Consider the following 72,089-nt stretch of genomic DNA (forward strand, 5'->3'; position numbering starts at 1 on the left):
CTAGCTGTCCCCTAGAGTAGTGTTTTGACCCAACCTTCTGTGCCCACCATTCCTGGAAACTAAATCCTGGGCCAGCTTTGCTGTATGCTTTGTTGCCTATGCTGCATTTGAATGCTGAAACATCTCCTTCCCCGGTGGCTTATTTTTGCAGGAACCTGCTGTCAGAACAAAGTGAACTGTCCAGCTGTAGGCTATGTTCTCCCTGATGGACAAAGTATTGACAGCCCTGTCACATTTCTGAAACATGGCCTGGAATCTGCAATTAGCCATTCTAGAAGCAATGCTATGAAGCCAAGAGTAAATGAACCTGCTGGGTTGCATGAGCATCGCCATTAACATTTTGCTAATTGTTTTAACTGCACATTGATTAAAGAAATCCAACAGCTGGTTATGCAGATAATTTGAAAGCCCTTCCAGCAAAGCAACCCACTTTTCTTTTCCATCTTAACTTGAAGTGACTGTGCGGCAATGGAGGAGAGCAAGAAGATATAAAAAGATGCTTGGCACTGTTAGTCAAATAGTAAGTCAATAAAAGGTCTAAGAGGAAAAAAACACTTTATTGGATGCTGTATAATTTTGCATACTGTATATTTTTAAACACAACTTGGATTTGATGAGTCCAGCATTCCTGCTGACAGTCTTTCAGATAGTCTTTTTAATACTGACTCCATTTAAATCTTCCTGCAGGGTTGCTGGTGGGATCAGCCAGTCTTCACAGGTTTGTAGGCTTCATCCTGATTCACTCAGCAAGAGCTCTTGGAATAGTTGTTTTGAAGTAGCCAGTACTGCTATTGGAGGAGAGGATATTAGTGTTAACATCAGAAAGGAAAATGCGATATTTCATCCTAGAGCAGGCTCGTCAAAAAGGGATTACGTTTCCTAGATTCAACAACTGGAGTAGCAGTTTGATCTAATGTCAAACATGCAACTGATCTTTTCCAGACTGCATCAGCTTGAAATTTCAATTTCGCTTGCTTTGTTGAGGCCATAGTCAACCTAGACTTAGATGATACCATGGAACTGTTGATACCAAGCTACTAAACCCTGGATAAGAAAGGCCAGTATGGGAATTTTCCACTTGGACTCAATGGATGCTAGACTAGTAGGGGTCACTAAAGGACAATCCTCATCGATTTTCCACCGCACCCCATAGTAGTGCAAGGGCAAGTGCAGTGCTCTCTATGGACCCTCAGTCAACTCAGAACAACCAGGATTTGAACCAGTGAGCTCCTGATCATGTGACTAACAGTAACGCTTCAATAATATGTGTGTTGATTTTGCTTGGTTTCTATTTTACCACACAGGCTATGCTGACATGACAATCTGTTAAAAAAATCTATCTGCCTCTGAGGGAAAGACAGATCATCACACAAATTCAAAAGAAAAATGACTGAGGCTTCTCATCTTTACTGAATGAACTTAAGAAGAATAGATTCCTTGCAGCAATACAAAGATGACTGTAGAAGGCACAATTACTCATTTTGGTACGTCTTGTCCATTCAGTTTATTTCCGCATTAATAAATTATTTCAACATAACAGCGCACGTTCTTTTGAACAAAACCAGAACAAAAGGGCTGGATGTAGAACTATCTTCAATGCAGGTGCAAAAAAAATCGAAGGAGAGTAAGTGTTAGAGTTGCTGCAGCAATCTGAGTATGCCCATCAAATGTGTGCACAGGGAGAGCTAGACTATTTTCATACGCTGAACAATCACTCGGCGGATAATCGTTTTCCTAAATGAGCCTGCCTGTTCCTCCTGTTCACCTTGTTATTATGAGAAGGCGTCTGTGCTGTGAACAAGCCTCTCTGACAGCTATAACAGCTCTCTCCAAGGTGCTGACCTCAGTTACACATACCTCTGCATGCTTTCATTCTTCTTTCTGTCCGTCTCAGCAACCCAACTATCACAAACTGACCCAAGCCACCTGATAACCATGCCTTCCATCAGTGGGTTACAAGCACACTGTCCAGCTCAAGATTGTACAGCAGGTTGAAATTGTTGATTCTTTCACCTGTAATGTGAGCAAAATGGGCAATGCTTTTTAAACCGTTCCTGTAATTCTTAACTAAAGGCTGCAAATTCTTAAGATTGAATGAATCATATACAATAAAATGTGTAAATGTCATGGCAATACCAATTGCATTAATTAGCATATCAAAATCAATTAATGGAATACCGTAGAACTATAAGGTCATTGTATTTGAATACCCATAGATTTTATATGTATTCTATAGACATTCTAATATACTTTAAAGAGGTTGTAAGTAAATAATTCCATGAATCTTACCTGTTGTGCATTTAGGGCTTATGTGCAGTTTTGAACTAAAGTGACCACTTTCCTTATTGTCTATCTTTCTGACAATGGCTGTATTTCTTAAGTTTTCTTAAGTTTGATAAATTACATATTAGTCATGGCAAATTTCAAATAAGACTGATCTCCCGTTTATCTGCAAAGCTTCAGAATACTTCTGCATGGTGGAAAAAATACCTCAGCTGAGAATAGCAAACTGGTATTGTCAGAAAGGCACTGACAAGAGCAGTCCTCCAGAACAGGGAGTGGTAATGAGGCTAAAACAGTTCATTCTGCTTTTAATTAATGGACCTGGTTAAACTCCTGACATAACAAAATGCAAAGCATTCACATTAAAAGACAGTAAGCCACAAGCTTAATAGAGCAGATAACCTTTCTCTTCAGCGCCTACAGACCCTGCTGTAGAAGAGAAATGTGCCATGCCGCCAACACTGCTGATGAGGTGCCTTTGACATAAATTAAAGCTAAGCAATAAATTGGAATCCCAGGGCAACAGTAGGAGTGACAATGAATGAAAACTGCCTTGTACTCTGGGATTCAGTTTAACACCAAATCAAGATTACCCATAATCTCTTTTCTTAGCAGATGTCACTGTATGTATTCACTGACCTTAATTGGATAGGTTTAAATAACATTTTTTTTTTAGATTACTCTCAGGGACTCCTCTCAGTATTGGATTTTGTGTATTAAGGGAATGAAACTCTGCATTGCAATAATAAACACATTAAGTGAATAGCTTTACTTTCTGCTAGCTACATATTGTATCAGTGTTTGCTGGGATGTTTAAGAAAATACACAGATTTTATAAGCAGTTACATACATTGATAAAACTTTTAGTGCTCATTGCTTTGATTCAAAGTTTCAAACAGTGATTACCCCTATATATATATATATATATATATATATATATATATATATTCTGCAAAATCTGGAACAATTGTTCAAGCAGCCCGGCAAAATCCTCAGATTAATGCAAAATATTTGACACAAGAATTGAGTGATGGTCAAGAAAATTCACATGCAAACAATTCAACGATACCAGTGGCATTGAGGCAGTGAACTCTATTTAGAAGTTGCACTGTCCATCGAGGCTTCACTGGGCAAAAGAGGAATAGTATATAGATAATAGAAATCCAGCACAATCCCATTATTAGTTGAAATAATAGTCGTGTATCTTGAGGTGGTGTTCCTGTTATAACCCAATAGCAATATATTCAAATCAAGAAATGTCTTATAATAGGTATCCTACCTATAAAACATATGAACCTTAGAGCAATGCCAGAAGTATAAATACACTTTTATAGTTTAATCATTTTACTTTATACCTCATGATAATGTATGGATTGAAGGATATTTTAATAAGTGGATTGCATTGCAGCAAATCCATTCAGTAATCAATTTATACAATACCTGTCTGCTCACCATAGAAAGGCAATTGAAACCAATACCTGAACTCATCATGATTACAAGGACTTTGTTGCACACAATTTATTTCATGTGCACTCATATAGTAATTCAAACATGGAGTTCTGTGTTGTCTGTAATGTGAAATGTACTCTTTTTTCAAATAAATTCTCATTGCAATAAATGAAGATAATTTGCCACAGACTACAAGCAATATTTTTTTTTTGTTAAGTTGCCAGAGGTGTCTGTTTAATTTATTTTCAATGTATCCTTTCGTGCAGCTTGTGGCATTCATCAAAACCTGCATCTCAATTTGGTGACAGTTGTAGCTTGCAATAATAACAGGCAGCGTTGTTGTGTAAGTTCTATGAGTCGCATCAGTTGCTTTGATATTCTGTTTAGTGAAGACATTACATAAAACTGAGTGTGAAGCAGGCTGTCATTGTCACAAATGAGCGGTGTTCCACCACCTGTCTGCCTCTTTTAAGGACTGTTTGTAAGCATTTTCTGAGGTTTGAGAACCCCCCTGGGCCCCTCAACAACAAAAACAACGCAAAATGCATCCACAATTTCCCTCTCACTCCCTTGATGTATTTATTCTGGCTATACACATTATAACACACTGCGTAAAACTCTGCAAAGGTTATGGAAACATCTGTATCAGACTTTGAGGTTTATCAATGATGTGTCTATTCCTGAGGAAAATTCATCATTTGGAATTTATTTTCAACTCCTCCTGGTAAGCAGGCTGGAAAATGCCACATATTTTCTGTCGTGCCTGTTTCTGGAAAGAACAATTCCACTAACACCTTGTATGTTGAAAGTGACATTTTGAGTTTGGCTGGCACAGTAGTAATAATCTTGTCCTTGCATTTACCTTGTTTCTCCTATGTTATTTGGCATTCAGCTATGTCCTCTGAGCAGGAAACAACAACAGATTAACCTACACACAGAGAATAGTCAAAACTCCTTTAACAAGTACCCTTCAGGAACCGGTGAACAAGGACAATGAAATTCCCAGACACTGCAATTTCTAACATCATTGAATATTCTTATTCATTGTATACAGTTTAATGTATGCCACGTGCAATGAGTTTTGCTACAATATCTGTGAGTCCACAAACAACTCATTTCCAAGCTTACTGCACCCTCTAGTGGTAATAATACTGATCTTGCTTTAACAGTCAACCTTGAGTGTGCCTCTCTACCTTTTATAATTGGAAACGATCAAGATAGTAAGAGTATCTACATGTTTATATATTTTTTAACTGTTTATCTTACTGATGATCAATTAACCACATCATCAATTAAATACTCACTTTTTTTTTTTAATAAATTTAATCGTTGCCAATTATTTTTATTATTTTCTCCCAATTTAGAATGGTCAATTATTTTATTATGCTCAGCTCACCGCTACCACCCCTGTGCTGACTTGGGAGGGTGAAGACGAACACACACTGTCCTCCGAAGCGTGTGCCGTCAGCCGACCGTTTTTTTTCACACTGCGGACTCACCATGCAGCCACCCAAGAGCTACAGCATAGGAGGACAACGCAGCTCTCAGGCAGTTTACAGGCAAGCCCGCAGGCGCCTGGCCAGACTACAGGGGTCGCTGGTGCGCGGTGAGCCGAGGACCCGGGTGACGCTCGGCCAATTGTGCGCCGCCCCCTGGCGATGTCCAGACTATAGAGCACATCCTGCACTCCACATGGAGCGCCTTTACTGGATGCGCCACTCGGGAACCCCAACATACTCACTTTTTTGACAGTACTGCTAAACCACCACACCCCAACAACCAGATTTTACCAGAAAACTGCCTTCTTGTAATGTTAATATTTTACCCTTTAAACCACCACCTCTTATCCACCAAATTTTGTGATTAATAGGCCACATAGCTTATATTTCTATCATTCAATTTTTCCAATATTTAGATCTGGTAAAAATGACACACTTGGTTTTATCTTTGAAGCAAAATGGCAGACATGAAAGTTGTCTTCTTCTTCTTCTTCTTCTTCTTCTTCTTCTTCTCTGTAAAGTTAATGCACATTAGTCACCTTCCTTCTTATTTAAAAGAAAAAAATACTGGTGAGCCTTTAGATTACAATGTTGTTTCCCTTAATCATTGCAGTCTGGCATTCTTGGAAATCAGGGACATGCTCACACTTTACAGTAAATAGAAGTAATTAGACTTGGCCTCAGGCTGTACATTGATTAATCCAAAGGTGTCAAAAGAAGGTCTGTGGATTGCCTAAGACCCTTAAGGTGATTCATTATGACCATGTAAAAGCTCTGCAGTTCTGTAGAGCAACCTTGGAATAAAGATCTCCCAGAGATTTAAAGTCACACACAGTGGAAACTGTACACCAATTGTGAATCCTTCATTGTTATTTTAATTATGAAGCCAGTCGATACAGACCAGTGGCTACTGTGACCTGTAGTGTGGCTGCTAATTATTCTGTTTAAATACTGAGGGAGCTTAATGTTTCCTAGTTAGATCCAAACACATACACATTGCCCATCATCCACACAGGAGTACAAAACATTATCAATAAGTTATCAATATAAGTTATCTATGGCATCCTGTGTTTAGATCTTATATGTTTCTATTGATACTCTAAAGGAAGGAATCCACCATATCAGTACCTATCATTCTGCATCATGAACAGTTTTCTAATTAAAACAGAAGGGTTATATTCTAATAAATAGTCAACAGTGCATGTCCTTTCGAAGAGATTTGTATAACAGTGTTACATCTATAATCGTGCTAGATCTGTAAACTCATGGGAAAAATCTCATTTTGCATATGGAATTTCCAGCAAGCAGGAATTCATGAGGATGAGCAAAGTATGAATAGATTACACTGATTTCTGTGATATCTGTGACATTCAGGAAAATTAATGACTACATTATTGTGAGCACTCGATAACTGACATATGGAATATTCTGATGCATTTTCACATTGAGATAAAACATGTTTTTGAGACTTTCTAAAGTTAACGTATTGGACAATATAATAAAATCACAAAAGGGCATCTTTTGATGGACAGTGATGCACAGGCATCATTGTCCATCAAATTAACATTACGAAGGTCACTCTTGAAATCAGGACTTAAAGGATGTGTTGCAGTAAGAATACCTCTGTTAAGAAAGAGGAACAAGACTAAAAGGCTAAAATATGCACAAGAACACAGAAATTGGACTATGGAACAATGGTCAAAGGTGCTTTGGACTTATGATGGATGGACAACGACACCTGTGCCTTCTGCCAGTTCTATTGTCAATTCAACGCTTCTTTCTAATCCTTAAGGATATCATCTTCAAGTACTTCTCATCCTCGTTAGACAGCTTTTGGGGTCTTCCAGTCCTGGGTTTGTCAGTCAATTACAGATGGTGTTTCTCTGTACTTGTTGAATATACCACATCTTGAAACTCAAGTGATGCGAGCTATTTCACTCAATGTTTTTCCTTCTGTATGCAAGTCAAGGTTGTTATAATAGTAGAAAACACTAGTGGAGGATTTAAGTAAATTGTTGATGCTCAATGCATCAGAGTAGAAAAATGCAACATGTCTAAGACTTTTGCGCAGCAGTGTGTGTGTATATATATATATATATATATATAACACTGGCACTGTACATATTGTAAATAGCAAATTAAATGTTTAAAGTGAATGGACCTGAAGAGAAGATATATGTCATGCATGATTTCCAGTAATCACTGAAGAGAGCAAATACAATTGGATGCCACATAAGAAAGCAACTTAAAAGTATGTGGGTTATTTGTATTGGGGTGTCCCATTAAAATAAACTTTTATATTGGCACACAATATTGTGCAGGTAGCAGTTTACTCCAATTGTATCACAATGTGTTAACGCTTAAAATGAGAGGCCCTTTATCTGCAAAACTATAAAAGGTGCAATTAGTCATAGAAGGAGCTTTATCTATTAAATGAAATGAGATTATATCTTGTGCAGATTTCATCAGTTGCTTCCACATGGTTTGAAAGGAAACACAGTAAATCATCCAAGGTTAGCATAGAAATCAATTTTAAAATACAGGTAGTGAACAAAAAAATGGAAACACCTGACTAAATGAGGGACATCAAGTATATTGAAAGCAAGGGATTCCACACAGGTGTGGCTCATGTGTTAATTAAGCAAATAACATCACAGCATGCTTAGGGTCATGTATAAAAATGCTGGACAGGCCTGGTTGTCTAATTATGGCTAGCATGGCTGCAAGAGGAGACCTCAGTGACTTTGAAAGAGGGGTGATTGTTGGGGCACGTTTGGCAGGAGCTTCAATGACCAAGACAGCTCAACTTGCTGATGTTTCACAAGCAACGGTGTCTAAGGTAATGTCGGCATGGAACTCCGAGGGAAAGACATCATCAGCAAAGGGCAAGAGTGGGCGGAAGCACATACTCCAGGATTGTGATATCCGTGCATTAATTCGAAGTGCAAGGCAAAACAGGCGAGCGACTGCAGATCAATTGACTGCAAATTTCAACCTGGGGCGCGAGCAGCCAGTTTCATCAAAAACGGTCTGCCGAGAACTCCACAGAGCGGGATACCATAGTGGCCCAACGCCCTATTAAGTGACTTTACATTGGTGTTTCCATTTTTTTTTTCACTACCTGTACACTGGTGCTCTTTCTAAAATAAAATGGATGTTGACCCCTTTTTCATTTCAAGAAAAAAAGTAAAACTGAAGCTTTTACTGCCGCAGTATCAGACAGTACATTACTTTTTGAAAGAGATTCCCTACCTGCATGCTTATGTCTGGTTTAGAGGACTTGCAGGTGTTCGGAGTAAAAGCATTCTTTCTGCTAACTAAGTGAGCCTTACAGCTGCTGACATTTTAAAAACAGGCAAGCCGAACTAAAAACAGACATCAGTATTGGGGTTTCAAAATAAAGCCAGAAGACTGAGAAATGACAGACATGGTATTTCATATGAACAGGAGCAAACTTCATTTAATTTTAAAGCTTGGAACGAGACAATGCATTGTACCACTCTGTGAGTAGCTTTATTCCCTTCTAAGGGAGAGCATCTCAAGCAGAGTTCACTTTTACAAAGGTTGGTTTAATAGTTAACATGTGATGTAAACTAAACAAACCGCATACTGTTTGGTATAATTTAAATATTAAACCTTTACCTCCTGGAACGTTCTCTCTCTCCAATGCTCCCAGGGTGTCCTTCTACATCATATATTGGACAATACAGCCCTTGAAAGCTCTTTAGCTCATGTGTATTGGCAATATGCGTGAAGGATTGTTTGGTATAGACAAGGGGATTTTTCTGATGCAATTTTTTGTTGCTACTTTGCTCTGGACAAAGTATATGTAAATAATGATTGGGGTCTAAGGGACAAACAGCTATTGAACAACTCAATCACGCAGTACATTTATATCTATAATTACGACATATATGAAAATTACGACATATATAAAAACAGTAATAAATGGCACACAACAGCTTGATGCAATGTTTGGTGTACTGTAAATGGTCATTCAGGGTTTGTACAATTATCAATCAGGAGCACGACAGTACATCACGGGCACTGGGAAGCTAGCAGATACAATACATTTATAAAACTGAGATCTTACTCTTCTGTTGAGAAGGGGAAACGCAGTGGTTGACAGAAAAGATAAAGCTTAAAATAGTGCTAACCAAGATTTTCAAATCCTTTTTTTTTATTTATTTTTTTTACCTCTTATTAGAACTATCAGTATTATCACAGCCCCCCTTTTTATTCTGTTTAGGTTTTTGCTTATATTTTATATTTTACATATAAAAATGAACAAAACATATGTCTCAGTATTCCAGCCTTCACAGGTGTCACCATTTGCATCTCCTTTTGTTTGTAATTACAGATCTTTAATTTGTACTTCACAGTAAACTCAAGAGTTTTATGAACTTAAATTATTTGTTTCCCCACTTTTTATAGACCAAATTCTCAGTCAGTAGCAGCAGTATATTCAAAAGCACTCAAGGGACTAGTAAAGTGCATTCAGTGTCATATAAATCAGTCTAGAGACTGGATTCAGACAAAAGGTTAATGCCACCAATCAGGTTTACAAAGTTGGGAGGTTTTAAGAGCCACTGATTCTAGAAAATGTGCTGCACATAGAAACCCAGTTCTGTCAAACAAAATTCTATCAGACTTGTAAATCACCTTCTAATCATAACACAGAGGTGACCATGGCATGTCTTTCATATGATTATCTTAGCATATGCTTGGTGGAAACTACCAGTCGAGTACTGGGAAAAGATATCTTTGTATTGGTAAGACTGCAGGAAAAGGTACAGTGTGACTAAGTGGACAGCTATGGCCAGAAGTTTTGCAGCACCTAGAATTTTAGGATTGACACATAATTTTAACTATGTGAATATAATTTAGATATTTTATTTAACATCATTTTATCAGAGAAACTACAAAAGTATATGGTAAAAGTCTACAGGAAGCCATAATAGTAGTACAGTATTTCATGTTAAATTTCGAAATGTCACATGTGATGCAAAACTTTTGGCTGTAGCTGTACATGCTCAAATCAGCACCATGCTCATCGAGAACCTACAATTAAAAATGAAATTGTTTCCAATTACAAAGTAGTTCACATTCAAGTGTTCTCTAGTACACATTCCACATTCCTCTTTTGAGACTAGTGTGTAGTGTTTGATGCTGCTATAACCTCAGCCAACCTCAGGCACTAGTGAGCTACTGAAATGCTACATGGGTGTCAGACTGATAGCATAACTGCTTCTTATTAAAATGTTAACAGTATATGGAAAACATCTGAGTATATTTTAGGGTGGGGTCAGCTTGCTGCATCAATAACACACTGCAAAAATAAGTTTGTTAACAATCCGGAATGGAAATTAGGTTTTGTGCCTTGTTTTATACGACTTACAACATAAACTAATTATATTTCACCAATAGGAGACAGCTGTGGTAAAATAAAAGCTTACTTGCATAGGTGATATATTATACTGTATACAGCTATGGCCAAAAGTTTAGCATCATCCTGCAGAATTATGTAATTTTGCTTCATAAAGTCGAATGAGACCTGCTAAACAATATTACATTAACATATTGAATTAGATACGGCTTTGTAGTTTTCCTTATACTTAAAGAAAAACGGAAGAATCTTGTAGTTTCTTTGATTACATGATGTTAAATAAAATATCTCAATTCTGTTCATACAGTGTATATATCTATATATATATATATATATATAATGTATTTTGTCTCAATCCTAAAATTCTAGGTGATGCAAAACTTTTGGCCATAGCTGTACACTGAGGAGCTGTAAGAAGTAGCGCTCTGTATACAGCAAGCAATTATTAAATTGCTCCACATGCTCAATGCAAAACATAAATTGTGAAAAAAACCATTAAGAAGACTTGAACATGAACCCCAGAAGAAAAACGACATCACTTACCAGACATCCAAACTATACATTTTAGAAAAATTGCTTTTTAAATGAATAATTCACACTGTTAGTATTGTTTCTCAGAGGGTAATTTAAGACACTATTCAGGTTTAAAGGGTGTTTTACCTTATATATTGTACATTACTGAATCAAGCCAGATATGTATATTTCTTCTATGTCATCTATTGCATTGACATGAGTTACATTCGCTGATGTGTAAACATGTCATAACATTTTATTATAAAAGTTTTAAAAATAATTAAATACGACACATAACAGTACATGGTGTTATTTTACAGCATATTGTGAAAAGACAAAAAAATACCCATTTAATCACAATAAATCATGTTGTTATAGGTATTGCCATTTATACAGGACCTTTACTCCAAACATAAGGAGACACTAAACATATCAATAAATTACTTTTTTTTCACAACAGGAGGATGTAGACCAACATACAAAACATGATCATCTTAAATGAGAAGAGCATAAAACATAAACTGGGAGAAAAACTAATTGCCAAGATCAAACAAAACGTTGCTGTGTCTGTTTCCCTATCATCACTCAACTTTAAGTAAAGATGATCATATATTAAATTGGCTGAAGAAAGACAAACTCCTAAACTTAACTGCACGCTGTACAACATTAATGCTGAGCTGGCTAATCCTGACTTCCAAAAATATCTTTAAAAACTAGTGGAGCTCAGCCCTGTCCAGTAAAAAGCAATTGTTGAGACTCCAGAAAATACAGTTGGATGAAGCCTGGCTTGTACTGCAGTTGGTCTGGATCGCTAGTGCTGTCAGCTTTTTTCCCCATAGCAGTTCCTTCCAAACATATGTGGCTAAAAGGCGACTACTCATATTGGGTAAGCATTGGGCATTAACATCCTATTTGACACAGTCGGAGAAGGCAATATCGAAATGTACAATATTTTTTAATGAAACAACATGAACAATGAAATAAGTAATTTAGGGGATTCATTGCTTGAACAGCATCTAATGAGGCAGAGTAGAATTTGACTGCTTCGTTGCGCAGACATGTGCATCTGATAGAGCATAACAACTTTGAATCCTGTAACCATCGTATTTCATATTTAAAATAAACTTGATAAATGAAAACATATGGACAGCCAAGTTGGACTGCAAAAAAAAAGTCTTGGTGACTGCGATAGTGACTCGTGTCTTCCGTTTGCAGCTGAAATCCATTTGTGACACAAAGCCAAGTATATCCTACCGTTGAACATTTTACTTTTGGCATGCTAAACTGTTGTTACTGTATGTATGTGTTTTAATGTTGTGTTACACGGCTCTTGTACATCATTGTTTCTCAATCAGCATTTTTTTCTGTGTATATAGTTATGTTACAAAAACAAGCACAACAAAAAATAAGTTACCTAATTAAGTGCATTTACACTTAGCAGTCATATACTGTAGAAATTACAAGTATTGGGTTGCAATAATCTGAAAACTGCCATTGAACATATACCCTGGATACTGCTGGATAATCCAAGACTTAACCTGTTCAGCAGAGGCAATTCATAAATGGTGTCTAAACATAACTGATCCACAGTGTGTTGTCTAAAGGAAAAGCCATTACATAAATATGTAGTGTTTACTTGTTAAAGGGTTTCAAAATCGTTCTTCTCAAAATAAAAGATGAAATCCTACATAGTCTCATATTTCCAGTTCTCAAACGTGCAGCAGGTCAATGAGTCACTGTGACAAATGCAAGCACCAGAAGAATTGCAAAAGCTGCACTATACCGCTATCATCCATAGCATTCCGTTAGAACCTGGTTTTGCATGGAGCAGTGTTTTGATAGGTGCAGCAGTCAAGTACTCCAGGACAAAGTCTGTGCTGCAGTCTACCATGTACTGCTTCCCCAACAGGTTTCCACACACATTGAATAAACTCCATACTGAAAAAAAGAGAATGGTTGGTGTGAATGTAGAATTAAATGTGATTCGCTACCGCATCTTCCTGGTACATGATTTGCAGCACTGCTGGCCATAGAATTTGTGGTTGCAGACACCATGCTGGGGGACCAGGTGGCACCAGCTGAAGAAGTCAATGCAGGACGGATCATCTATAGGAAACAACAATTAATTAATATAATTGACTACATGTCCTTCCCTTTAAATTCTTAATTTACTAAATAGATCTAATAGAACAAAGCCAGCTATTAAGCACATTTTCTAATTGAATGCTACGTTAATATCTCAGTCAAAGACACTACTGTACGGTTTCATCATATCACTGCAAGCGAAAATCCCATTTATAACCAATGTGTAGGAGAAACAGCATCTAAAGTGAATGCATATCAACTGCAATGGCCATGTATCATGTGGTAATACCTTTCCTCTTGGGTGCTGGACAGAAGTTGGTGTTGCAGGCTCTGGAGGTGGTAGGTCTCTGGTGATGCTGACACCCACCTGATGGTCTGCCCTGCCTAAGACACTGCACACTCCGCGTCTGCACCCCTCCTCCACAGGACACTGTGCACTGCACACAGACAGTCACGTCAGACTGAGACTAAAACATGACACACTGTAGCATCTGACACTTTTAATTACTGTTATGCCCCAAGCCTATAGAACTCAATTGCCAAAGATTGATGCTGACTTTAAAAAACTCTCCCAGGGTTACTGCTGTTCTGACACCTTTTCAGATGTACAGTTTTACAGCTGTACAGCGATTATGAGATACTTGGATTGAAGATGCAGAAACCTGTGCAATTGCATAAGTATTTATCCTCTGCTGAGCTAAAAAAAATATTTACCATAGACATCCAATTGTTTTTATACCTGTTGCCATGGGGATGAATACCATCCTGACACAACCATACTGATGGTCCTTTCTGGAGGAGGTCTTGGGCCTGAGCAGGAACCCTTGTTACAGGCTTGCTCCAGTTCCACAATGGGCTTCTGTAAGTTACGACATCTTCTCTGGGGGAATTCAATGTATTTGCCGTGAGCGTCTTTCTCACTACACTTCAGTTCCCTTTTCTGAACCCCTGGACCACAGCTTGTTGAACACTGAAATTAAAATAATGGATTTTAAAAAATGATTTCCAATCAATCAATCAATCAATCAATTAATTTCAATTAACATTTCATATCCTTTTTTTTGGAATACAGGAAACTGGATTCGTTACCTATTACTTATGACACCACCCACATATGTAATATTTCTGACCCCTATGCAATGATGACCTCTTTCTTGGCTAGACTACAGTATTTTCCGACATCTACAATAGTTAAATCTTCTCTTGCTAATTTCTTATTACAAATGCAATTTGTGGGTCTCGTCATTTCTATAGCAATACCTCGCTCCATGCTGATGTCACCCACTCCAGTCTGTCATTTTTCGGGCAGCGTCTCAGCACACATGTCTCCTGGGCTTTGGGCTTCTGATCTCGGGTGCACATGCTATCCGGAAGGATGCTGGGCTTGTTTGACAGATTGGTGCTACTGCAGTAGACACTGCGTTTCTTCAGACCTCTTCCACAAGTCTTAGAACACTATAAAAGAGCATAACTGTTACACTTAACCCCCTTTAGAACTGAAAACACATATCTGTCAACATCTTCCCAGGAACGAATATGTCTTTTGCGAACACAATGAGTTATTTTGTAAAAATGTTATGGACATGTTCCTAAATTTGATCCCATTTTCAAACAGCCACCACATTTGTATTTTAATGTCTGTCCCCAGTTTAATTAGTTTACCCAGCATTTTGTTAAACCATGAAATAACAACAAAGAGCATGTTATGTATGACCACGTTACGAAACATTGTCGTAAAATGTGGTAAACAGGGTGTGGTTGTGGTACCAATATAACAAGCATTGTCTGGCTAAGGTATGGTATAGTATACCATACAGGGTAGACCATGTTAGTAGTTAATGCTTTAACCATGAAAAAAACAAACATAATGTAACATAAAAATATATATATTTTGTATGTTTCAAAGTCCTTTGTTTTCCCTTTTAAACACCATCACCCCTTTTTAACAAAGAGAACATCTCAACACATCAACTTCAACAGCATTACCACAACTGGAATTTGCAGGGCTTCAGCACCAAAGCCACTGATCAATAGCTATTTAATGTCAGGATCATGACTGCTTGTATGGGTATGGTGAGAGTGGTCATTATTTGGCCACTGGTCCAGGCTGTTAAGGGGAGAAGAAGAAGCCACCACCCTCTGAAAGAGGAACTGATCTGGCGATGCCAGCTCAGCAGGGTGGACCGTGGTGAAGCCACGTCCTCCCACCCTCATCAAGGGGACTGCCTGCATTAAGGTGGAAGTTGGGACGATTTATATTACATACGATCTGATGAGAGAGAAATTATTCAATAATCCAAATGAGAGAGCAATCATTCAATAATCCATTCCCGAATTTCAGCCTAAGCTTCTAATGTATGTGGCTGGTACACAACTGTAACCAAAATCCGTTTATGCACAAGTTTATTGCTTAGCATTATATATGGTATGTGATCTACCGTATAAAGTATCGGTAACTTTACAAAGACTAACTGGAAGCAGGTTTAACTGTGTTATTGTAATTTCATTATTTCAATTCACATTGAAAAAATTAGATACTGCACTTCCTTTGACATTTTTCTTCCTCAAAACTAACACACATGTCTGCCAGTGAAAGAAAATCCAGTCATGAAAAGCCAATGATGTCATGCTTCCTTTTATTTTTTAACATAAGTCTTTGGCTGCTGACAGATTAACCTTATAAACCATCCAAATGGAGATCTCTGTCACCAGTGACTAAGATTAATAGCTCTGTCACACTATGCAGCACCTTACAAAACTCACATTATAGAAATCATGGCATAGCCTACGAATATTAGGAACACAGAAAGCATACTATATTAATAATATGTTAGTAACACTAGCCTACTGACTGATGTTCCTTGCTCCTTGAATTTCATTAACTTCTCTATCTGAGATAGTCTGTCAATTAGACAAATGTTTCCTTCCCTCCAACTAAAAATGATACTGTTTAGTTAAGGGATTTAGAAAATATAGAAATCAGTCTTGGCATATTAAATACTGTTTCATTAACAACATTTTAAATGAATGGAACTGTCCTTTATAAAATATTTAAATTACAATTACAGTTCTCATCTGATCAAGTTCATCTTTGCAGATCCTCATATAAACAACAGATGGCAGCGCAGCAGTTCATGAACAGCTCAATATGCAAACCAAAAAATAAATAAATAAAAAGAACACAGATTCTAATGCCATTCAGGACCAAAACTGAAGTAAACTCTTGTGATCAATTCTGTCATTTTATTTAGAGTAATTATACACACACACACACACACACACACACACACACGTAAAACGACTGACTTTCACTTACAGAATCTTGACTGAAAGACTGACCAATTTCATACTTTATATTACAGGGTCTGAATATTCCTCCATATTTACCTCAGACCAGGCTCCTGCACTCCACTCAGGTAGACACGCTTTGTTGTTGCAGGGCTGTCCCTGGGCGGGCGTCATCACAGGACACAGAGAATGCGCTACCACCTCCTCTCGCTTGAAGGCCACCTTCCGGAGACACTGGATTTGACGGGACTGCTGTCCCAGTCCACAGGATTTGCTGCAAGTGCTCCATTCCCCTGCCGACCAGCTGTAAAGTCAGCACAATTCGATTTAATTCCCATCCCCCTCACCTTATTTTCCAAATTTTCAGCTTGAGAAGCGATTCAGCCCTTGGCTGCTACACTAAATAGTGCATTTTCTTTTTACAGAGATGAGCGAATGTAAAATCCACTGTTACTTTTAAAAATGCTTTACTTACGATGAAAGTGAAACATGCTTTTCAAATGAATACCTGAATCACTAATTTGAAAGTGCTTAGCTCTTAACCCACAGTGTAATCATAGCACCAGAAGCCTTTCTCAGAGTAACTGCTCAGCTCATCTAAAAGGATATTCTGATTGACAGAACTTGATGTTCCACTGAAGCAAGACAGAACAACTTTCAGCAACAATTATCAGAAGTATTCAGCACACATGTTAAAGAATGTATTTAACCATAGTTCGCTTTTACATTACTGTGAAAATAAATATATGCATGTGTATGTATGCAGGCATGCATGCATGTGTACTTATTTTAATGTCAGAATAAATCATGTGTGTGAGGCATTACACATGCCAAGTAGGCTCAGAAAACATGGGAGAAAAAAGTGAATACTTTTCAATTTTGCAGGCTGCCACTTAGCATTAAAGATAGCTCCAACATTTGGAATATGGGAGCCTTGGCCTCAGATAAAAGCTGAACCAAAATAAAGTTTGTTTGGGCAGGAAGATTACTGTAAATTAGTATTCAGACAATAGTGTGGCTATATATGCAGACATAAAAAAAACTGCTGAAGGAGGGGTCATGTGGCACTTTCCAAAAGGATCCCTACCTCTGTCCTTTTCAGGACCCGCCACATAATTGGCTATTTGGATTTCGTGTCCTTTAAATCAACTTACAAATTTGAAGGGAAACACAAAACTGCTGTTTGGGAAACTAACGTTACGTGAACTGTATTGGAAACAGCAGAATCAACTAAACCAGTAGAGTTGGTACAGGGCAGGGGACGTTTATTTTTCCTTTGTGATATAAATACATATATAAATATATAATTGGAGAAGTGGAAAACTGACTGTCAAGCTTCACTGCAACCCAATTTTGGTTATACCATAATGTGTATGTGTGTGTGTGTGTGGAGACACATCCAATTAGTGTATCCAAGGAGTATCATTTTATTTTTTTATCAGTGTGTATATTATTAAATATCGCAATAAGTTTATTGTAGGTTGATGGTGTAAATCTTCTTAATGTAATAAATAGATAAAAATGTATTTATCGCCAATTGTAACTTGTAACTGCCCCACTTTCAACGATAGTTTCAGAATAAAGGGTCTGTAATGTGTATCGATTGTTATTTCTAATGGGGGAGACCCCTTGTTGCAATAGTTTATCTGAGGGAAAACGGTAATTGACTGTACAGCTGCAATGCGATAAAATCAAATTCAAGCTCACAATTAAGAACCAGGGATACTGCAAAACCATTTAAACGTTTACAATTATCTTTTTGATGACATTTTCAGTTTCCAGATACAGTTATCCCCCTCCCTATCCCTCATTTTTTTTATCTCCTCTGGTCCACAGAATACAGAATCCTGTGGCTCTTACAAGTGAAAGATCACAGTGTCTGGGCTGAAGCAGTGCTGGGGATTCTTGGCTGGCTAGACTGATCCTGTCTCTCTGCGATTTAAATCCTTTTGCTACAATAAAACACGGATAGACCTGTCAGCACTACAGATATTTGCTGGAAAGATAAGCAAGGGGCTTTTCTTGAGTGTGTGTTTTTATATATGGGTGGACTACAGTTCAGTGTGAATTTTTATTAATACAGTGTACTGGTATAGTGGGGTATTCTTGAGAAATGCAGTACAATTTGTTTTTGGAAGTAACCCTCTTTATTTTGCACCCTAATTTACAATTTGAATTTTTTTTGCAATTTGAATTTGTTTGGACACTTTAATTTATATTCTGGAACAGGCCTGAGATTGTGTTCCACAGTTACAGTAAAATACTTTCCGGCTGGCTAACTCATAGCAAAAGTACACACACCTTCAAACTACAGTAAATGACACAAAAAGTAATTGGCCTGGACATTTTGGCTTCATTATACCCTTTCTGCAAAAAAAAGACTAAAGTCTCAGTGGGGCTATCCTGTTAAATAACATTTGAGATAACATTTAAAATCTATTGTCAGGTCTACAGAACAGCACAGCGATAAAGATAATGCACGCAGTAAGGGAAACCATTCTTAACTGCCAAAAGAAAGCTTGATGTCTTTAGTGCTAAAGTGTCAACAGCAACAACAAAAAAAGAAAAATCACATAAAAGATTTTCCATGCAGACATACCTTAGAGGGGTTGTGAAGTGTAATGCAGTAAACTCTCTGGCTTAACCCTAAAAACCTGGTTATTATACAGGACTATATGTGTCCTACAACATTTCTTATGAAGCATCACGTGTCTAGTGTTCAATATGCTCTCAATTAGAGGTGTATCCTACAGAGCCACTAACAATGCTAGCAGCATTTTAATGGTAATGACATGGTAGTTTGACATGGTATAAAGCTGTCAGTTATTTTGGGAAATACAAACCAAATCTACAACGTACGTTCTACGATATGCCACCCTTAATCCATGGGCCTTGATCTTCTGGAGATGCCTGCTGTCGTCTGCATTTTATGATGTAGCTAGCAAGAGTGAGATACCCTTAAACTATATGTATTACCTATTAAAAAATTAACGTGCTGTGACAGAGAACGAATGAATCCTCGTCAACAATCTCCCTCCCGACCTGTGAGGGCGCTGTATAACAGGAACAGAGTGCCCCAGAATGGATGGTTTGGCAGTTCATTCCAGGGTCAGTCGGAAGCCGTACATTCAGGAAGGGGGTGGGGCCACGATACCAGAAGTCAGCGCCTTAATGCAGTAGGCGATGTGTCAGTCACGGATTGGAGGTGACGTGATTGGCCACCAAAAGAGGTCGTGATGGAGAGTATTTAGGGGAAGTGGCCCCAGTGATCTGTTCCTTGGTTTATGGTTAAACTACAAGGACCAGAGAGAGAGAATTTAAAAGTACTGTGAGTGTTTTGTGTTTTGTTTGTCAGCTAATTGAAATTCTTTGTTTCTCTAGACGGTTAACACGAACCAGGAGCTGTCACTACATGCCAGCACCAAACCCCGGACTACACTGCACCGTTGCTACATCTGTGTTTATCTTTTCACCGCACACCTGCACTAGAGCACCCAATGTCAGGAGACGTGTCTGTGTTTGTGTTGCGTGTAATTTCAGGGTCTTATTTTTCAGGACTGTAACCCTCCTTGTGCACAGCGCAATACACATTATTGTGTAGAGCTTGTGCTTATTATTTAAAGTGTTGTTAACACGCAACCCAGCAGGAAATAAACAGCTGTTAATTGTGAACTGTCTTGTGTTTGTCTGTTCCGGAGTACTGCAACATCACTACCCCTGCGCACTACAAGCCAATCATTCACACGTGGGTATTCCCTGACCAGTTCCCAGTGGAATTTTTCACAAAGTGCTTAGACAGTTCGAGTGAACAGAGACATTTTATTTACACTGAATTTTCATGCTGATGCTAATTGCTTTTCTCTTTCCAGCCATGCTTGCTGTTGCAGTCAGTGATTTTTTTTTCAAACTGTAAACCCGACACTGCGTACAGGGATTAAATAGTCAAGGTACAGTACAGGGGTAATCGCTCAGTAACAAGGTGCAAACAGCTGATTGATCGATCTGTTAAGCTTTTACTACAGTAAAGTGCTGCCTTTTGCATTTAAATACATGTGAATGGCACGGTAACAAGGTGAAAACAGCTGATTGGTGGATTAGTACGAGCGATTACTACAGCTGAGTTTTCCAGAAATATACGGCATGCTTAACACAGTATAAACAATGCCTTTGTTATTGAAATCAATGGGAATGGCAAATGGCAAACGCTATTTGTCCGATATAAACAGCTGCCCTAAATAAGCCTGTACGGTGTAAGTGGTGGATACTGTACTACCAACATAGACATTGGCAAGCATTGTTTTTCAGCACCGAGTTCTGTCAGCACTGACTCATCCTATACCCACAGTCTCCTGGCTAGCTGATGTCTGGAGGATATGTAAATCCTGATGGCTGGGTGGAAAAAACATGCCGCAGGGACCAGAGTTATCCACTGAGTCTCTTTGTTTCCATTCGGAGACTTAACATAAAAACTGCTGCTGATCTACTTTGCTGCTCAGTGGTAAAGAAATTCAGCATTAGATATGAAGAACAGATACAAAGATAGATGCTAATGTTTGATGTGATGCTCAAGTCTGTCCTTCCATGTACAATAACAGTTAATGTTTCCACCGGGTGGATCATTTTGCTTTGAGTAATAAAATAAAAGTAAATAAACAGACTGCAGACTCTGCTGTACTGACCTCAGTCCTGGTCACAGAGAATGAATGCCTTGATTCATCATATCTGTCTCAATTGCTACATTACGCGATCAGAGGTTGCAAGCCTTTTGCAGCTTTTGAAAATAAAGGCTTTTGGAGCTCTTTTCCACCCTCAGTTAGATTTGCTGACTGTTCAAGACAAGTTGCACATGCCTGAGGGTATTTCGAACTTTATTTCTTAAGTTTTAATAAACTGGGCATAATATTATTTTCTTTTTTTATTATGCTTTTAGCTTTTGCTTGTTAAAGTGCTAATGAACACCATACATCTATGGCCAAAAGTTTTGAATCACCCTATAGAATAAAAAAATGTTGCTTTATAAAGTCGAATGAAACCTGCTGAATAATGTTACGTTAACATATTGAATTACATACCGCTTAGTACCATTCCATATACTTAACGAAAAACTGACAAAAATTTACGTGACATTTCGAAATCTAACATGAAATACTCTACTACTATTATGGCTTCCGGTAGACTTTTGCAATATCATTTAGTAGTTTCTTTGATTACATGATGTTAAATAAAAGATCTCAGTTATGGTCAAATAAAATTCTAGGTGATGCAAAACTTTTGGCCATAGCTATAGATAAACGTCTGCTGTAGGTCACATGTCTCATTGCAGCTAGACCAATGGAGTGAGTTTGAAATACAATCTATAAAGTGATCAGGTAGCAGTGAAGCAAAAAAACTCTTCATTATCAGTACCTTTGAAATACAGTATCTGTATATTCCATATAAAAAATACCATACGAAAAAATGTTCTACTGTGCTTTTGCCCTAGTATACTACAGTAAACTAAAACAGTGGTCTTCTTACTCCATTGAAGCAGCCTGTGTGCAAACGTAGCCCACATTCCATTGTGATCCACAGGATCATCAGCTTTTTTTGTGTAAATATGAGTACAGCTGGAAATGGCTCAAGGCCTGAAGCAGATGAATTCAATTTGTCCGGGCTTGTAATAGGTCTTAAACATATTTAATTTAAATCAGGTTAAAGGAAATCAGATCACCCTGCCTTCTGTTAATCTCTAAAGTGTATGTTTTGATGTAAGTGTATAACTGGGGTTTAAAATGTAATTTTAAAGTAATATCACAACTGGGAAGAAACACTGTCTCTGAATAATGTTTCAGAACTTTTTTTTTCTACAGCTAACATGACCATTCATTGTCTTCTGACAATCAAAATGATATATTTCTAATAAAAATAAACTGCACAAAACAGCAAACAAGGAAGATGTAAACTTACAAAGCTGGGCATGGTTGAGTGTTGCAGACATTAGTTCCAATTGTAGGTCTTGTGCGTGGATTGCAGAAGGATGAGTTAACCTGTGTGTAATGGTCTTGTAGACAAACAGCCTTTATTGACATTTGACCTAAGAGAGAAACATTGCATGTTTGGGATTGTTATAGTCTTACTGCATTTTATTATTATCATTGTTTTATATAAGCTTATAAGAAAGAAAGACCAAGAACATTTAGATTCACTCTGAAAACTTCTCATAATGGACCTTCCTACTTCAAAGAATCGGTGGAAGAAGGTACTTTTATTGATCATGTCTCCAAAAGCCTTGCTCTTTCAAATCAGACTAAGGTGCTTTGAGTAGCTTGGTGTCTCTTTTCATTCTATGTGAACAAATAGTTATTTTTGCTGGTGGGGATGTTACTCACCTCCAGCACATGAGGCTGAGCAATCTGATCTGACGGCCACCCAGGTGTAGTTGTGTTTCATAGCTGTGGTCTTGCTGTCGTTCAGGCTCTTGGGTAGGGTGTATTCCCAGGCAATGCCAGGGTTCTTGCCTTGCAGAAGTATCTGTAATGAGAAGTAAAGTAAAAAAGCTATTCCACAGGTCTCTGGATCACCAGAGAACAATATCAAACCCCAGGGTGTGACTCTGTTCCCACGTAAAAGCCTTGAGTTAAAAGGCTTTAAAATATGAAGAATGTTGGAGTAATGCATACACAGTTGAACAGTTGAAAGTGGGCTCAATAATGATTATATATTTAAGCAGAGGTTGTGTCTCATGGCCTACAAAAAAATTAATGAAATAAAAATAGAAACGTCAGGGGGGTGACAGTAATGTTTCCACATACAGTCCAATCTTATTGTATTATCCAATCAAAGGCATACAGGTATACAGTAAGCAGGCTTAAATATGTCATGCCTGACATCAATTGTAATACAACCACATATACATTATTTAAGATGAAAGGTAAATTTGCTTTAGGATTACTTTTTGTTCATTTGTACACTATATACAGTAGTTTCAAACAGTATCAGCAGCACCGTTCAAAATCAGAAAAAAATCCTGTCTGATGAAAAGCATTGTTATATTAAAATGGTCTTATACTGTAATCTGGCTCTCTACACACCAATGTTGTGATTTAACCCATCATTTTGAACTTGTGTAGCATTGCCCTTTAATCTTCCTTTGGTTTGTAATCCAATCTGGTTCTACAGCATGATTAGAAATCTGCAACTTTCTAGTGATGATGGGAACACACCAGCAACATTATCACTTGTCCCATTTTTTTCTTGTGTTGAATATCTTTTGGTTCTTTATATGCTTTTTATAATTATTTAGTTAAAGATATAATGATATCTTAAAATACAACTCTTTGGAACTTAATCACTGTGCTGTCGATATATGTACAGAAGGGTCCAGCTGCTAAGTTAATAGATAGCAGGAAGAAACAGTAGACCTGTAATGTTTTTGATCTACGGCATTGCATCAACATATGTTTTAACACAACGAAAGAGAGACTGTTGCTCACATGTATAGGATGTAAGAACATTGATTTTAAAGCCTTGTTTTTCCTTCCCTGATGCTGATGCAACATGTAGCAAAACCTGTCTATAAGCTAAAAAGTTACGAGCAGTATTAAAACAGTATCAGATTCAACAAAGTTTTTTTTTATTTTTTTTTTATAATGCATCAAGCAGTACAAACTATACTAAATTGTACTTGCAATGTAGCCATTAAAATGTAACTGGTGTTTCCAATTTCAGCCTTGGAGGAAGTCACAGAAGATTTAAGGGTGGAAAAGCAGTTAGCGAGTATCCCCATTGTAATCTCCCAAGTCATTGATATTTTGATTTAAATCATCCAGTCGCTCTAACGTTAATAGGATCCTAATCTGTTTACGAACTCAATGCAAGCAGAATCAACAAGACTGAGATCTGGAAAGAGTGTATAGCCGGAAGAGCACAGAGTGACTGAAACTAATCCAAACATCTTTTGTATTGGCATAAGTAAACTGCTTCATATTCTACACTTGTTACACATGAGGATTGCATTGTAATGTGTCAGTCAGTCTCATCTGGTGAAGAACCAGATTATATATGGCCAGATCACTAGAGAAAGTCAATGTTGAAAGTCTGGTACTCGTTTATTTTTAGATTCCTGTAAATTCATCAGCCTTTAAATAATTGTTGTACTTTAAGTAAAAAAACAACACATATAGTTTAAAATCAATGCAAAAGATATTATCAAAAAGAATAAATAAATAAAATAAAAATGAACAGGGAAAAAAAGAAAGAATGGCAAACTATCAACCTGCAAACATTTAGACAAACCCCTGGTGCTTCACAATCTACAAAACTGGAAACATTCCATTTGTTTTCAGCCAGTCAACAATTCAGTCCAAATTTACAGCTGCCCGATAGGTCCTCAAACACTTCCAGCTCCTTGAGCAGGATTGTTTAATGTCTACCTTGAACACACCAGCCACCTGACTTCAGACACAACACTCAGGAAGTCCTGACCTCAGGCCTCGAGCTATACAATTTACGGCTTCTTAAGTTGCAATAACCGCTGCAGTTGAATCCTGCCAGATATTCCCATGTTAAAGACCGCACAGCTTTCGCTCAGGGCACAAATGTTAAAACAATGGGTAAACTGAACTCTCCTGCACAAATAAGTACCCTTTTCACTCCGAATTATCCTTTCAAACAAAGATAATAAATTCACCAAACCAGCTGTATCCCTGACTTTTGGTTTCCTGGCTGTTAACCCGGGTTGCAGGTAAGATAAATGCAACAGAAAGAATTTCCATATTCTGGATCAAATTTCTGTTTGACCCAGGACTTACCAGCCACACTGTTTGAAATATTTGTGAAGGTTCTTATGAAATCCCAATATCTTATAGCACCAAACAGCTGCACAAATTAGAAAGTTAGAAAGCAGAATATTTTGTTTTATGATTAGTACTATTAGTTACTATTAAACTATATACAGCATATGTTACAGGTTAGTTGAGGAATGAATATATATATATATATATATAGAGAGAGAGAGAGAGAGAGAGAGAGATCTGAGTTTCAAAGCGCCCAGTGCAAACATAAAATAATAAATGTGAAAGGGTTTATAATTTTCAGCTGAATATGAACTACCAGTCTATTGGCAGTCTGAAGTTATCAAATGACCCCTACCATAGATAGCAACTGTACTAAGATACAGAAAACAACCTTTTAAGGGATCTGAGTGCTAAAAATGTAGTTCACCTGAAACAATAAATAAAAATAGGGGAAACAAAAGCTACTATATCTGCCTCTATACAGCTGTGTATGGATATATAACCATGGACAGAAAAGTAGACAGTGTGTTCTTACAGCTGTACCGGTAATTTTTTTTTTTTAACTAGACAACTATAGTATAAACTAAATCTCAATACTTTGCACTGTGTGATTAAGCCAATTTTATCCCAGAGTATCTTGCAGGGACCTGAAAGCAATAAAGGGCATGCCTACTAAGCTTGTCTCTTGGTCATAAAGTCTACACAAGCATTTCAATGACTGGGAGCACTCTCTTCAAATTACATGAACAAGGATGACAAAGGCATTCCAGGGATTTCGTCCTGACATTTTAACTATATTTATTGGTTTAAACCTTGTTTTCACTTTAGCAGGAGGCGAGACACAGCCACAGGGATTTTTGGCAGCACCTTTTTAAAAGATCACTTTTCTACGTGGCCATGGTGATTAACACAACATATACATCTCACCTGGTTTGCTTTCTACTCCCTAACATGACTTTATCTGGAACCATTAGAAAGAGGTAATTGGCATTGTTTACAGTGGCACTGTTAGCAATGCAGCCTCCAATAAGATTTACGTTTTGAGGATTCTCCAGCAGTAAAGTGGTTTGTTCGGATTGCTACATTTTAGGGAGTACATATTGATTATTATGTGCAAGATCACATGAATAAAGAAGGAAAATCTATCAGGAACAACATAATTTGCACATCTATACTTCGGATTAGGTCATGTTTCATTGTATAATAGAATCTTTCTTACATATTTCATTCATAAAACCTCTATCTCCTGCACACCCTTATAAAATGAAGAAATCTGCTGTTACAGAAGTGCCAAATAAAAGAGTCTTCTGTTTGAGTATGTTGCTGGTACTGTATAGTATATTCCAACCTTTACACTGCTTCTATTTACCCGACAGATTCAGCCCTGATTGAAGGCTCACCCTGCTGAAACCCCTGACTGATGAAAGGCCCTCTGATGTAGCAGAACTGCACTACAATTAATCCTGAATAGTAGCATTACTCCTTTCAATTCTTCATGGAACCTTTTAATCTGACTGAGAGCTAGAGCATTTTGCCAAATTTGTCACTGCTAATTTTGTAATGGACATCAGTGATGGAATGAACAGAGGAAATCTTACTTCAAAGACCAGCGTCTCATTAGTTGGACCTGCCGCATACAGGCTTTCTGGTCGGTTAAAGGAGCGTTGATAGTCAAACACGGTCCCAGCAAAGGGGAATTGTCCCGGCCAATCAACTGTCCAGTCTCCTGTCAGATAGTATTTCTTCTTCAAGCTACGGACCGCCAGATAACTGGTGGAGATTTCCATCTCATGCACTCGGATGCTGCGGACTCCTGCTGGAATTGTGACTACTGAATAATACTCTGGAGAAACAAAAGGGAGACAAAACTTTTTAAGTTCTTAACATCAGGCAGCGGCACTGAAGGAAGGATATCGTCCTTAAAAAAAAAAAAAAGAAAGAGTTCTAAGGATCCCAGCTTTGAGGTTAAGATGAGGGCCTAGCTGGTTTGTTCTTTGACTGATTGTCTCTGGTTCGATGCATTTTTCAACGATCATTTTAAAGGCTTTACAAACCATTTATTTCACAAAGCTATTACTTTAAAAAAGGTGAACACATAGTTTTGGGGATTTGTGAAGTGACCCCGCTTATAAGTTTACCAAGGTAAATGTAAACTGCAAATATTTGCTTTGCTTATGCAATGATTTGCCATATTTCATCTATGCTATATCCATACAATGGCAGATTCTAGGACATTAATGTCAGAATGTTCTGCGGTTATCTACCCTGGGATAGTGCCTGCCAGTGGAGCTTTCTGATTGGTGAATGAAGGTTTTCTAATACACTTCAGTATACCACAGGAAATTGTTATGCCTTGCTGTCACAAAGACGGCCGGAGTGGGTGGTGTCAGACCAGAGCCAGGAAATAAATAAACAGAGAGATGTGGTTTGGTATAAGCTGGGCGCGTGATCGCGCTCAGCATTTAATAAACAGAAAATAAAAGGTTTTAAACACAAAAACACGGGACACGGCACTACACGCCAAAATAAATAGACATACAAAACGGACTAAACACTTAACAAACGGTGCACGGAGACAAACAAACACGGTGAGTACAAACACTTATCTTTACGATTTTACTTTACTTTTACTCCTCTCTCTCTCTCTCACCCGTTCTCCTCTTCCGAACACCCAACCCCGACTGAGTGCTACGTGTCTCTATATACTATTGTGCTGGGATTCAATTACTAATTAATTATTCACTTGAATCCCAGCACGTGAATTAATTACGTGCAACCCCGTGCTCACATATTACATTTAACCAGCACGTGAAGTGATTTGTGCTCTCCTCGTGCCTAAATACAAATCTACACTTTTTAAACACACGTGAAACACAGACCCGTTTATATCCCGTGTACCAATCTATACACCAACATTTACACACGCAACAGACAACACATAACACACAAATGCACACAGGGGCGGGGCGCATTGCCACACTTGCGTAATAACCCATATGGGATATCAACCAAAGAAGAGATGTAGATATATGTCTCTAAACTATGAGGTAAAGTTTTGATATTCCAGACAAGTTTGTCTCAGCTTACAGTATAAATATAAGATGAGGACTCGCCTGTAGGCTAATAGAATCTGCAACTCAATTCATGTCATCTGATCACAATAAAAAAGCCCCATATAAAACAAACGTCAGAATGAATCTCCAGCTTCACAATTGTGAACAAGTGTTTTCTAATTACAGCATGTTTCCCCTGATATATACTTCATAGCCATATGATTATGACCACATGACTAGATCAGATCAAGTAAAGCACTGAGCTCTGGGGCATGTCCTCTTTTTGTATGGGGGATCTTGAACTCAACCCTTTGTAATACTGGAAGCCTGTGACGGGAAGACAAGATTTGCATTTATGTGTTGGTCCATCTAGGAAGATGAACTGAAGTATGAACTCAGCAGTGCTTATAGTGAGTGAGCATGATATAATTATAAACAAACTCTAAATAATAGAAATGGATTTGCACTTAACATTACAAACATTCTTTGAGCTTTCCATCCAGTCCTGTAACTCATTTCTAACTTACCATTCGCTCTGTGCTGCTGGAGGTACTGCCCTTTAAAGAATGTGCATGTCGAGTTATCCCCCTTACAAACGCCACAGGCATCTAGTGCAGCTTTTGAACCCAGAACCTGGTCACATCCTACTGGCTGAAACAGATATTTAAAACAAGTTAAGACGCGTGCACAGTGTACGGTTGTCAAAATGTAAAGGATTACTATAATAAAAATAGGATATGCACTATCAGTTTACCCATTTTCAAGCTCCATGTGTAGAAATATTTATGAAAAGCTTTATTTCTACAATATGTGAAGGACAGCCTCAATGGGGGTATTATTGCTAATATTAACTATACCTGCTCAGATCTAGACAGCACACAGCTAGGGTTAATTTACTGCCCCCCCCCCCCCCCCCCCCCCCCCCCCACCACCCATTGCTGTGATCTGGCAGTGATGTGAGACCAGCCAAAGTGTTGACATCTCCTGCTACAGTCCTATATACTGAAGTTTTAGTAAACACACCATGGAACTGGCACAGTGTTTACGTCACATAAAGTGTTTTTGCTAAGATATTTGACCCTAACGCTACAAAAAAAGCCATTCTTCTAAGCTGCTGACAATAAATTATGTTACAGAACAGAAATATTAATACATAATGTATCATTTCCATCAAAACAACTGTTCATTAATTGGATTGACAGGTATGACTACTTGTTAGAACGCTAACATGTGTCTATGTGTTTTGTGATGGAAATGACAGAATATTTTGTGATTTTTAAAAGATGAACATTTTTAGACCACATTGGCTTGGTTTACATGCACTAATAAATCGACTCTACATTCATGACTGTGTGACGTTGTCATGCAAATACATCGTGAAACAGCAAAAGAACGTCCTTTTGGCAGCGCAACTTTACTAAATCAGAACTGCATAGCAACGCATTTCCTGAGAAGTACGGCAAGTTTTCGATTCATTTTGTTTAATTATTTAAAGTAACACTATTTATATACAGAATGTTATTTGGCTCAGCAGGCATCCAGCTGTCTTTATTCCATTGGCCACTGCTTATGTAATTAAACAATATATACTTGTGCACATGCATGAAACAACAGCAATACAAGATATCTGAAGAAGCTGTGGTTTACTGTACCTCACAGATCCCATCAATGCACACATTGTGCATGTCATCAGAGCAAGAGGTCCCATCCTTAACTTTGCTCGACATTGCAAAGAAGAATTCAAAGTCTTCTGCTATGCAATACAGTTTACAAATGTCTTCCACTAAAAAGAAAAAAAAGATGATTATTATTATTTATTTATTTATTTATTTATTTATTTATTTTACATAACCAAGGATAACCTATGAAATAAGGGTGTTCTTCTAAAGCCTGGTATGATCAAAAAAGTAATGTGTGATGTCATCTGACAGGAACTAAGAGGTATAGGTTCAGATTTGCCCCAACAGCCAAACAAAATCTATATGCTATACTCCTGTGGATTGTGATTCCTACTGTATAACGTACACCTATGCACTAGAATGTCTCAATACAAAATGTTGTCTGAATTTCCACCAATAGCAATAGCACATCATTGTTTCTCCACAAATAGCTAGAAATACTTTTTAAAAATGAACTTGAGGAGAACATTGCATGTAAACTGCAATACTATGTAAACATAACACTTCAGTTACTACCTTGTACTTATGGACATATGGTGATTTGGCTAACTCATTTGGTATGTACTCAGTCATGTTGGGTGTCTCTTGATGTTTTTTTTGCGCTCGGGGCAGTATACCCCAGGTATTTTGGTTATACCAGGTGTATTTTCATTTCCATGCATCACCTCCCTGCCAAATCAAGTGCAGCTCCATTGCTTGAGCCATTCAGCTGGGGTCTGCAATGGGTGACTTGTACATTTTTGGCTGTACACAGGTTCACATTGCCATAGTTAATGAGCTGAGCATTACCATGTTCGGTTTTTGCTATTTTATCCCCTACTATGGGGAGGGTGTATTAAATTAAGGCAAAGCTAATGCTAAATGGGTAATACTGGTTCTGTTATAAAGTACTGACATTAGGAAAAGTAAAACAAACCAAAAAAAAAATCCCAATATATTTCTCCCTTCAGATTTTTAGCACCAGTTTCTACTCCTTTGGCCTAAAGCTGACAATTTTTTATTTAAATGACAGCATTTGAAACAGGAGCATATACTGTACTGATGTTAATTAATAAAAACAAAGTGACAAGTTTAGTAAAAATAAATAAATAAATAAAAAAGGACCCAGACACTATATGTATATATACTGTTGAATGGCTATTTATGCTCATACAGTACTGTATATATATATATATATATATATAAATATATAGACATCTTAAAAGGTAGTAATCATTCTGGGAATGCAAGTCCTTGTAGGTAAAACAATTCTAAATGTATTCTTTTCTTAGGCAATGACTTCCTGAGCATTTATATATATATATATATATATATATATATTTCTACATTCTAAATGTTTGCCACTTACTATTCTAAAATATATAGGAATATCTGAGACCAATGAAATGACAGCAATATATATTAGGTAAGATTTACTGGAATTATTTTGTTTACACCACATGCTTTAACTCTCTGTTACACTATTCTGGTACATTCAGCATGATCACTATGCAGTGTTTAGGTTATTGTTTGTACTGATCAAAACCCTTCAGGATTCTGTGCATTTGAGCGAGAGGCCATGGGGTCCAAGAGATAAACTGACAAATCTAAGCCAAAAAATCCAGGATTTGAATCCATGCTCAACGCTTAAGTGCTCAGTTACTGCGGGGCAAGACTCTTTATCTCTTGATGCCTCAGTCAAACCAACAGTAACTCTAAATCCCAGTGATGCTTTTGTACAAATGGTAAAAAAAAAATATTTATTGTCATTGAACGTTATGCTATTGAAAGTAACAGTAGAATCAGATAAATTGTTGATTGAGTATCTGAAACCACAAGGTGAAAGTTCTTTTGAACACCACTGTATGTTGCTGCATACGGCATCTGCTAACTCACTACATAATGTACTATTAAAAATCAATGCAACTGGTTAGGTGAACATTTTCATCGTTAAAATAAAAAAGTGTATAGTTTTGTACATCATGCTGTCTGCTCCAAATGGGATAATTATTAACCTAGAAAAATAATTCTTGGAGTTGTCCCCAAGGCTTTTTAATAGCCTATTAACTCACTCTCTGTGAAGACAGGCTACTACATGTTTCATCAGCTTACTTTTAACAAATATGCTTTTTAGAACTTAAGAACTAGGCATCTTGATAATAATAATAATAAAAAAAAAACATGTATTAAATTATTGTTGCTATGAACCAACATGTTAATGTTTAATAGAATCCATACTATATAAATATTTGTTACTGTGAAGTATGAATAATATTACAGAAAACTATGCTTTTCATACATAAGAACGACAAAAGGCTCTTTGCATCACAGATGCTTGTAACTTTTTTGTTGTTGTTCCCTAACCATAGTAAAAGCAAAACATCATAACTGTGTTTTTGTGTTTTTAAATAGTGAATAATCTCCATAACTGGCATTGTATAACGTAAAATCTACGTGATGAAAGACTTTCTGTAATTTATAAACGCATGTAAACACACACACATGCATACTGTAGAAGTAGGTATTATAAAGTGACTGTACCTTCTACTTTTGTGTAGGGTTTCCATTTGTAGTACCAGCCCCTGAAGGGCTTGCTATTGTATTCAGCACACTGCTGTGCCCGGAAGTCCACACTGTTGGGCTGGCAGGCATTGATATTACACAGCTGGTATAAGCGAGTGGAACCTTGGCAGAACTCCCCGCCATATTGTGGCCTAGGGACAAAGCAGTATAGAATTTTTTTTAAAATGTTTTAAATGTACATTATATACAGTACATGCGTGTGAATATTCCCTGGAAAAAGTTTACAAAAGTGTAATAAAGCATACAGTAAAAAATAGTAATTAATTATTAAAACCATGGCAAATGCATAGTAGGGAGACGCAATAAAAAAGAAAAAATGATAATTCTGTAAAGTATAATAGTCACAGCATGCTCTTTAATAAGGATTATGGTTTACAGCACGTGCCAGTTCCTCTCACATTTTTTTCTTCCATTTATACAAGTATCCTGGAAAAAACTCCAAGTTATACATAGCAATATCCTCCAGTCTACAGTGGTGCTTTAACTTGATTTTACAGATACTATATCAATTAAATTCCTCTGTAGAGCATGTAACCTTTGTTTCTCAAATTAAAGCATTCTAGGCATACTTCCGCTGTATAACCCCAAAGCAAAGAACTCTGGCCAGTGCTCTGCTTACAGGATCCAGACCACGCTGCACTTCAGGCAGTGGTGTCACAGCTAGTATATTATATAACTGTGTGCTTCTTTGTGCATTGAAGAATAAAGAATGGTGTTATATAAGGAGTTAATATTTTGAACTAAATCGAATTGTACAATAAGTTAGTTTGTAAATCCTCACAATAACTAAAATATATATTTTTATAGCTACCTACCAGCAGTTAGTGAGACACTTGTGCTTGCTTCTGGTCAATTATGTGATCCAGTCTTGGCGCAATTGGAGACTGACTCTTAGCGTGGCCATTAAAGTTGTATGGAGCATATTTCTAAATTTAATCTTTGTGACAGTCACAGTTGAAAACCCTGACTCACACAGGTAAGTGGTGGTGAACGGCAAAAGAAACTTGACTGCCCTCTGTGATAGTGCTGGGTATTCACTTCCCACTGAAATCCAAAAAGTAGCTAAGTCAGCTTTTGAAAACTGGAGTTTTAGGCTGCTGTCAGCTGATAGTTCCATCAGCTTGGTTTCCAAGGCTGAGAGGGCAACGTCTAACGCAACAGGATCTACTGAGAATGGGTCCAAAACCCAAATGTTGCCATTCCGGGGTCTTACAGTGGCTTACACAAACAGTAAAGTTCAAATGACAGTACAGTAAAAAAAAAAAAAAAAAAAAAATTAAAATCGTACGCTTTTTTGTTTGTATGGAATTGTTGTTTGGGTGATTTGAAACTAAATTAATGTTTTATTTATTTATTTTAAGTATAAAATGTTCCTCAAAAGTAACCATGGGAAAAGATGCTAAAATGTCACTATGCTGTTGTGTTAAGAACTAGTACTGTAGTTTTAAAAAAAAAAGATTCATGTTTTATTAAAATGGCCTGGAGATACTTTTATTCTCTGTACTTTCTTTTTTGGATCTATTTTAATTATTTTCAGCATAATTAAAAAAAAAAAAAAAAATCAGAATGTATGTGAGTGTGCTAGGACTGTCGGTTTCACTTTCCCGGTCTGCCCGCGGCCCATTACCTTGTGTGTCAAGGACCACCAGTGGGCCGCGGCCCAACGGTTGAGAAACGCTGTGCTAGAGTCATTTTGCAAGACCACCCTAGGAGTGTACTTCTCAGTTACTGTTGCCTCTCTCCTCTCACATGGTTAGGGTTCCAAAAGCATTCCATGTAGACAATGATGCCCGCCTCCTCTATGATACCAGTTACAGATCAGAACTTCTAACACCGTTCGTGACTTTCATATTTTCTAACAAAGATATTTTACCAGACAGGCAGCAAAACTTTCTGTAATGGAAGAGATGTTTGGCCAAAAGGACTTAAAACCACCTTAATTATCCACTGCTTGAAATAAAACTACAACACAGTGAAAAAGACAGGATTAAATCTATTGCTGCCCATCGCCCGACTCTTTATCAGCTTGCTTTGCATAGAAGCTACTGCTTTACGATATTATGTCATGTCTTGTTGGGTTATTCAATACTTGCCTAACTCGAGATTTTGCCCACATTGGGATTATATTGGCTATCTGACAAATGTTATGTGATGTATTCTACCACAACTGAAAACAATGTTACTGTGGTCAGAACACTACCGCTGGACAGTACAAATACAGTAAACTGGAACATGGTAATGCTTTATGTTACACAGCTGTTAAATAATAGCAATAGTTTACTGCTTTAACTGTTTAACAGCTGAGGATTCCTTTTAAATTCTTGGTTTCAATCAACTCTTGTCGAAATAATTAAAACTGCAATCTATAACATTGGTTAATACTAACTCTCTCTCTCTCTCTCTCTCTCTCTCTCTCTCTCTCTCTCTCTCTCTCTCTTCCCAATATTACTCGACTATTATTAGTATTATTATTCCTACTAATAAAAGATGATGTACAGAGCCAACTTTTTGGTATTAATGTAAATGGTTATGTTTAGCTATGAATATGAATATAAAGAACCTTTCTATATGGTGTTAACTTCTTTAGATAAATAGGCATACCCTGCCAAGTGCTTTATGTGGAATTAATTGAAATGCTTTTATTTATTTTGAAAAGAAGAGCATTGCAGGTTTCTTCCTCAACATCCTGGTCTGATCACGCCGCAAGTTTCAGCCATGTTTAATCTGTGATACACTTCCCAGCTTCCAAAAAGTGATTGACGCTTACACTGTGAAAACAAGTTAGGTTCATCAGCACCTGTTAAGGATTAAATCACATAAGGCACATTCTTTGGGATGCATGCCTGTGTCCTAAGAAACCTTGTTTACATGCTAGGGCACAGGCTGATTTGTCTTTATCCTCATTGTCTTCCAAGCTGAAAGTTTCTAACTTTTACACCCAAAAGATGGCACCTGCAGGTTCACTGTGTTATGGTGTTGGCAGATTTAAATTTGAAACTCTGAACTTGATTACTTGCTGATCTACAACAGCTTTTTGTTAGATATCTAACTTTACATACTTAACCCTGTTTTCAGTCCCTGAGTTTTATAAGAGTTTGCTGCAAAATCAATGCAGCTATGGTGTTCACCAGGTAGAGAGTGACAGACAGACACGATCGGTGCATAAGGATCCCTATTTTTTGAATGAGGACCCTAAACGTAGTACCATTGATGAATAATGAGTAAATTGATGAATAATGAGTAAAGCACTGACAATCTCAGCTAGTCTGGATTTCTAAGAAACTGGATCTGACCAGGATTCCATCAGAAGTGCAGTGAAGCAATATTATTGCTGTCATTAATCAGTAGAACAAATTGATTTGGCCTCAAGTGGAAGAGATGTAAAGGTCATTTAATACATCCTGGCAAGCTGATAATTTGTGGCAGCAAGGGAGATTCCTCAATCCTGGCACAGAAAATTATTTAAACCATTATAGCAGAAATAGCCACAGACATTTTATGGGATGAAGACAGAAAGGATAGGTATAACTGTATTCCCCTTGCCTACTGCATTTATATCCCACTTGCCCTGCTCTCAATGTAGTTTGTAGTCAAGACAGGTTAGAATGGTTGAAAAGAAAATAATTTCTCCAGGGTATGTAAAACAGATCAATTTAATTTGGATCCTGAAGACCAATATTTTCTAGAAAGCCACTTTATTGAACCTAGACCAAGAGTTTTATGCCCAGGGTTTTCCAACTATAGTTCAAACTTGATATTGAAGCTATACCACTCCACATCTGTGGTGTAATACTGCTGTTCTATAATCCTCTTTGAGCTAACACAGGTTTATAGGCCAAGCACTGTTAGCAGCACTTGTTTCCGTGGGCTCACATTGCTATGTTTTTCTGGTTCATTGTACCCAACATACTGTAGCTGGGATGAGCAACTGTAGGTGAAGGTAAGTCCTGAAAGCCTTTCACACCATAAAGGAGTGGTCCACAGGACATTACAGTACTGTTGGTAACTTGCAAGCCAGTTAAATGTTATCATCTGTCATTTCTAATTTGTTTTGGCTGACTCAGCAGAGCAGTTTCTCTGCTGCCAATGAACACCTGCATTAGTTAACTCAAACTCCAGCCTTATTCATAATGTTTTTTTTTTCTTTAATTACTTAAAGACATTTATAAAGAATAGTCTTTTACACAGTATGTGAATTTCTAGAAAGCTCCCACAAGGTGCCCTTGCTGGAATAGCAAAACCACACATCTCAAAACAGCACAGGTGGCATTTTGTTTGGATTGCCATAAAAAAAGTCATATGAGCTCATTTTTAATAACTGCAACAAAAATGTGTGTACTGTTGAATTTCTAAAGAGAGATGCATCAACTATAAAAAAAAATGTTAGGACACAGTTCCAGATATCCACTTACTTTGGACTATTGCAGTGTCTCTCACGGTATGTTACTCCCCTTCCACAGGTTCTCGAGCACTCAGACCACTCTGACCACTGGGACCACTGACCGTGGACAGCTTTGGGCCCATGATCCCCGAACTTCACGCACAGGCCTCTCCGACACCACTATCAAAACAAGAGCAGAAAGCGGGTGTCAATATCAGCTAACAGCAGCTTTCCCGTCAGAGATCATAATCTGCCTGGCTTTGGGTGCTAGCCATTAAATCTGGGTGATTAAGACTTTATTTCTGCCAAATACAAAAGCAGCATTCTTTAGAGCATTTTTTTTTTCCCTTGGATTGCTCTTGATTATTTTATATTTGTTTTTTTCCCTTTTTTATCTAATTAATTTGTGTAGTTAGTGGTCAGACTATAGATTATGCAGCTCTTTCCTAGAAGGACCTCCCACTGGGAGTTAGTTTTCCTAAATATATACTGTATGTATAACTCACCATGTTTTGTCCACAGATGGTCCCTTCTGCTGCTGGCATAAACTTAGTTTCACACCTGTTGCCTGTTCTATGGCACCAGAGTGACTTACAGATATCCTAAAAGATACAAAGAAGTGAATCATCAAATAGTTGGTCCAAGCTATGCTTTACAGTTGTCCTTAATGTCAAAACGTCTTCCAGAAGCTGCTGTTAAAATATGTATTTGAACAAAACACTAAAAACACCAGTTTATAAGTACCAATAGATAGAGATATTATACAGAGCAACAGGAAACAATGAAACACTGCAAATATACAGGTATATGATGACAACATTGGGGTTTAGTAGGAAAACAAAAGAAAATGTCCTTATATAATGGCAATTCTGAACTCCATGGTGGTTTATGTTTTGACTAGATGTGAACTGTTAATTGGGGGTCTGTAAATTATTACAGCTTAGTTGCAATCCAGATATAAATTAGAGATGAACACAACTACTTTGCTTTGGATTTCAACCAGCTTCTCAGATCATCCAATTAAACAGCCATGCTTAAATGTTCCCAGGGTATTTTAATACAATATAACAAAAACAAAACAAAAAACAAAAACTTTCCAATTTAATCTGGGATTCATACTTTTTCCCACCATAATAACATTTTTGCGTAATTAATAATGACAAAAAGATTTGGCAAGATATAAGAATAGATTAAAAAAAATTCTAAATAGTATTTACATTCATCCTGTTAGACAGTTTTCACTATGTCACTGTCACTATTTGACAGCCCAGGTCTTGATGCCTTTAAAAGCATGCACGCATCTTGAGATGGCCTACCCTGTAGAGCTGTTATTTGTTTTAGCTGCTTGTCTGGAGGAATGTCTAAATACAGAACTTCTGCCATTTGTTAAAGACACATTCTGATACAGAAGGCACACAGGTTCTCTCAGACATCACAGTAGAACTGCTGTTATGTCTACAGTTGGTGTTTAAAAAGAACTAGAAATAAATCTGGCAAATTCGCAACATCTATTAAATGTTAATCTTTTTCAAAATAAATGTCTCTTTAATAATCTAAGAGGAAAAGCTTCAATCCATGCCGTGGATACCCCGCCCGATTGGCAACAAAAGTCAGTTTTCAAAGCCAGTCCCACTGAGCGCTAATCTAACGCTGGAGAGGCTGCTTGGTTCATGCAGTGAGTTCATAAGAATGCATGGCCAATTAGTCCTCTTCTACTTAGACTATACAGTCTGAATCCCAACACAAACTGCTGTTGTGAGACAGTGAAAATCTCTTTAATTATGAAGTTGTGTCATTCATGCAATTGCTTAAATCACAAAGACTAAAGCTGCAATTCAGAATGTGGAGGCAAAGGGTTAGGGATATACTGTATTGGCTATTACTGAATTTGGACCTGGCAGAATTTTTGTTTTCCCAAGCTTGTGTTCCCTTCAGCCCTGAGTATTGGCGTTAGCATTTGAATTAGAATGTTGATAAATGCATAGAAGTGTGCAGCCCACTGTACCTTGCTCATTTTTGTCACACAACCACTACGAAACTGAGTTGCCAGTGCTTATGCTTACTCACCCCTTATTCTACTCTTCTAATGCATGTTGTAGGTTTGAGCAGTAGTGGCTTGTCTTTATGCTGCTTTGTCCTGCTTTGAGTGCTGTGGCTCACTATGATGTATTCTTTTTTAAACCCTTGTTGCCTTCTGATACTGGTTATTAGATTTGAATAAAAAGTTGACATGATTTATCAAATGTTATTTTGAACTATAATAAAGTTCACATTTTTAGAGAAGAAAGCCTTTGGTCATAGATGTTGAAAGTAGGTACCTTTACAAAGTCCAGATTGCAGAGTTTTGCCTTTGAGCCAAACTGCCATTTGCACTGTGTGTCAGCATCATACAGCTGCCCTGGGAGCTTGTCCGGGTATCTATACTGTCCAACTTGCTTCGGCTCATCAACAAGACAAGAAGCTTGAGCTGTACTGTGAAAAAACATACTGCATATTTAAAAGAGAAACTGTTTGGTTCAATCATGCACAAGCAAAACCTACAATGGATTTTCACCGGTTTGAAACTTACAGCCTGGAAAAAGAAACATAGTTATGGTGGAATCCTTTTGCTTGGTCCCTTTTTGGAAGAATGTTTTGGTGTTTGGTAAATTTAGTGCAATAATAACCTGAAGAAAGCAGTCCATTCTGGATTGGGCCTACCTGAGGAACCTGTTGAGATACTGGCGGCTACAGGCAGACCAAGAGAAGACGCCGTTGTTTCCAGCCAAGGTCGGGGACATTATGTTCCCTTCAGCCTTCTTACATACGTTCCCCTCACCGTCATGGATCATACCGAAACTGGAACATACAGGGGTGGTAGAGCTTTACAAGACATGACAGAGCAGGAAGAGATGGCCAACAACATGCTCAGGAGGTTCCTACATGATTACCACAGACCTACTGAAAGTGAGGAGAATGTGTTTGCTTTGTGTAGTGTCAAAATTAATAATAAATTAATGCAGTTCATTTAATTTAGCAGCATACACCACAGATATAAATACACTCTGTGATTCTAATCCCCAATGCATTCAAATTATGAATGTTATTGTGTTGGTAATGTGTGTGTTGCAAATATTTTTTTATAAAATCTCACAATTCCTTATGCAACAGATCAAGTGCAATGCTTACTCATAGTCCACAGTGCCGTTTGACTTCTCTGACATGCCAGCTAACTAACAAGACATGAAAACAGGGACCCCCTTTGTGTCAATGGATTATTGTTACACATAAAAACTGTCAGTCTAAATTAGGACAAAGTCTTCTCTGCATAATTCCTACAAATCTCATTTATCAGAGTAACATTAAACTTAAGATGTTTTAGAGCGATTACATTTAAGGAGTAAACCTTGATCTAGACCTCCGAAAACATGAATGAGGCTCATTTAGATACATGTTACTTAAGGGCCGGAGCTCGATAAACAAGCCTTTTCAACACTTGTTCAAGTTCAAAGTGAAGTTCCCGAACATTACAGAGCCTTTTGTTTTCAATAAGCATGGAATCCAGTAGTAAAATACTTAATTATCTAGCCTTTGCATGCATAATTTTTAGTTAAGGAGAAAAGTTGTGAAGATAGCTTTTTATCTTTAATATACAAACTACTTTTTACAACATATTATACATGGTATATAATTATAAAACAAAAACTAAAGTACACCAACATTTAACAAATGCCATATAAACTGTTGTCTTCAGATTTCATGACTTAAGAGTTGTGGGTGTATATTGTAAATCCCAGATTCTCAAAATGATAAGATAAACATGTTTCTATCTGTTCCCACATATCCCTGTGTTGTGTATGGATACCAATATTATTTCAGATGCTACAATGTGTCTCTGCAAGCACCTGTCACTTCACAATAAGAGCTATGGGATCAACCAGAAAACTGCTGTCTCTTAAACTTGTCTTAACTAAGCAAGAAAGTCCCGGTCAACAGTCTTTCATTCGGTGTCAATTAACCAGGGCAGTTAGGACCAACAAAGGATCCAACACAGAGCCTTGCCATGTAAACAGGTGCAGCATGCTTTAGGATGCTATATGAGTAAAATGGATGCTAAGTCTATTTTAGGTTACTAATGGCTCACAACTGCTCATATCTAAAGGCTTTATGACATCCGTTTTGACTTGATCATTTTAACATCGTAAAGGGGCATCCCAACATGTTGGTTTTGGATCAGATAACATAACACAGGTAGTCTTTTTATCCACTGTCATGTAAGGTTAATATTTGGACCTGTAAATCTATCACTAAAGAAAGATAATGCTCTTTATTCTGCACATAGGAGTCAATATAAAGTACCTGTTGATATAGTTATGTATGCCTTATGCTTTTAGAGTGCAGAAAGTGTATCCTTTGCTGTAGTGTTCATTCCCTCCCTAGTCCTGTCAATTCCAAATTCTATTCCATTAACAGACAGACACAAATGCCAACTCTTAACTTGTTTAATGTAAACAGCTATGTAGACTTGCTTTCGACAAGTCTAACTGCAACCGGGAAATCCATTTCACTGCATAACATACTATACCTGTGAATAACAATTTGCTGATTGAACTCACAGATGCAACATTTAATGAAGAAGTTAATTAAGTGATATACTTGTGCCCCGATTCATGTGCAATGGTAAAAGCCAAGCCAAGCCCTGTGTCTTCATTTATAGTACAGCTACGGTATTTACTGCACATCCCGCTTATAGGAGCAAAACCTGCAGAAATAAAGAAAACACATTTGTATAAATAAATACAGATCTTGTGCTGATATTACAATTGGGGAAATCCAGGACAAGTGCAGTACATAATTGTATGTACAATAACATAAAAAGTACCAATAAAGAGAGTCTTTAAGCGATGCTATTTGAATGATCTAAACAGTGGTAGATCTAAAAATGTATACACCTGGTCATTTAACTGTATTGATTGTTAATGTTAATATGTGGATCAATAAATCGTCCCTGGGGGGTGAATTAGATCATTAAGAGAGACCGCACTGACAGTACCAAGAGCATTTTCCTTCACATGCATGAAATTTAGTAGAAATAACACTGTGGAAATGAAAACACAATGGAATTATAGTCAGAGCAATACACCATGTTTCCTTACCAAGTGTGTCGCAAGGCTCATTTTTCCAGGAGCAGATATCCAGTCCAGTGAGCAGCACAGCATGGTCATGACGCTTCCCATTCTTCCCAATCAGGCCAGACTGCCACTGGCAAAAGCTGTTCAAGGACAGGTCTGCGTGGTGGCTTATTGACAAGCCCACCTGCACACGTCCAATACAAGACAATAGTGTGTGTTGACCAAAAATATTAACACTGAGGAAATGTTACAAAGGATATTTAAAAGCAACTTACTGGATCTTGTTCTAGGAGAAGAAGACTGACAACCACAATGTTGATATCTTTTCCAATGGTGCCGTCTTTGAACAAACTGGAAACCTGTAGAGATTATATTACCAGGTTTTTAGGGCTAATTAATTTCAATTCAGTACTACATGGAAGCAAAAATGATTCTTATTACAATTGATTAAAAATGATTCTTATTACAATGGAATTCTTTATTTTATTTATTTTTCCATAAGAAATTACCGTTCCATTTGTTTTACTCCTCTGGGTTTGCACTGAACCCCAGAATAATATAAACTTAATAGAGGAATGTCTCCCTCAAAACAGAAGGTTAAACTAAATGAACAACAGTACTGACATTTTATTTTTTGTAGATAGTGTTTATTTAATTAACAAAAAATATACCTACCCTAATACCTTACAACAGTTAATGAATTAATATGAATATCGACAAATATCCAAAATATCTGTACTAAATGCTCTGGTAAATATTAATATAACAAATACACATTTAAAATCAGGCAGCTACACCACTAGTTAACATCAGGTGACTGACCATGTTCATGACTGTGAGGACGTATGTCGTAATGTTCTCTTTGCCGTGTTTTTCCACCATTTTCCGGTCAGCCACCACCAGGGTCTCCACGTTCAGCCCCGTTGGCTTGCGGGGGTTGAGAGGAGAGCGTTTGGCTCTGCTCTGTTGCTCGTACTCATCAGGCGCTATGTGGAGGTCCCCCGCAGGAGGTTTAGGAGTGTCTGCAGAGGGAAGCCAGAGAAGTGTGCTTTGGAAAAGTGTCAAGAACAATAATATTCATTACCAGAACCATCCCTGATAAGAGGGCTGCTGCTGATGAAAGGGCAGGAAATATTCACAATCATTTATTGCACACAAGTTCAATCTGGATCCATTTCTAGGGCTTCCATTCAAAGTGTACAGCTATGGCCAAAAGTTTAGCATCCCCAAGAATTTTAGGATTAAGACATAATTTTAAAAAAAGAAAAAAAAAACAATATGAACATAATTTTGATCTTTTATTTAACATAATGTAATCAAAGAAACAGGTTTTATATTGACTTTATGAAGCAGAATTAGTTAATTCTATAGGGTGATGCAAAACTTTTGGCCACAGCTGTACAGTATTTATTAGAATAGTTAGATTTGTATTTATAAAGCAAATCTGTGTGATTTGTAATGAAAAAAAAAGTTTAAAACTGCATTTCATAACATCGTTTACAAGCATACCCCAAAAAATGTAATAAGGGTTGATGGTCTAATGCCCTCCAATGCAGTTTCTGTTGTATTCAAAACAGTTAAGAGAGAAAAGTTCCCTTACATACATTTCTTGCGCCGTCCACAGAAGTGCTGTCTCTGGTACTTCCCGTGCAGGTAGTCTCTCTTGTGAAGGTGGCCGTGGGGCAGGTAATGGTGACCCTGGTAGGAGCTGCTGTCTGCTGGCCTGCGATGGATGGTATGCTCAGCCGATCGCTTGTACAGCACATGCGGGTGATGCCCGGGGAGGGAGGTGTAGTTGTGTTCCACTGCCAGACGCTGAGGTAGCGGTGAAATGAGGAACTCACCACCATGTATCCTTATCAAACCTGACTAGTAAACAGAGGAAGAGTTACCAGTTGTGAAGAAAAGAAATGACAGGTTGTGATCAACATTACAAGCCCTATTTTGAAGCAAGTGCAAATTAAATAGGAATTAACAATGACATTTTTTTTTGTAGTTCCTTGTTAGTTTTATACCACTGAAATTATTTTATTCATCTCTGAAAATCTCCCTTTGACATTGCACTTCCTTCTAAATAGACCCCTTTACCCTGTCAAAATGTGCTAGGATATGGTTCAAGTTTTGGGTTAGGTTATTAATTAAAAGATATTACTATTTGTTTATTTAGCAGACACCTTTATCCAAGGCGACTTAAAGAGACTAGGGTGTGTGAACTATGCATCAGCTGCAGAGTCACTTACAACTACGTCTCACCCGAAAGACAGAGCACAAGGAGGTTAAGTTACTTTCTCAGGGTCACACAATGAGTCAGTGGCTGAGGTGGGATTTGAACCGGGGACCTTCTGGTTACAAGCCCTTTTCGTTAACCACTGGACCACACAGCCTCCAACATTGGGGCTTTGGTTACAGCGGCAGTTGCTTTCATCAGACCAGAATGCATAGTTGTTTGTTTTGGATTTTACTTTAACACAATTTAGATCAAGTCCTGAATCATACCGAGCCAGGAGGTGTGCACATTGAAACTGAGCAACCAGTTCTGCACAGGGCCGCATCAACCAGTCCAACCAAATTCCTTCAAAGTTCAGAAAGTGTGAGCAGGGTTTAGAGCTATGGGAAGGTGTGAGCATTCCTAAGGATTCAAATGTGGTGAATATGCATACAAAGTGTGTGCAGTATGTAACAAAACAATGTAATGCATTTGGAGGCTTTAAAACATGAACTGACTAAAGCTAAATATACTGTACACTTTGCCTAAGAACTGCTTTCTTTGAGCACTCCCAGACTATCCAAAGGTTGGCAAGGGTGGACTTTATTTATTATATGCTATAAAAAAAACCACATCAGACCTTATAGTTATTAATCATCTTGTACCGTAGTCTGGCTTGATAGCTGAGCATCTGTGAAAAAGGGTTGTATTGCTTTGATTTGAGCTGCAAGCAGATATTCAGCAGTAAATGCTTATGCTTTTCTTTTGTTAAAAGGGTTTCTATTTCTACAGCACCCTCTCAGGGGGACCATTTCTAAGCTAATTTAAACCATGTTGACTGAAAGGATCCAATGTTGTTTTTCGTCTGTCAAAGAACATGTCACTAATGAATACAGGTTCTTAATCCCTGAAGTGATTTCATGTGTTTATGTTAGCTAAAAGTATCGACTTCAGAAAGGCACGCTGAGATTTTCATTCAGCTGTGATAAATAAAGTTTGAGGCCAGATGTAACACATCAGAATACATGATTCCACTGTGGTTTAATGGATCGGCTATGGAATACGTCATTGAAGCAGGAGACTATATATTTGTCTTACTGTTTTTTTGTGATTGTTGTGTTTCTGTAAAACAAAAATAAAAACAACAACAAAAAACACGAAGACATGTCTCTTCTTGGGATGGGTTGTGACAGAGTCCCGCAATGCCTCATTGTATAAGCCTCTGTTTTTCTTTTAATATACAACATTTAATTTACTGAATATCTATCTTGTGACAGAGCCAAGACGACTTCTCTTTGATGCCAGAGGCTTGAGTTACCATCTGCATTTCTATAGTGCTAGCTTTTATCTCCATTGTCTGTTTCATTCTTTTATTTGAAAGTTAAATGTCTACTTGTGTTATAGAGTATATTTATGTGCTGCTTACTAAATGGGAAGCATTGTTTTTGCGATGTAGAGTTTAGTTTCAGTAGTTTTAAGTAGCTTCCATGAGAAAGCTAATAAGTTATCAAGCAATTTAAGTGGTATAAACTCTAGTATAGTAGTATTATATTTAAGTTAAGCTGTATACAACACTTATGACCAAAACCAAGAGAGAAGTTGTCGATTTTAGACAGGATCATCAGTTGTAAAAGCCCTGAGTTCTCAGTAATTCAGTAACCCTATAATTTCCCATTTCATCTACAGTACTGTACTTTCAGGAGTCCTGTTCAACCTCCCATCTCAAAAGCCAGCAACATAACCAGCCTAAAAGCAGTGCAGCCACAGCCAGCTGCGTGTTCACTCATTAAACTGTTCCTGAATGCCATAATCACACATGTATTCCATTTGCCCCACAGACATACCAGCTTTTCCAATAAATTGTGTAACAAAGTCTCGCAGTAGTTAACAGTGTATGTGAATTTTCTGTTCTGAGTGCAGGAAATAAGTTCCATCTGTCTGATGTGGCATTTCTTAGGGGAAAAAAAGCTATTTTCCTTTGCCTGTATCTGACAAATATCCCCTGCAATACCACAATATTGCTCGTCATCCAAATCAATTGCTATACAATCTTTTTTTTTAAGTTTTATTTCTAGATTTTCAGCTATAATCTTTAACCCGTCTCCTAGATTAAAAGGTGATGTTCCAACAGATGAAACCTCAGACCGCTACTGGTATGATTATATGAAGATCATTCTTTCAGACTTGACTTAAGGCCCACTTTGCTAAGGACACTGGGGTTTAAAAGGTTAAAAAAACTTCTGACATACAGTATTTGCCTAAATTGTACAAAATACAGTACAAAGGACCTTGTGCCTTTTCATTTGTGCACAGTACTACTGGCCAAGGACACAGAAACAAGAACCGTTATCAGTGCATGCAAGCCCTACCAACCAGCCTCTATGGTTTAGAAAGGATTTAACTAGGGGTGAATCGATAATCGGTAGCCTATCGGCATGGCATCGATATAAGGAAAAAAAAAACACAATCGGTTATAGGCAGTTTGTGTTATTTTAGCCGATAACTATAATCATCCTTGAATTTCTTCCAGCACAGAATTTAATGTTTGGTCAGGCGTGCTTACTAATGACGAAAGAACACCGAAACATTAATTTTCCCAGTGCTGTGTAATGTGTAATCATCATGCAGTAAATATGTCTCAAAAGAGCAGTGTTTTGATATATTTTTTTTAAATATCTGAAGACAACAATATGATAGCGAGTTGTATGCAGCAGAACAGACTTGATGCTACATTAAATCCAACGATGAACTGTGAGTAGAATATTATTCTAATGCTTTAAAAAAAAATCCTAAATAACATTGAATAAAGTTATTATTATTATTATTATTATTATTATTATTATTATTATTATTATTATTATTAATATTATTATTATTATTATTATTATTATTATTCAACATACTTCAAAATTACCTTTTGTAATTTTTGTTTATCTTGCTTAGGTTACGTATATGTATTTGGCGGCATTTTGAAGCAGGAATTGATTACTGTGCCGTTTTTTTTGCCAAGTAACGAATTCAAGTTTGACTAAATTTTGTAACCGGATATTTTTATGACGTCTTTTCGTTTTTGATTAAGTGAACAATTTAAGTTGTGATGCATTTTTAAGCAGTGTATGCTTAAAATAAGAATTTAACTAATGTTGTTGTAGTTGACATTGCATAGGCTACATTTCTTTTCTACTACAATATAGGTCAGAGTATTTATTTACTTTCTGAAGTAAATGCAACAAGTAAACAATATCTATTCATTTTTGTCATAAATACATCAATTAAACGATATCTGTTCATTTTTAACATTAAACTGTTTAAATATAGTCCCTATGTCTTGTTGTAGAAGCTTACAATAGCTTACCTGCACTATCTATTATTATCGGTGTCGGACGATATGGGTAGACGACCATCGGCTATCGGTATCAGCCAACTGGCTTGTAAGAGCATGTGAACGGTTAATTCAAGTGGCTGTAGAGATTTTTTAAATTATATATAATTTGCTATATGGGCCATAACCTATACCTCATAAAAAAATAGATCTGATTTCTTTGCCATAAAGGGCATAATTTGCCTGTTGTCACATTCAAATAGACTACATACAATATGTGTTGCTATGCCTGGCAGAGATCCATACCATATAAATGACACACACACACATCCAATCTGAAGCTTTGTTTGTCATCCTTTCACTTCTGCAGAAGATAATAATCAAAGGTTATAATCAGCACACCACTCATAAATCTTTTCCTAATCTCCTTCCAAACTGAGGATCTGGAGTGGAATTCTGCTACCTGGAAGAAGTACAAAAACTCAGTACAATAGCTCTTCTAAACAGCAGAGGCATTTTTTTTTTCCCCCAAAAACCAAGTGCATAACAAAAATCTCACTGTAAGACAGATTTGTGTGAAACATCAGTAATTATGCTGTCTTGCTTACCAGCAGTAGAGATGAAGTACATGTAGACATGTTGTGCTTTTCCGTTAGGGACTAGAAATTCAGCCATACGGCCACCCAGGGTCTGTCATCTTTGAGTGTATTTTTGTGATTCGGGACCTGTCAGCCATTAACTAAAAACATCATAACATGCTTTACTTACTATATGCAACTTAATTCTAACACACTTCCAGCAAATATGCTCTATTTACCAACGTAATGTATCTATAATGTATCATTTAAATCTACTTGTATGCCTATCAGTTCTTTGAGGACAGAACAGTACAGTTAATGGCAGGGAGTGTGAATCAGCCCTGTCAGTCCATGGATGCCAAACCTCTAGAGCCCAGCTATGAACAATAGTATGTCAGATAACTCAAATTACTGTGGCAGCTCATCAGGTTACAGATTATTTGAAACCTCAGTCCCACCCAGAATGACAGTGGTGTTTGCACTGCAGGAGTTGGCACACCTTGTTGGCGGGAAGGTACCCAATGAAGAAAAACAGACCATTAACGCCACAGAGGCAATACCAACAGGAAATCCATATGACCTTCCTGCAATCTCATCCTCTCAGATACTGGAACCAGTAGAGCTGAGAGGGAGAAGAAAAACACCACCTCACTTTGCAATGCACCTTGCGAACATTCATAAAAGAGAATTCAGAGTGAGTCTTCATTTTCAACTAAGTGAACAAATCTGATTTAAAAACTTTTGGAATTTCCTATATCCCTAACTTTTCCTTTTCTTGTACAAAAATTGAACTTATGCTGACAGGACATAACTGAAAGAAATACAGTGCTTTCAGCAATGCTTCCCATGAGGCTTTAAATCACTGTTGCCACAAACTGTTAGGGAATGCCTTCAGCACTCATCCATAATATATAATAGGTTGGAATGTGTAGTGAATTATGAAAAGGGGAAACATGGATTATACAACAAAGGCTAAGCAAAAGAATGCTGGTTTACATTACATGAACCCAACAGACAGCACTATTTAATCTCTAACAATGTTAAGCCCAGGCGTACATCTGCAAGTCTCATAGGAACTGTATCTGCTGTTCAACAGCAGGGAAATGATTCACAGAGCTCTTTTCTTTCAACTAAACATATTTGTTTTATTACACATTGCTCTTAACAAGTTAGATTTATTTTGGGGAAACTACGATTGTTAAAAAAAAAAGACATAGTACTAGCCTACTACTAACTTCTTCGATTATTTACTCTGTATGTGTATGGGTTCAAACTCAAAATGTTTTCAAAATGCCTATTGTGTTACCAAGGCTGCGATAAGCCTAGTTAATATGTTGGCAGTAATAGTCCTCTTGAAAAAGTAATTAAGGAATAGGAGTGGTATCCTTAAATACAATTTGAATGATATAATAATACGCGTGGTTAGATGTAATTGGTAACAATCCTTGAGTAACACACTTGAGTGTTGTTAAAGATTATTTTGGAAGGATAAAGGAAGAGTTATAGAGATCCTGTGTGTGGTGGAAGAATTCCTTCAATAAACCATACCTTCAATTATTCCCAAGAAATTCATTAAATGTTCCCTCTATAAGAAATCCTACAGGGGATAACTGGGGTTTTGTATAACTACCTAGATATTTTGTTACGAATGCATGTGTTGTATATACTTTATATACAATTGATTGATTTGGGGGATTCCGCAGTATTTCCCTCACATCTGTTTAAAACGGTATGCTGTTCCGTTAACAAAAAAGAAATGTACTACATGGCTTCTCAGACTTGTTTAATAGACGTGGGATATGCAAAACAATATCACACACAGACCAATTTCTTCTATAGCCTTTAAATTAACATAGATAATTTCCCTATCCAATTCTGTATTATCAATCCATGCTTTGAGAGTAAAGCCTTTAATGAACTGCAGCACTGAATTCTAAAACAGTGTGTCTTTACAGTGCCTGAGTAGGACAGACACTCACACAAACCCATATTTACTGAAAGAGATGGAACAGATGAAGACTCCAACTGTAGGTCAGAGCCTTTGCCCAGACATAACACCTCTGACTGACCTTATTATGGTACTTAAGTATAATCTGCCTTGTAATTTGGAAGAAAAGTGTGGAAATGAGATTGCATCAGGTTCATTCACATGGCCAACTGGGATCCGAACTAAGACACCAGATCCTGCATAATTTACAATGAGTGTAGCTATTGTCTATGCACCAAAATGGGTCGATGGACAGTTTTAACTGACAGCATTCTTTATTGTTTCATGCTAGAGAACAAACCTATTGATAAGCTCATTTGATGGCTAGCACATACAGGGGGGCAAGCATATAATTGTAAAATGAACAATAAGCATTTTTTGTTCTTAACTACAAAGGCTTTTAATTTACTGTCCCATAAATGACAGAGGTGAAAATGACATCTTAGAAAGTCTTATAAATGAGTGTCTCCTAAACCAATGGATCTGCAAAAAGCATGCATGTAGGTCCAAAATGAAAATCCTACATGTACAAATATATGGTTTTATTAAGCTTCCATAAAAATAAGCGCCAGCAGGTACCACTGCCCAGTGTACACACCAGGCTGAGAATTATCTTGTACTGTGCTGATTCTCTTCAGACTTTCTTCTGGGGTAACATCCTCTGCTCATGGTCAAAAAGTGAGATTTTGAATTTTAATAAACTGATACCTGTACCTTGCATACCTGCACATTTACATCCATTGTAAAATAGCACCGTGCAATATGTTCAGATCATTTGACACAATGGTGATGTCATAAGCTGCATTTGTACTGTATTACTAGAAAATCATTTAATAGCACTCCCTGTGCATGTATTTAAACTAGTAGGTTTATAAAGCACTTGAGTGTGCGGAAATATTAGACTGGTGTATTTATTTTAAAATGCAAGCAGGCAAATGGGTTATTTAATACAAATTCAGCAGTGGTAAAAACAGCGATTCCATCCTACACTGACAAACCTCACACAGATTCTGAGAGGTCATGTTTTAACCAGACACATGGTGCAAGCTTGGTGTTTTCAAGCACACGGCTGGAATCTGTAACCAAGCTGGAATTACAACTGTTAAGGATTCTGCACTTCATATTAGCAGCAACAAACAAACACTCTTCAAAAACTGAACAAACACTTCCTTGCTTTGGCAGCTGAAAGTCAAAAGTTCAGTGGCAGAGAAGGTGCGAACACCACACCTCAGCCTCCTGCACAGTCACTGATGGTCTCAAACTCTGACCTGGGAAAGGGAGTGCAAAAACAGAACCAAGTGAAAGATATGTTTGAAGACCCCAGTAGGGTTACATCAGAAGTCAATCTCTTAGTATGCAGGACTGGCTATAATAACAATATGGTTAACACTTTAAGGCACACATTTTTTTTTTTTTTTTTTAAAGCAGAATTTTACCACAGCTTTCTTTAGAACACATAATAAAACAAAAAATTTGCATAATATCATTATTATTATTATTATTATTATTATTATTATTATTATTATTATTATTATAACTACAACGTTTAAATCCTGGCAAAGGTTTTACACTTGTTTTAGCCAAACCTAGGTATTTATCAAAGTTCTTTGCATACCTGTCCTCTCAACGTGCCTTCGGTTTTTCTAAACGGTTTTATTCCAATTATACTGATAAGGATATCAAATTTACAAAAAAATAAGTGTCATTGTAATGTGAATGTTATTTCAAAATATAAAAAACACATACAGCCACAGGCATACAAATACACACACACACACACACACACACACACACACACACACACACACACACACGTTCTCCCAAAGAGTTTAATCCTGTAAGTATGAACTGTGTTTCTCAAACAGTTTCTCAGATGTGATGTTAAAATGGCTAAAGACTAAAACATGATGGGGAATAATAAGGACTAAAGAGCTGGAAAGTTGGTGTTATATTTCACATGATAGACTGCATACAGTATATCAAATAATGTAATCTATTGGATCAACAGATGTATGAAAGAGGTATATCATTTATTTGAAAGTCAGATTCACCTACACACACCATCAAACATAATATTTGTAATTCTTTTAAATTAATTTCTCAGTACTGTTCGTCACAACAATTGTTGAACAAACCTTTCAAAAGAGGTAAGACTGCTATCAATTCTCGAATCGATTCCCAAAATTGTTGTGGGTAAATGGCTACATTTAAAGGGTACATCAGCACTACATGAAAAATAAAACAGAAACTATCCCACCTTGCTGTTCCGAATGTATTTGGTCATTATATAATAATCCGTATGCGTCCAAACATTTGCATAATGCTGCACTGCCAATGTCCAAAATTATTCTGCTGGAGCATCTCTTCTGAGCCAAAAAACTTGACTTCCGCGTGTACTGTGAGATGTACCGGTGCATGCCCAATAAAGCATTGTGTAAGCTGTATTACCTGCGTGTGGAAACAAACTAGTCTGTGTGACAAACATGATCCGTCTAATTTTGCATAAGGAAGGAACTTGTACCTGCTTTCTTTTTGTTTAGTAGACATTTTTCACACTGTACATGTTTCCTTCGCACGTTGTATTTTGATGTATTATTATGATTAATGTTGCATTCAATAAAAAAAATATATACTATTAATAATAATAAAGTCTGTGCTGTGTAAGTGGTTGTGGGGAAAAGAAAACCAAGACAGAGTTGTTTTCATTTCCTTAAGTGAGCTGCCTTCTTTCTTCAATTACACATCTAGTTTGACAACAACATAAAAGGTTGATTTCCTCTATCATTACACATCTGAGACAACTCCAATCATAAATCATGACACCAGTTCCAACTCAATCATAAATGACCACAAACGCATGAGAAAAGTAATTACTGCACCACAAACATTATGCACATCTTTGTGGTATTTCGTTCTAGAGAAATAATAGTAATTGTTTATATTACGATTCCACATAATGTTAAGCAATGACACAAGTTACAACAGAGCAGATGTCTGTCTGAAGCTTTTGTTTTCTTCCAGTTGTTTTCTCAGAGAAAAGCTGTATAAACCTTTGAAGATACACATAAAAGGATATCAATGGTACTACACCAAAAACACCAACGTGCACTTCAAAAACTGTTCTTTGTAGGAATCTTTGTTTTTTTCAAGTACAGTAAATGGCAAAAATCCCTCAAGACAAAATTAGTCATCTTTATGCTCACATAAAATTTCAAAACAGTCTATTTTAAATATGAGGGAGGTTGCTTAGTGGATAGAGCCCTGGTTAGCAAAAAGTTCTACATGGACAATATGGTCACAGCATCTACTTGTGAACTGAGACTAGAAAAACTAGAATCTCTAGCAGCCAGGCTTGGAAATAATAAATACAGCTACTGCACAAAAAAAACACCTTGGTAGAATATTTGTGGTAATGCCACAGTAATATTTATGTAATTCATTAATTTTTATTTTGTACACAATCATTGGTTCACTTTGGCATGTGGTTATCCAATGAATACTGTTAGACATGGTATTTTTGTTCACTACAGTAACACACTACTGGTGAAGCATTCATTTAACATTTCCTCACAGCTGATGTTAACTTAGGTCACTTTCATTATTCTGGAGGTTCATGAATGAATGCACGCAGAGAAGAACTCCAAATGATACACTTCTGCGTCATCTATTAAAGTGGATTAGTGGACATGACTGTTTTAAATGGAGGCATTAACTTTGTAGTGTGTAATATAAATGGTGGGTGAGGGCTTGGGAAAGGTCAAGAGCATGTGCGACACAACTTAAGACGTCGGGCACTGCATAGAGATCTTGCAAAGGGTAATCAGGCTGTTCAGGGTTGCAGCACTGAGTAAGGTTTAACAATACAGGGAGTTATCTTACTGGTGGGCTAGAGATCTCCTGAGGCTTTCTTAAAATAATGTTAATGATTATAATGTTTATCCCATGAAGTGAAGTTGGTGATTTAAACATGGAGCCCCTGTTATGTAAATGCTGTTTCTGAATAGCAATGCTACATTTGAAACCTGCTTAGATACATGTAGGCTAGCACCCAGCATCCCATGAATGTCCATCTAATGTCCTGAAGTCCTGACCTAAACATAATCCAGTCTCCATGCTTATTTATTCAACAAAGACTGCTAATACTGATATATTATTGAGTGTTTGGAGGCCAGTTCTGATATGGTAACTCATTCCATTTGACATTGCCCTCAATTCCAGACTCAGGGTTAATACCATCTAACACTATCTGAATTATTATAATGCAAACTTTGTAAACCATTAATTAGCAATGGAATAAAAATGTTGTACAACTGTGATTAATTACACTGAGAGAGTCTCCTCTTTATATATATATATATATATATATATATATATATATATATATTATGTAATACTTTATTACTAAACTGGTATCTTTCTAAAGTTACTCTGATAATCTGCAGTCAAACAGTCAAATCTAGACTAACATAACAGTATGAACACAAGAAACCACCATTAACTAGAAATTATTTCAAGTTCTGAATTAACATTCTTACACAATTACAATTCCCTGTAGTAACAAATTGACATCCACAAAACTCTATTCAGCAAAAGGAAGCGCTCATTTGTATTTAATCATACACCTCTCATGAACAAAGACTGCAAGTTAAGATAAATTGGTCAGGCTTGTGTAGTGTTTATATTTATTTTTGCCAATGAGCCAGACATCGGAAAAAAAAGAGATCCACTTAAAACAGAGCCTCTCCCTTTTTCTATTAAGAAATTGTCTTAGTGGGTTAGTCAACAGACAGCAGACAACTGGATCTCTTGAGTCCCCTATGTCATCCAAAAAATAGATCAGAGTCCTTCCAGTCTATTCAAATGCAATTGCTTCCAAATCACATTGTGTTGTTCCATACTTTTAAAGAATGGGTCACTGCTGTTTTATTGTAGAGAAGCTACCACTAATGAAAGGAACAATAAAAAGATTAGTGCTGCCATCCATGCAGGAGGAACATCACTTTTGGTTTAATTGCGGTGAACAAGAGGGATAGGGAAGCGGCGAAAACAAGGGACAAAAGAACAGTGTTCAAAAAAGAGGATAGAGGCTATTCACAAGGTATACTTTATCACAGTGTAATGTGCAAGGTTGATGTGTGACTGTTGGAGCTGGTGGGGCATAGCTTTATAGTGCTTCCTTGGATGCTGTATCCTGTGCTGTCAATGTGGGTTTCCCAGTGCTGGGAAGGCCCTCCTCTTTGTAGAAAACAGTGGGAAATGTCACTTTTACGGTGCTGGTCATTCTAGTAGATAAAGGTGTAAAGTGCTTGTTTTAACAAGTTATAAAGAATGTGGATGGATGGCAAATGTTCTTGTACAAGGCACTGGTCCTCACCTCTGGGACCTGGTTCCAACCTGGCTTGGGAACATGCCCTCATACAAATTATAAACCATAATCACACCCTGTATTTTTCATCAGTAACCTAATCCAAGGGAGGACTACAGTATACATTAGTTATTGTATTAATCCAGGGGGTGTATATATAATGGGAACGTTTGGTGACATTTTGCTACAAACAACAACAATACTGTATAAATTAAATACTCATGTATTGCAAACCTCAAATGACCATTTTGAGTCAACTGACAAGGGCTGTTAAACAGGTCTGGCTCTACCCCCTATTTGAAAATCAGTGCTTTAACTAGCATCCCCTACAAACATGCACCATGCAGCAGCGCTGGCAAGTTGGTTAAGTCTAGGTCTTCCCCTTAGCAACATATGCATTCATTGATCTGCAACACAGTTAAACATGTCTTTATAGTGACACAGAAAAGAGGGGGACTACAAAACTTACCAAGCCTTTGCATGTTGATATCGCAGCCGACGAACTGCTGTGGTTTCTTATATATCCCTGATAAAAACAATCTTCAACTGTTGGCTCTTGCCATGAGGTTGTACCATCTTTGCCAAGTGTCTGAACAGTAAACCCATTTGCTAACACATTGGAGGGCTTCAAATCTAAATTAAGTTCTTTTCCAAATGCTGACAGCCTGTAGTGCAGCGAGTCCTTTGGATACTGCAATGATCTCCTCTTTCTGCTGCTTCCCACAATATCATGGGAAATGTAAGCTCCCTCTGAGTCTACTTCTATAGGTGTTACAAACGCGTAATCTGTAATGATAAAAAGTTAAAAATAATTAGTTTATTATTCAGTCATTGGTCTATCACTAAGAGTTTTGAGTTCTAGCAACATGTGGGTTCTGTAGAATACATGGCTAATGTTCTAGCACACAGGTGCCCAGTACAACTTTTGGTTTTGCAGGTATTTGCCATTAATATGTTTATTCTAGTTACCCCTAATTACCTTATGTGCATACAACATAATAAAGGCAAAACAGAATATCATGACATAGGATATATCTTGCACATGGATATACTGTTGCTGTTTGAGCGCTTGGCTTCAGACTCGCTGTCAGCTTCAGTTCAAAGCTGTGAAAAACATGCTTCCTACAAGGCACACCAGGTATACAGACAGTAGACATTGAATGGCAGTATCAAGTCACTTTTCCTGCGGTTATAGAGGTGAGTGAGTTTGTGAGGGCAGTCTGGCAGTCAGCGACAGCAGCTGCAGCAGTTAAAGGGAATCCCTCAGCTGACAAAGTGTCTGTGACTGAACGCTGATGAAGGAGGGGCTGTGCGCTTTATTTCAGCTGACTGCATACCTGCTTGGAGAACGAGTCTCAGCAGATACTGTATTACATTTAAAATCATTCCCCCAGAAACTGCTGAAAAACTTTCTTTGCTCTCTCAATTATTAGTAGTAGTAGTATTGTTGTTGTTGCTGTAAATCATTTGTTATGATCACACTAAATACCTTTAAAAGGTGTGTTAATGTCATAGTAAAATAAAGAAAAATACTAACCATAATTCAGTCCACTGCTGTCACTGATAAATGTAGCTGTTACTGAGGATACAGAATAGGAGCAACAAATCTGCAAGGTCTGCAAAATATCAAACATGACTTTATCACAAGAAGCACAGTAACACACCACAACAAGCAAAGGTATGAGATAAATTAATGAAACAGTATTCCTTTAAAAAAGATAATTAAAAAATTAATTGGTCACCTGCCTTCATAACATTCCCAAACCACAAGGCTGACAGAAACTTCATTGACCTGCTGCTGACTAACGGAATAGGTAAAGTCCACAGCAAAAGGAAAAGGCAATCCATTTTTTTTTCATTCATGCACCTCTTCAGTTACCTTCTCCTTGAAAACTAAAAAAAATAAAATAACCCTCGACAGTGCTGAATGCAATCTATAAACATTTTATTCGTTTTTGCTTCAGCTTGTTCTTTATTTGAAGTCCTTTCAATCCATTGTATTTAACTGTAAAAGTGTTTTATGTAAAAGTGACGGTTGCAGCAGGTACAAGTCTACCACTCCAGCACTTACTTAGCTCTGTAACTGCTGATCAGTGACACTCAGCTTGCGCTCAGACTGCAAAACTGCACGAGCCCCTCGGGGAGGTAGGAAGGCAAGGCAGCCAATCGCAAGAGAGTTCCCCAAATTATAAGCACGGTTAATGAAACCTCGGGTTCCAAATAAAACGTGCGAGGGATGCAATTACTAAGCATAGTGACCCAGACATCAAGCGACAGTATACGGTAAAACAGAGAAAACGTGACAACTTGCAGCATTTCAAGCAACAAGTATTAGGAAAATGACATCGAGAACCAATTCCGATTATGACAGAAAAAGAAGCCCTAGTTAAAACTACATGCTGTGGAGATTTCTGGCATTGCACTTTTTTTGTGAGAGGGGTAACTTGTATGTCCTGGGGCAGGGTAAATGTTTGAGAAGCGTGTCTACTCAGGCTTGAGAAGAATGTTTGCTTTCTTATACAGCAGAACCTCAGAGTTGTGAACACCTTGGGAATGGAGGTTGTTCGTAAACCGAAACGTTTGTTCTCTGAAAACTGAATTTTCAATGGTTTTATTAAATTTGGACACCTGCTATCTACACCCTCAATCCGGCGAATAATACAAGGATACGGTACAGTAACACAATCCTCGTATTGTTGTGGTTCTAAAGCCTTTAAAACAGTACTATAAATGGAAAATAGGCTGTTACCATTGAAACCGTAACTAGCAAAAACACAGATTAAACGTCCATGAAAACCCGGGTTAACATTGCGCTTGTTTTAAACAAATTGCATTCGTGCAGCTTGCCTCCTTTGGCTTGAAAAAAAAACGGTGCTTTGTTTAAAACTAAAATGTTCCTTTTCAAATTGACTGTACCTGCTTTGAAATCTGCCTCAACTTTTTGAATGCATTTGTTGGTACAGTAATAATGTCTTGTCCGTGACCAACATACCGTTTATAGGAATGCTCATTGCACACTCATGGTTGAGTGATTGCGTACTTCCGGTTGAAAGTGGGGTGTTCGGTACACCAGTCAGTTTACTGTATCCCGAGGCTCCAGTAACAGTCTGTAGGCATATCGTCTATATATTAATATCAGCCTGTCCTAGGAACACATGTTTGAGAGCTACTGCTGAACTACAAAGAGGAGCTGTCTCTCGGGATGAAGGCTCCCCAGCATCTCATTCCACACTTAACCATATCATCTGTGTTTTACCAGATGGTTTTAATTCGTAGTGTTGAAAGTTGTGTTTTTCATATATACAGTACATAGGGTTACTGGATTTTAAGAGTGAAAAACTGGGGCGTTTTATTTATTTATTTTCAATACATTGACGCCTTAGCAAACATGAAGCCGTTAAACAGTATATAATAATAGTTATAATTAAAAAAAAATAAAAATGGGTGTTTTCCTTCTATTGTCATCTAATCAAAACATGTTAAATGTACAAACATCAGATTAGAACAAATAGATCAGCTATTACCATTAAAAAATGTGATATATACATAATCAGAATTATTAAACAAATGACCCTTAAAATTGTTTATGTTAGTTTTGAATATACAGCCTTGGTAATTGTGTTATAGTTTGTTATTAAATAAGCTTAATTCTGCAAGCACAATGTTCAATACAAATATATTTTATTACAGCGTCTTAAATGCTAGTATGCTATTGCTATCTATCTGTCTGTCTATCTCTATCTATCTATCTATCAATCTCTATCTATCTACCTATCTATCTATCTATCTATCTATCTATCTATCTATCTATCTATCTATCTATCTATCTATATATATATATATATATATATATATATATATATATATATATATATATATATATATATACAGTATATTTATTATTTTCCCTTACAGATAAGGACTTGAATATCTAGAAATCCACATCATAGCGTCTCGTCCCTGAGGTCAGCACGATAAGAGTTAAAAAAAAAAGAACAATTAAAACTGAAACTTTAGTTTGGGAGGAGGGACATCACACAAAATGGTGAAATAGTGAAATAAAAAACCTAGCCATAAAAAATGCAGTGAAACTGCATTAAAAACAGCAGGCATGGTTATATTTTTACCTTTCTGAAGTGGTCCCATATTTTCTGTGCCTGGAACAGCTGCAGTCTGTACTGCTCTAATGGTCCGGTAGCAAACAAGGTGGTGATGAAAGAAAAATTCATCCCATCGTGGTGCCGTCATCCCAAAATCAAGACTGTAAACTCAGCAGTAAAATTAATCACGTTTATATTCAGCATGACAACTGTTATCAGGGTGCAAAGTAAGAGTGCCACTGAAAAGGGTTTGAGTGGTGAATTGGTATAACCCATCAGCCTTACTGTATACCTATCCATCTTACTATTTAAAACAGTTGCTCTAATGTATGTTGTGTTTTCACTGGAACAATATGGCATTGCTTGTGACGATATTATACAATCTCTGTGGTAACAAACAATGGCATTGCATATGGAACCAACCTTATTTAGAAGAATCCATTCATTTTGCAATTACTTTAAATACAGTAGTGTTAAATAATAGCACTACCTAAAGAGGTACATGCATGAAATATCACAGTTATCTTAACTAATGTATTCTTATTCTTGTTTCAATTAACTGTGTATGTCATTTTCTGTTTCAGTTACCACAGCCTGGCGATTAAGTGTAACCATTATCTTGTCCCCAATCAAGTAGACGTAAGAAATGCATTGATAAGAAGTACCACACTGACCAAGTGTAGTATTCTTTACATCCACTGGTGGCAGAGTGTTGCACTGGGACAGGTGGTTACACTGGTGGACTAGCTGTAAAGACATGTGTCTGAAAGCTCTATTGAGACCACTGGGATGCTTTTAACTTTTTTTTTTTTTTTAATTCGTCAGAATGTGATGAATTAAACAGAAAGTGATATACTAAGCGATTCTAAACTAGAAAAATCCAAGTTAAGATAACAGTGTATCTCATGCCAGTAACAGATGTGGGGTCATTGCATTTCACTGAATCAAACCTGTCATTTTCCTTCCTTACACTTTCAGCTACTCTTTTAATCTCTGTGTCAGTTCACCCTGCATACAGTATATTTCCAGAGCACTTTAATGACGTGTCAGGCAAGCATGCTGCTACTGAACCCTTTAGTCATGCCAAGGATGAAAGTATCAGATAAGAAATCAGCCTGACAGCCATGTATTTACACAGATTAGCCATAGACACACTGACACCCAAACCTATAGCAATTGTTTGTTTTTTTTATTATTTAATGTTCAAAATTTGAAGCTTTGTACATTCCATCATAGATTAGATGGATTCAATGTTTTGTTGTTGTTGCATTGATCAGTGTTGACAAATTCAGCTGTCCATACGTTTTAGCATTTTTTTTATCAACTTAAAAGTTTTCTGCTAAAATCAAGCTGGTTAAATTAGTAAATCACATTCAAGTAGTCGTTTTAGAAAAATAAAACACAACCATGGATACATGAGATAGATGCAAAACAGAGATGTGGATACATAGTAAATGAAAAATACACAAAATAAAAAAAAACTCAAAACTAGAAAACAAATGATACTTTTTAAAAAATATATTCAAATAATAAACTTAACATGGTATTGTATGTGGTCCTTTAAAAGCTGTAGCCAACTCTGAAGCTCTCTTTCATGTGTAAATGGTGCATCAGTATAAACTGACAGCTGACATTGGTTTGTTCCCTTGGTTACTGAGACTCGTCATACTACACATACTGTGCATTTCCAGGTGAACTTTATCTTCAGAATACACTTCTCCCACATCCAGTTCTGTCAGTGCTGCCCAGACATGCTCTTTTCATTCTGAAAGATTGCTGGTCCCTAATTAGGTCCCTAATTCTACCTGCACACCATTTTGACCTTATTTTTAAGCCTCTTATTTTTAACCCTCTTAGGTTGATTTACTTGCACCTTCATGAGGTTTGATAAACTGCATAACTAAGTGCCCTCCTTAGCGCTCAAAGTGGTAGGCAATTGTTCAAAAATAATAAAACGTATGCCACAGACACTTGCAGTACATTTTCAAAGCCAGGTGTTGTAAGCCATGCTAACTTAAAGATTAGTTTAAATACTTTAACAATAAGCAACAACTGAAGATATATAGAGACATATGCAAGAATGAATTCATGGTAATCTGTTGAATAATAGGTGTAATACCACATGTGTTTAATGTTTATGCCCAGGGATAGTAACCTTTTTTCAATCTGTTTTGTAGGTAAGATACAACTCCTGACAGTCACTGAATAAATGTTGTTGAGTGGGATTCAGATTCGCTATTCCACTGCTTTCACCAGTCACTAAACTACAATAAAGTAACTTGACCTGTGTGCAAAGAGGTTTTGGTTTAATTGCAGTACAGAAAATTGTATGGCACTGTCTTGTGAAAATGCACTATGGGCCAGGTTTATATGAAGATCTTTACACTAAAAAGTAAAAAGCAAAATAAGCATCAAGCAGCTTGTAAGGTTAATCCAGGGACTCAAAGGTGTGCCTTGATTATGTAACATTAAAAGTTTTATTTTTTCTTTTACAACAATAACCTTGATAAATCTGAGGTCACATAACCCTGAATTTGTTCAACAACTTGTTCTTTTTCTTAATCCCTGTCCTGTTCTTGTCATCTCCTCGTTGTCTTTCAAGCACAGATCAGTCACGGCTTCCCATATCTGTTACTAATTTATGGTTGTTATATACTTGTCATTATATTGCCAGCTACATCTATAAGATCTCAGACTGGGTTTTTTGTTTATTTTGTTGGTTGCTGCAATTCCTTGCAGATTATTTTGGCATCCAGACAGAATTTATAAGACACATGTCCTGTGGTTGCCACTGTGGCATCCAGTTACTGTTTTTGTCTGTCATTCAGAATTGGTCTTGATTCTTGATTGCAACTTTTGAAATAGTGTTTAAACAAGGATTTTACTCCAAGCACTGCAGTTAACCCTTGTAAATATAAGAAGTTAAAAGTTTATGACGTTTAGTAAATGCTGTCCAAACAGTCTGTAAGGAAATAACCCCAGACACTCCCTTAGTTATCCAACTGGGAAGACAGTGATTGGACCAGCCATACCACCTGGGAGGGTGGTCTCAGAAACTAGGCAAGGTTCTGGTCATTACTACCTCTGTAGAAAATCATTTCTAATGTGTCATCTTGTTTTAGTTGGCAAAACGCTGTGGTAGATGCTTTCCTTCAAATAAGAAACGTTTTTACAGTACCCTTACAATTGTATGGGTTTTGCCATCTTTCTGAGGTTCAGGTTTGCGTCCATATTGAGTTATTGCCATTTCTCTCTAAATCTCCCAGGCTTTGAGCTTAAATGTGGAAGGACTGAACAGCCCTTCATAGTCTATTCAAATCATGTGCCAATGTGATCTTTCAACAATGGCGGGGCTGACAGAGCTGAATGGTCACATTGTCACATCATCTGAATGGATATTTAAAAGTGGAAGCAATATGGAAGCAACAATGACTGCTAACTACATGCAATAGCAATAAAATGAACCTCCAATTCCCCTGCCTCTGAACCTTTTCTCAGTAGGTCCTACATGGTTAACTAAAGGATTTGAAACTGTATACCCAAGAGGTAGCCCAGCTTATGTCACAAAGGCCTTCACACAACCCAGAAGAATAGTGACGAATCAATCTGCTACCATGAGTCACTGTTCTAGTTTTGACACTGTTTCTGGTCTGAGGATTAGCAAACTGATATGGCAAATACTACATTTGGAACAGGGCTAAAGGGGGGGGCATTTTTGGAAGCAAGAATCAGCTGCAGATTCCTCCAAACAACCTCAGTCTTGCTTGGTGCTGTATTAACTGAAACTTGAAACTATAGGAAAGTCATACAGGGATTCCATATAAATATTGAATAGTTAAAAAGAAAGGTGAGTCTCAGTCTCTTTATAAATTTGCTTTTTTACTTCCATTTTGTTCAGCATAGATGTAGTCAACTTGGGAAAGCTTTACTTGAATACACTCAATAATGCAAAATATAGTAGCACTAAAAATAAACGTATAATATGAAAGAATGTTTGTCTAACTTTTTTTATTGAGTTTCAGTTAGAACTACTGTATGTCTATTAAACTCAGTGAACACCAGCTGGACCATATTGTATGACTTTTATTTAGGGTGTGGACTAAATAGAACAATTAAGACATATGATTTTAGTTTGAGGCGATACAGTATAGGAAAGCAGTTTTAACACAATAAGAACATAAGAAAGTTTACAAACGAGAGGAGGCCATTCGGCTCATCTTTCTCATTTGGTTGTTAGTCGCTCATTGATCCCAGAATCTCATCAAGCAGCTTCTTGAAGGATCCCAGGGTGTCAGCTTTGACAACATTACTGGGGAGTTGGTTCCAGACCCTCACAATTCTCTGTGTAAAAAAGTGCCTCCTATTTTCTGTTCTGAATGCCCCTTTATCTAATCTCCATTTGTGACCCCTGAGTAAAACAAAGAAAAAAGCAATATCTTCACTTGAATGTGAATACAATGTAGGCATGCTCAGTGCAAGCTCCATAAAGCTGGCCCAATTTTATAATTGTTGATTGGGCTTTCAAAAGGGGATGAGCGGGGATCGGGAAAGAAAAGAAGCGAGTGCAGAGATGTGTTTTAAATTATGCCTTTGGATCAGATAAGGCTGCAGCTAATCACCCACAATCTTCTGCTTGATCGGGGATCAAATCTTCCTGCTAGTGAGACAAAAAAAAAAACAAGTTATGCAGGTGCTGAAGATACAGACTACAGTACAAGCACATTGTCTTAATGTTCAAGATCCTGACTCGGTAAACCCAGGGCATGGAATTGGAAAAGATCAATTCTCCAAATCAACTTTCTAAAGGGCCACGCACTAACAATTGCATTAAATAGATTTCAACTTGTATACAGTATTTGTATTCTCAAAAGCAAGATAATGTGCTTGGAGGTTTGAAAGACAACACATTTATCATGTCCTGAAGAAAAATGTTTTAAAAAATAATAATAATTAAGGAGACTGTAAAAAATAGGGAGCTACCATAAAAAAAAAACATTATAAGGGAAGGAATCCATGGGATCTTGTTTGTAGGACCTGATATATTTTTATGGTTTCATTTACTAATTACAGGATTTCGTTTACGGATCAGCTACTCTGCAAAGGCATGACATAATTGGAAAATGATAGTTAAAAGGAATCTTTTCTATTTTGAGATCTTAGATAAAGTAACTACTGATGCAGTTAAATACCAGGCCAATTTCTGTTCTAATGAAAAATCATTTGTGACATCAGTGTTTGAAAGGAACACATGAGAATACTGATTATAATTATAATTGTACAAATTACCAGTGGTGTGCTGTAAAAATCACTCAAAAAACATAACAGAAAATTAAAGATAGATGTCTGCTTTGGTTTAACACGTGTAGTATAAGATGAAGTCTGGAGCGACATGTGCTTGTTCTAACCAATGGGAGTGCTAGCCTCATATAACTGTGTGGTTTTCCACATGGCAAACAAATTATAATTATACTGAAGAAAACTGCCTTTAATGTCCATGTGGCATATTGTATTAAAACATACAAACAGTTTTAGAAGGTGTTTGTTGCTACTTGAATGCTAATTTGTTTTTTCAATAAATTTATTTACTTTTGTGTATAGTAAGCAATTCAAAAAATAATTCAAGTCACAGGTATCAAGATTAATGAGAAAATGAGAACAGTGAGAATTGCTTCCTCAGCCACATTCCATTTCTAAGCAACTTAATCATAGTTTAGATGATGTGATCAGAGATTATTTGGCCAAACCATCTGGAATCCTTGGTAAGTACCTGATACAGTTCTGAAGGGGATTTGCCTCCAAACCATACCTGGAAATGCTCTGTAGGTGTCCCTCAGGCCACTTGAATGTGATCCAGCGTAGGCACCTGGATTTGGGCTGGATGAGCCAAGACTGAATCAACTCTTAACTATTCCTGAATTACTCTGTCTTAACCGAGATTTAGACTCATCTCCTAGTTATTTTACCCCCTTTCATTAATTCCCCTGTGAAAGACATTGCAACTAAAAGCCTAATTTAACATTCCACTTCATTATTTATTTCCAGTCACTCGTCTTCCTTTTGAGCTAGAGTAGGAACAAGATATTTTGTTGGTTCAATGTTCCTCACAAAAGGTTATGCCTGTGTTTCCCCTTTATGTTCTTGTCATCTTTCTAACCAAACGTTGACAGCAGTCCATCAGCTGGGAATTCTGGGATATGGTTTTTAGTCTTCGTCTTCATTTAGCCTCCAGAAGTTATATTGAAAAGTAGATAAACTAATCACAGGCTTAAAGGAGAGACCACAATTGTAAAATACATTTTCACTTATTTCTTTTGGTTCTTGTTTTTTTTTAATTGATTTTGGGATAGGCAGATGTTTTCAAATATAACTTAATGAGGACTCCCGAGTGGCGCATCCAGTAAAGACGCTCCCCCTGGAGATTGCAGGTTCGAATCCAGGCTATGTCACTGCCAACCGTGACCAATGGTTCCTAGGGAGCCCGCTCCTTCTCCACCCTTGCTCTGCAGTGGTGGAATGACCTTCCTACAGATGTCAGGACTGCCCAGTCCCTGGCCACATTCCAGCGCCTCCTTAAGACTCACCTCTTCAAAGAGCACCTGTAGAACTCCTCTGTTTGTATCCTGGGACACTATCACCCTTCATTCAAATGTGCTTTATTTTGCTCTTATCTGCCCCCTATTTTACTGCATTTAATCCTGTACTTCAGAATACTGTAATCTGCCAAGTGTTTAACCTGTAGTACTTTGTATTTAATCACATCCTGATGTAACTATCACTATTTAATCATATCCTGATGTAACTATCACTATTATCTGCTGTATTATTGAATTGTGGTTTGTCACACTTGTACTTTGCTTGAACAAAAGTTATTGTATTTCTTGCTCTTATTGTATTACTTGTATTGTAACACTTGAAATGTATTTGCTTACGATTGTAAGTCGCCCTGGATAAGGGTGTCTGCTAAGAAATAAATAATAATATCGGTATATCATGTTAATTTAACAGCTGGACTGGTACTTATTCAATTCTGTCGTACTTTACTATGAAAACATATATCAGAAATAACATGATGATTTGAGGTCTGGTTCCAAACGTAACATTTTAATGGAATCATTTCCAAATCTAATGGGATAAGTACCATGGTGATTATGTTATGTGTGATGATTTAGCACATATCCCAACTGTACAGACTTTGCCAAACATGGGCATCATTGATGAGTGAGATGTGATTGTTATAATTAATCCTCATCTAGAGACAGGCTCCTTCAGGTCTCAATTCATAATGCTTTATGAATTTGGCAATCAATTTGTTTCAAAATATGGATTGCTAAAACTTGTGAATCATACATTTGTATCTGTATGGGACAAACATTATTTGTATTGTTTTTATTTTTAGGGCAATAACTGATGTTACAGAGTTTGTTTTGCAGCGGGCACACTAACACATAATTTCACCTTGTATGTAGAAATGTCAAAATAACCAGTTCAATTACCCACAGTTTTTAGGCTAGAACCAAAAATGTCAGTGGAAAATCAGGAACCTCCCTGTGGGAATTACCAACCCAACATATGCTTTCAATGGATGGAGACCACTGGTACTGTGCACTACTGTCTACTCAATATGTCTTGTCATAATTAAAGACTGCTCCAGAAAAAAGAAGCTTCCTTGGTTTTCTATGCTCTATTTATGACAAATGTGTCTCCATGATATCTGAAGTCAGGATTGTGCCACTGTTTAAAAGGGAACAGTGGTCTTTGAAGATATGCAAATTTTTTCAAAGAAGTACAATATTTACAGCCTACATTCCATATCCCTCCCTAGTGGGTCATGCTGTTGCACGTGGTTTTTTAAATGGTGCTTTTCCAAAAAGTACAGAAAATAGAGCAAAGTATGAGGCAGAAGAATGTACCCTCCCCAGTTTCTAACTGGTAAAGTGGCATAGGGGGAATTTTGAGGTTACTTGAGATATGCTTTTTTCTTTAATCACAAAAAAAATCCTTCTAGACTACCAGCTCTCCATTCTAAAGGAAATGTAGCAGTTGAGAAGGCGAGACAGGATGCATTGGACAGGTTTGTTTCAATTGGGGTTCACACAGCTTGGGCTTGTCACCTGCACACTGTAACTAATAAGGAGCTTATTATTGGTGGAATGTGCTTTTTAAATTTGCATAAAAAACAAAAAATGTTATGCATGCAGTCAGAGAATAAAATGCTGCTGAATGACCCGATAAAAAAAGAACAACATATACATAAGACTTTGAAAGGTATAACTGTATGTGTTTCTCAACGCCCCAAATAATACTAGTTCAATTTCTATGAAAGATGAGTGGCTTTTATTTGACCGCTAGTCCTGAGTTTAAAGGGTAGAAGGAAGCAACCACCCTCTAAAGAGGAACAGATTTGACAATAGCATGTCAGCGGGGTAGAAAATCAGGATTGCATTGGCAACAACCAAGTGTGCTTACTTGAGCTTTGAACGGGAATAAAATAGGGAAAAATTGGAAATTTCAGTTGTTGCTTATAATCAAATAAATGTAACTGAAATTACTTTGGGTTGAAAAAGAAGATGGGAAACTATGACAAGAAAAGTCAGCTGAGAAAAGCCAGTTGATAATCTATTTTTTATTTTTTTTTTGCACTTGTTTGGTCTATGTGGCATCATTTTGTTGTACGTTGAATATATTTTGACTATCAGCTCAGTGGAAAGTTAATGAATTTGTTTTGCAGCACATTTAATAGAGTCTCTAGAGTAATCTACATCAATTGTGCCCTTAGCTGAATTGCAATGTTGTTCATTGCACTTGGACTAATACAAAACAACTGTTACTTAAAATGAGTAATGTTTAATAAGGGTTTCTAACAGAGTACACTTCCTGTGTCTCTGGCTCCAGCCTAGAGATATCTTAAGGCTTGAGTTAGTTACAGAAAACTCTATTCTGGCAAGGACATTAATTAATGTAGTCAGTTTTTTTCATTCCACTATGGCAGAGTTGAGGTTTGTAAAATGCACTATTCACTGAACTATCACCTATTACCTTGATAGTTCAGTGGAAATGTATTTTAACATGATTCAGGTTTTCTTTTACAGCCTGCATTATACCCCTGCTCTAAAGCATTTTTTATTTCAAAGGGTCTGTATATAAAGTTTGTGTTTTCAATTGTTTCCCCCCCCTTTGTGATCTGAGTTATAGTGCTCTTCGCCAGGGTGGACAGTGATGGCAGCTGTACTGTATATTAACATTGCTAAACTCGTAAAGGCTGGTGATTGTGAATGTGTCGACAGCTTGAATGTGGTCCCCTGCAGCATTTGTTATTGAGCTTCAGCATTTAGTTTTATTGAGTTGGATATACACGTTATTTTGAAGGAACCAAAAACAACATGCTTGAAAGTTGAGTAACCAGGTCTATCAAAAAGCAATATTTAAGTGGAAATATAAATATATAAACAGAGCAAAGCAAGCAAACACAAAGGGAGCATTAACAAGGCAAACAAAGAAATCCTAATCCATAACAACGATTAATTCCCACATGAACTGAACATTCATGGTATTCATAGGACAAAAACAATATGGGTAGAATACAATCCAAGTACTAAAATATGAATATATTGTATAGGCAAACTGTATAAACTGCATCAAGCTCCTTTTTTCTACTAAAATAAAAGTAATTATAAAATGTTATGTTATAATATAAACTGTAATGGCTGTTTAGAGTCGCTATGCACAAAAGAAAAATGGAAAAAATATGGTAAATAGCTTTCATATTTTAGATGCTCATTCCTCCCTTTAGGTCTGTAGCATGTTTGTTAAATAATGAGATCCACGGTTTCTCTGAAAATGAAAATGATTATTTGAACATGTTACACGAAGAGATACTGGAAACAACATAGGACTTAAAGTACATTTCAGGACATCACATACTGAGTGATGATCAGGTAATAAAAAAAAATGTTAGTACGGTCAGTACAACAGAGGAATCAGGTGAGATTACCAGGGTGTCCACTCCAGGCACTAAAGCATTACAATGATCTGGTTATCTGAGCTGGTAAAAAGCCTCTTGAAGGAATTCCAGATCCTGACACAGTATCAAAAAAAGTGTTCAGTATAAAGGCAGCAGTGTGGAGTAGTGGTTAGGGCTCTGGACTCTTGACCGGAGGGTTGTGGGTTCAATCCCCGATGGGGGACACTGCTGCTGTACCCTTGAGCAAGGTACTTTACCTAAATTGCTCCAGTAAAAACCCAACTGTATAAATGGGTAATTGTTTGTAAAAAAGAATGTGATATCTTGTAACAATTGTAAGTCGCCCTGGATAAGGGCGTCTGCTAAGAAATAAATAATAATAATAATAATAAAAGGCTGTATTGCTATCAGTTCTGTCTGGTACAACAGTGGAAGACGCATTAGAATATTTAGCTAACTGTGAAGACTTCATGTGCACCAGAAATACAGGACACATTGACCATGTTGATACCTGCTTACACTGTGGATTCTCTACACCTCATCATGGCCCTCCTTGGACAAACATTCTTTTCATTCCTTCTGCGTTCACCATGCAGAAATACTATGCAGAATAAAGAACGTTTAAATAAACAGGTTGGACCCACTTACATTTGAAAGAGTTTTACTTTGTTTTATTTTATTGTATTTATTTATACATCTTTCAATATAAACGGAACAGACTGCCTTGTCTGTTCAGTGGTTGTTATCATGTTGTAAGGATAGTGTGCTGTTTGCTACTTCTGTTAAAGTTCTTTTGATTCTGACTTCATTAAAACAATATGATCTAAGGTCACTGGTGACAGGTTACCTGTGGGGTGGAGAACTAAGATCAGAGATCATAGCCTGTCATCTCCTATCAGGATTTTTTTTTTTTTTTTTTTTAATTTAGTAGTCGCCAATTGATTTTACCCCGTTTTTCTCTCAATTTGAAATATCCAATTGCATTTTAGGCTCAGCTCACCTCTACCACCCCTGCGCTGACTCGGGAGCGGCGAAGACAAACACATGCTGTCCTCTGAAGCGTGTGCCATCAGCCAACCGCCTCTTTTCACTCTGCAGGCCCGCCATGCAGCCAACCCAGAGCTACAGCATCGGAGGACAACGCAGCTCTGGGCAGCTTACAGGCAAGCCTGCAGGCGCCCGACCAGTCCACAGGGGTCACTGAGCGCCCTTACCTGAGCGCCACTTGGGAGCCCACTCCTATCTGGCCTTTTTGACCGAAACACTGTTGTAGTGTAAAAAGCTATACCAAACTTTTAACCTGCTTTTTTAAAATTAAACACTTAATCATAATCATAATCGTTGGAGAACGCTCGTTTAGCTTCATGGCTCCGACTCTTTGGAACTCTCTCCCAGCTTTGGTGCGTGATGCTCCCACAGCATCTTTAAATCAACTCTCAAGACCCACCTGTTCTCTTACTTTCCATGCTATTTAAGCCTGATATCTGCTATTAGCTGCTGTGTTGCTGCTACTATTTCTTTTTTTTTTTTTTTTATTCTATATCATGTATTATGCATTTCTCTGTATTTATGTATTTTCTTGTTACTGCATCTATAAAGCGCTTTGTGATGGTGGTCCACTATGAAGGGCACTATATAAAATAAAGATTGATTGATTGATTGATTGATTGATTGATTGATAAGATATTTAGTAATAAAACTTAAATAAAACTATTTCAGCAATGATGTCACATAAAGATACTGAAGATTTGTCATCGAAGCATTTATCTAAGATTGTACTACTGAACATTTCTTTTTAAAACTTTTAGAAGGCAAGCAGACACTAATTCCATCAATTATCTCTGATACTGCTGAAGCGATGAGAACTGCTTTATAAACTAGCTAGTGGGACCTTCAAGTGGCTCCATTCATCTGCTGCCTCTAGAGCTGAACTTGAAAATTAATCTACAGCTCAAGCACTGGGAGGCTGTGCAAGAGAGTGAAATGAAGGGAGGGAGGGACCCTGATGGGTAACTGTGGTTAGGACGAGTTAACCAGAAGCATATTTAACATCCAGAAAATAAGACTTTCTGAACAAAAAACATATGAATTCATTGTTTGCAATGGCTGAAGTGTTTTTTTTTCTTACTTTTTTGGATAACAGAAGGAATTGAAAATGTGTTTATCATCCACAGACATGTATTGTGGTTAAATTAAATTAAATTAAATTAAATTAAACAAAAAAAAATGGCAAATTGTTTTCACAACATTTTAAAACAAAGGATCTTGTTCTGGTGGTTGAAATCTGAAATTATATCATGTGGTTTATTTATTTTCATTTCATTTTTTTTTTTTTTTTTTTGCTTCTGTGGGATCTTGCATTTAGAATGCAAATTTGTAGAGATAAGATTAGGCTTAAATGTAGAATTAGGACCAGAGTCATGGTTACGGGCAGATCTTTTTAAATCAGCATGCTTGGGTAGGGCTTTCACAGATGCATGGTTATATTTGTCCTATATTTTTGTATT

The 72,089-nt window shown here is 37.1% G+C and overlaps 1 protein-coding gene across 1 annotated transcript; it reads right to left on the reverse strand.

Annotated features, from left to right (window-relative positions):
• Nucleotides 1-8,681: 8,681 nt before the first annotated feature.
• LOC117424716 (A disintegrin and metalloproteinase with thrombospondin motifs 18-like) lies at nucleotides 8,682-57,805 on the reverse strand. Its single transcript, XM_034041380.3, has 23 exons — nucleotides 57,268-57,805; nucleotides 57,059-57,137; nucleotides 55,991-56,307; nucleotides 43,668-43,932; nucleotides 42,886-43,085; nucleotides 42,339-42,422; nucleotides 42,088-42,247; nucleotides 41,588-41,693; nucleotides 39,653-39,790; nucleotides 39,271-39,424; nucleotides 37,459-37,554; nucleotides 36,984-37,132; nucleotides 32,530-32,702; nucleotides 29,983-30,113; nucleotides 28,858-28,981; nucleotides 26,876-27,120; nucleotides 22,872-23,013; nucleotides 22,450-22,576; nucleotides 16,603-16,807; nucleotides 14,476-14,670; nucleotides 13,955-14,185; nucleotides 13,505-13,652; nucleotides 8,682-13,236 (listed from the first exon to the last, which is right to left on the reverse strand). The coding sequence occupies exons 1-23, from the start codon at nucleotides 57,382-57,384 to the stop codon at nucleotides 13,118-13,120; spliced, it is 3,705 nt and encodes a 1,234-aa protein (XP_033897271.3). The 5' UTR covers nucleotides 57,385-57,805; the 3' UTR covers nucleotides 8,682-13,117.
• Nucleotides 57,806-72,089: the final 14,284 nt, after the last annotated feature.

The sequence above is a fragment of the Acipenser ruthenus genome, chromosome 19 (assembly GCF_902713425.1).
Source record: "Acipenser ruthenus chromosome 19, fAciRut3.2 maternal haplotype, whole genome shotgun sequence".
Lineage (NCBI taxonomy): Eukaryota > Metazoa > Chordata > Actinopteri > Acipenseriformes > Acipenseridae > Acipenser > Acipenser ruthenus.

Coding starts and splice junctions, on each gene's coding strand:
- LOC117424716 (XM_034041380.3), bottom strand. CDS start 57,384: ATGAATGAAAAAAAAATGGATTGCCTTTTCCTTTTGCTGTGGACTTTA. Junction 28,982..29,982: donor GCATTGATGGGATCTGTGAG/GTACAGTAAACC, acceptor TATCTGTTTCAG/CCAGTAGGATGTGACCAGGT. Junction 27,121..28,857: donor CCAGCAGCACAGAGCGAATG/GTAAGTTAGAAA, acceptor TTGTTTCTCCAG/AGTATTATTCAGTAGTCACA.